Source organism: Tasmannia lanceolata, unplaced genomic scaffold (assembly GCF_043159265.1).
Source record: "Tasmannia lanceolata isolate RefF3 unplaced genomic scaffold, GAP_Taslan_0.1 ptg000007l, whole genome shotgun sequence".
Classification (NCBI taxonomy): domain Eukaryota; kingdom Viridiplantae; phylum Streptophyta; class Magnoliopsida; order Canellales; family Winteraceae; genus Tasmannia; species Tasmannia lanceolata.
This window is the reverse complement of record NW_027518684.1, coordinates 21483765-21555853: the sequence shown is the minus strand read 5'-3', so window position 1 is coordinate 21555853 and position 72089 is coordinate 21483765. Positions and strand designations below refer to the sequence as shown.

Here is a 72089-nt window from a genome sequence, read left to right as displayed (position 1 = left end):
TTTGATAATGGGGCGAACTCACACTGTCATGTATATTCTAGTCGGTTGTCAAAGTCCTATAGCTTTTTAGGAAGCCTAACAGCTGCTTACAACATATATGACAGTGTGAGTTTGCACTGACCATAAAAACAGGTTCGTGCCAATATTAGTTGCCCAAAGAAATTACATTTTACAAGATTTTTTTTGTAGTAAAAAGAAATTTTAGACCATCGCATAAGGCATTTTGCGGGCCGGTTGTTGCATGAGAGAGCAGCCACTTCAGATGAATTAAATGAACAAGACAAAATCTGTTGAAAAGTGAGCCTATGTGGCTGCTCTCTCATGCAACAGCCGGCCCCGCAAAATGCCTTTTTCCGAACCCAAATTTGCTTACTCGAACACAAATTATGTTCGTCGAACCCAAATTTGCTTACACGAACCTAAATTATTTTCATATGAACTCAATTTTGCATACTCGAACCAAAATTATGTTAGTCAATTTTGCTTATTCGAACCAAAATTATGTTAGTCGAACCCAAAATTGCATTCCAAATTCTTTTTTCTGAACCAAAATTTGCTTACTCAAACCCAAATTATTTTAGTCCAACCCAAATTTACTTACTCGAACTCAAATTATTTTAGGTAGAGAGAGAGAGACTAACCAAGGGGCATTTCAGTCCTATATTTTCAATTTTTAGCTAAGGTAACATTTATATTTCAGTCCTATATTTTCAAATTTTAGCTAAAGTAACATTTACCAAGTTTTCTCAACAACCTACATTTTGACGTTATTTTTTCAACACTTCCAAATGCTTTTGTACTATAGCCTAAATCTTATAGAAAATGTAAAATTCCTCCATTTTTCTTGAATTGTTGCCTTAGATTCAAGAATCAAAATGGAGAATCCTGATTTACGCATTGTGACTTGTGAGAGAGGCAGAGGCAAAAAAGACATTTGATGGGGCAGAAAATAGGGAAAGTAAAAAATTTATTCTCAACAAGATTTTTTTCCTCTGATTTCTAGGCGACACACACTCACACAAGCTCTCCATGCCCTCTCTTACACTAGGGCCATGTTTGTCAACCATGAAACTTTTTTTTATGGAATATTAGGTTCTCAAGTGGTGAGAGAGATGTAGGGAAGAGTGGGAGGAGGAGAGAATTGAGAGGAGTAAGGAAATAGTCCCAAGTGGCTAAGAAATAGGGGAAAACAATCCATTTTTACTAGTTTTTCTTGTCCCTGTTATTCCACCACTTCTCACCCTCTTCTCACTGATGCACTCTCAATTTTCTCCTTCTACCGTCCTTGCCCCTCTCCCAAATATTTTTTGGCAATCTCCAAGAAGAATGCCAAAAACAAATCTGCCTCCCCTCCATGAATCTCCTCTCCTTTCTGCCCATACTATTGTTCTGTTCAACATATCCTTTCCCTATTCCTCCATAGATTTGCACCAGATACAAAACAATTTCAGAACTTAGTTTCTGGATTAGTGAGCACATTTGTTCAAGCTGATCACTAAATTCTTTTCTCTAACTTCTGAGCAATTAATTTTTTTTTGTGGAGATCTTTGCCTCTAATACAAATAAAACAAAAAAGGTAAAAAGGACATAGATTAACAATTCAATTCAATCCTTTTTGCAAATCCATAAATTGTTTCATGTGAACAATAACTCCACACACACAGGGGTGTCTTGAACTCAAACAAAGCATTTTTATTTTTTTTTGAAAATTGACAAATATATTTATACCACCAAAATTTACAATGGGGACTAGCAGTCCCACCAGATTTACATAGTATGAATTGCCCAGAAGCATTCTCCTTAGCCCAAAAGAGAAACGCATTCCCCCTTACATTACCCAATAGCCTCAATTGTATCAAATCCAACAGAAAGTGCCATATTTGTGGGCCCTACAAAGTCAAGATCGTGATCTGTCACGTCACACAGACTTCTCTACCACATTCCAGCTAGCGACTTCGATTTTCAAAAATCCCCCTCAAAGACCTAGAGCTATTGTGCGCCCCTAACCGTGCACGAAAGCAAACAAAGCATATATAAATGTAATAGAGATCAACAATTCAATTCAAACCCAAATGTAAATCCAGAAGCTGTATCATGTGGAGAAAAAATAATCTACATCCATATGATAGGTTACAACTTAGAGGGCAATTATAGATCCAGCAACTGCCATAAATTATCCACAAATCCTGCTATTGTTAGCACAAACATGTCAATGTTCCCACTTTTTAGTTTCTGCCACATAACAAAATCAGGCTCCTCAAGCAAAGGTCTATTACATAGTATGTTTCTAGTCGGAATGAAGTAGCCATGGCTACCACATATTTTTAAACCAGTAGACACTCAACTTCTTTATCCATGCTCTAATGGCATTTAAGGCCATGGCAATGAGAAAGATGAGGCATATAACGGTCAGTTAGCAGTGTTAAATGCTTATGGATACAATCTCAGTGACTTGTCACTTGTCTCCATCACTGGGCATATTATAGGCATATTCCATGTAGGGTATCCTCACGTAGGGCTGGCAATTTCACCCGAAAAAGCGGGGATCCGCCCCGCCCCGCCCCGTTTGGGGAGGGGATTCCCCGATTTGAAAGGGGAAGGGGAAGGAGAAGGGGAATATAAAAATTCCCCGGTGCGGGGAGGGGAAGGGGAAGGGGATGGAGTTGTCCCCGCCCCGCCCCGCCCCGCCCTGCCCCGCTAATCAATGCCATTTTTTTGTAAATTTTTAAGTGTTTTTTTTAAGGAAAACTACTAGAAACTCTGTGGATCGGCTACAAGATTCCCCCAAACATAAACTTAGCTTGTCTTTTCCTTTTAATTAGCTTCTGAGAGCATTTTGGGAACTATAATAACCTTTTCACAAATGTTGAAATAATGAAGACAAGCTGAGAGCCTGAGACGCTGAGTGTATGCAATTATCAAAAAATCGTAGTGCCAACAGAATTTTAGGGTTGGATTGCAGGTTTTAATTTTCAACAAGAAAAATTTAGCTACTAGAAATTTGTTTCATGTCAGCACTAGACTGAATTGCAGTTAAAGAAATAAGTCATTTGTTGATTTTGTTCTCTTCTCCATTCTCATTTCTCATGCTCATCTGGGGTTAACATGCTATACAGAATGAACTAATGAACATTATTTGGCGTGTGTGAGCGCCCACTTATGGACTTTTAAAGTTCATTGTGACTACTGAAATACTTACTTTTTGCACATTGGCTGCCTGTTAATGAAGGTAATCCTGGTGCTCATTTCCTATTTATCATTCCATAATTTATGCAGAAAATTGCTGAAATATGAGGTCCTGTTGTTATTTATGTTTGTTGTCTCATCCATGCATTTCTGATTTTGTCCATCTGTTTGTTGATCACATGAATAGAATCATAGCATTCATCACAATATTGTCTGTAATGGACGTAGAAGAAAGAAGCTCTGTTTGCTGGTTTGGTTGGGTTCCAAAGAGGGGACGGGGCGGGGATTTTGTCCCCGAAGGATGCGGGGAGGGGAAGGGGATTAGATATTCCCCGCGGGGAGGGGAGGGGGATTCCCCACCATCCCCGCAGAGGGGAAGGGGAAGGGGAGGGGGAAAATTCCCCGCAGAGGGGAAGGGGAAGGGGACCCCAACATCCGGCCCCGACCCGCCCCGTTGCCACCCCTACCTCACCGTCCTAGCTACGCATATTCCATGTAAGGTACCCTCACTGTCCTAGCTGAATGTGGGATAATTATGGGTCTTTCATAACTGCTTTCGACCTCGAGTAGACTTTGGAAAGAGTATATACATGACTTGCATCTCCACAATTTGTATTCATTTCTCAAGTCATAGGCACACGTATGAGTTGCACCATTACACCACTAATGAAGACAATTATTATTTTGTATAGATACACATATGAGCTGCACCATTACAGTGCTACCGAAGACAATTATTATTTTGTACCCAATAGTTTATTTTTTAAAAAAAACCTCATTTCTAATAACAACAATGGTTCAACAATGGTTCAATAAACAATAGTGTCGGGTCTATTGTAATCATTATCTTTTCTAGCTATGGTAAAGACCTTAAATTCAGCATATAGGGCTTGGACCCAGACACACGACAACCCCTAGGACAACACTCCTAGCTCATCCGGCTATGTCAGGAGAGGCTGGTAGTTGGAGGAGTATGGTCTTTTTCCACCCAAATTACTTAAGGCTCTGTTCACTTATTTTTTCGGAAAAAGAAAAGAAGTTTCCCGGGAATCTGACGTGGCATTAGGAAAAGAAATTCATGGCATTAGGAAAAGAAATCCAGGGAAACTGTGTAGGAAAAGGTTTCCCCCGCCTGGTCACGTGCGTAGGAACTTTGCAGGAAAAGGTTTCCTAAGAAATTGCTTGCCCACCTTTTTTCACTAGTTTTCCCGGGAAAGCAAATCCGACTAAAATAGTGGGATTTGGTTTCCCACACTTGTGAGAAAAGAGACATTTCCACATATTTTTGGCAATTTCCATGTCATTATTTGACATTTTCCACCTAGGCTTGTTACTTTCTCAGCAAAGCAAGTGAACACCAGAATTCTGTCTTGTCAAGGAAAAAAGAGGTTGTTTTCCAGGGATTTGCTTTCCCGGGGACGCAAGTGAACATAGCCTAAGTTACTTAAGTTTAAGGGTATTTTTAATCAGCTCCACACATCTATTATGAAACTTTTAAGTGGGGAGAAAGTCTTTAAGTCATTAGAGGTATTTTTATCCGAACACCCTTGAACTTCAAAAGTTAAGAGACATGCCTCAAGGTGGCAACTGGGCCGTGCCGGCCCGCGGCACGCCCGGCACAGCACGCCACAATTGCTACAATGGGCCGTGGAGGGCTGAGGGTTTAGGCACGCGGCACGAAACGGCACGGCAAGGGCCACGGGCCGTGCCGTGCCTGGCCCAAGGGCCATGTGGGCTGCAAAATTTCGTGCCGTGCCGCGGCCCGTTTGCCACCTTGAGATATGCCTCTAAATATTATGAAAAACTCATTTGATCGAATATCTAATGCTGAGCTTCTTAAAGTGCAAGGTCAATACTTTAGCCAACATGCTAGTCTCATTTACCCCAACCTGTCCCATAACTTCAATATATTCTATCTGCTTTTGCCCATTGGTTGATGTGGCTGGCTTGACTTCTCCTCCATCAGGGGGAATAAATACTGAAAAAGATTACAAGTAGAAAAATACTGATGAGTTTGGCTGGAGATAGTAGGATCAACACATCAGAACGTGAGGTGTAAAATGGTTGGCCCGACCTGATAAAAGGATGCGGATTGAAATGGTAGGCCCAACACTATGCACTATTTGGACCCCATCCAATACAATCAAACAAATGGAAAGTGACATATTCACCCTCTTCTTTTTTTTCTCGCTAAATATATTTATGCCTCGTTTGGTTGCTAGTAAATTTTTTATCATAGGAGCTTTTTAATCCCAACAGTGAAGTCAACGGGATTTGCTAGGGTTTTTTTTCCCTACAATTTCTAAAATTCCCGCCAAAATTTAGGGGTGTCATTACCAGATATGGGAAGGGAGGAGAGAGAGAAAGAGAGAGGACAACATTCCCTAGGAAAGAAAAAGAGGGGATAAGGAGTCCATGCCATACTCATAAGCAATCGTTACAAGAGTGGGGTTAAAAAAATGCTAGTGCTAAAAGGCAACCAAACATGGGATGTGACGAAAATTTTACTGAAAACTTCTTTATTTTTAAATTTTACTGGCAACCAAAGAGACCTGGATTCTCTCTTTCCTACTGGAATTAAACACTTGTTTATGTTTTGGGACGAAGATATTGACACCTGGTATATTCCCACCACATACAGAGTGATACATCCACTGATTCCAAATGCATCCTAAAACAAATGAATTCATGATACATCCACTGATTCGAAATGCATCCCTAAAACAAATGAATACAACCAATCTAATCTAAATCTAAAGAGGAAGCAAAATATAATTCTATTTAGCTACACTGCCAATTCATCATAAAATGTAAAGTAAACATGACGAATGATATCACTTCAGATTTTGAGCTTTCGACGTGATCTTCCGTGGTATAATGTTGCTCTCCTCTTTACTCCGCTCCCATAGGCACAACTGTAAAAAATTGAGCCCGAAAAAGAAAAGAAAAATAAACCTTATATCAAGTTCGCAAAACAAATAAAACAGTAGATAAAATTTAAACATTATATATACCTTATTTTTTTTCCTATATATCACCTGTTCCATAAGCCCATAAGCGTATGTAATTCTGTAAAACAAAAAAAACATGTACATAAGAAGCAACCAATATGGAATAAAATATTTCCACCCTTATCTCTTAATCTAGATGCCAACAAAAAAAAACTTACTTAACCACTACACCCTTATCAATGATACGAGGTGGAGGTGGTCTGAAATTCAGCCAGTGGAGACAACAAACCATAAATCTTACATCGTCGCCCTGCCTGTGGCAACAACACAACAACATTGAAGGATACATAAGTCTACATAAAAAAATCACATATCTATGAAAAACCAAAAAACAAAAGGGGGAATAGATATTCTTTAGAACACACCCAGGAAAAAAAGATATTCTTCAGAACGCAATAAGTGTGAGTAGAAATTAAAGGGAAAAAACGACTATTTCATAAAATTGGAACAGAAATCGAATAAGAAACGCTTGATACCTATACAGAGGGGAGGAAATGGTTTTGAACGGAGTAGGAAATCTGCTAGTGATTAGATGTTGTAGGGAGAGGTAATGAGGAACTAGGGTTTGTATTGCCTTGTGTACCAAATTCCAAATGGGTTTATAGGGCACTCGTTATGAAAAACCATTTGGATTCTAGGAATTTTCTAGAAAAATTTGGAAAGGAAAAATGTTTCCTTTCAAAATTTCCAACTTTCATTACACCCAAATTTTTTTAGGAAACGGCTATAAAAACACTAAGATCCATTCGAAACCGCTATAAAAACACCCTAAAAATTTTAAAACGGCTATAAAATTTTTGGCAAACACTAAGATACATTGAAGAACCCGGAAAAAAAAAACACTGATTTGATGTAAAAGATGAAAAAACAGCTAAGAAAACACACTTAATGGTTGCTGGGTTTTTTTTTTTCTAAGGATTTATGTGGGAGAATATTTAGTGGTCACATCATCTTTTTCTTGGTGACATTAGCAAAATCTTGTCTTGAAAATGGTGGTCTCTCTTTCTCTCTCTACCCTCTCTCTCCACTCATCATAATATTTTTCTCTAATTAATGCTTGTCCCTTCTTTTGTCTCCGACCTTTACCCACATAAATCCCAGGAAAAAAAAAAAACCCGGCAACCAAACGGAGCAAAAATGTCAGCTTTCTTGGATGTATCTGCCTTGAATTTGGCTCCTTTCATCTCAAGATCTGCCGAAAAATGATCTTGAAAACCGATAGAAAATGGGTCGGGAAGAGTGGAGAACGAATGAGGGAAACGCATCTAGGGTTTGGTGGGATTTATAAATATAATGCCACTGCCACGTCATTCGGTTTCTTTCTCTTCTCCATTGCCCTTTTGGGCTTTTGATAAGAGTGCAGAATAAACGCTTCTTATGGGCCCCCGGCAACACCATAGCAAGACGAGATGATAGATACCTTGGGGGGGCCTTCCTTGGATTTTGAGAATTGATTTTGAAGAAAAAAAACTGATTATTGGACAGACTAATAAAAAAAAGACTGATTATTGGATTTTGTGAAGTGATTTTGAGTAAAAAAAAAAAAAAAGACTGATTATTAGACTCGAAATTACATTGAGTTGAGTCCAATAATCAGTTTTGGAGATGCATTCAATTCTCAAAATCCAAAACAAACAGGGCCTTGGACCAATAATCAGTTTTGGACTCAAAATTGATTCTCAAAATTCAAAACAAACAAGGTCTAAGAGGGCGTTTGGATCTATGGAAAAAGAATTATGGAAAAATTTCCATGGAAAAGATTGAGGGTCTAAGTAGGTTTGCAATTTGCATCTATAGATATTTGGTGGCTATAGAGCAGTTTACATGCACTAGATATATAGAGATCTTATTTTAGGGAGTTTTGTCAGTTTGTCCCTAGTTTGTAATATAATATCAAATTAGCCACCAAATATCTAAAATGTTAACCTTCTAGATAATAATTTTCAAACAGCAATTTGCTCATTTTCGTGGAAAGCCATTTCACGGCGAATGGGGACCTTCATGGCTTGATTTCCTGCAGCATAATTTTTTTGGAAGAACTGTGTTTCAGCCTTCCAATCCATTTGTTAAGAAACAAGTCAATTTTGTCTTCTAAAAACACATTTCTTCAATAAATCTTACAAAAAATGTAAAAAAAATCCTCCATTTGCGCACACGGTCAGCTCCGTTCGACTCCTTACGGGGACGAGAATCCAATGAACCTAGTTACGTGCTTTGAAATGGTGTATGCAATTTTTGCTCGTTTTTTACTCAAAGCTAAGTTTAAGCGAAAGCTATGTAAAAACAAGTTTTTATGGTTGTGCTGTAAAAGGCGGGTGCCGTGTGAAAACAGGTTTTTGGGTTCTAACTTTGGGACAAGTCTTTTTTTTTAGGAGTGTTTCCTATTTCGCAAACCAGAGAGAGATCAAGAGAAAGAGACTAGGGGCCTTGGACTCGTCATAGGACTCATCCTCGCGACAACCTATGATTCGTACCACCTTGACAAAATTGGGTGTCTGCAGGGACTCTTTGGATGAGAGTTTGAATAGCACACAGATGTTGGGTTCACATAATGTTGGGTTCACATAATATAAAAAGAACATGAGAAGACAGGAGGGTTTGGATCTGGAACTCATCCAGGGCGCTCCGTGTCAAGTCATTTTATTGCCTCTTTCTCCTATCAATTCACCCGTAGCTAGAATGTGGGACATTTCAGCCCCGCCTCCGGTACAAGCTTTTGGTTGGACAACCCTCCCAGATAACTTGCAATGTCGGAACATATGGATTATAGATCATTGTGCTCCATGCATCAAGTCGCGTGAGTCAATAGATTCCATATTCCTACATTGCGGCCTAGCGATTTGGAGTCAAGTCTTCTTTAGATTCGGCATCTTATGCGTCATGTCCATTAGCCTCTCACATCTACTTAGAGGGACGGCAGTCAAGGCCATTGCACAAGGAAGGATCCTTTGGAAACCGATCCTGTTAGCAGTACTCTGGGTCATATGGAAAGCCACATCGGCTGTCCATTGGACATGTTTGACCTGCAGATTCATGTCGAGAAAAATCAAAAACATATTTTTAAAATCTGTAAGGGTGGCATTTGGAACTTGGAGTCTTAGATACAAATTAGAGATTTAGGGCATGTTTGGCAGCAATGAAAAAATATTCTATGGAATATTAGTGGGGCCAGTTGTGAGGTATGGACAGAAAAGGAGAGACTTAGAAATGGCCGTAGTGAAGGAGCATGAAAAGCCACCGAAAAAGCAGGAAAAATACTCAATTTGAAGTATGGTATTTTTTTCACTGTTCTTAAGGAATTCTCATGATCTTTCCACTCTTGCCCTCAAAAGTCTCTACCCCTTCCATCTTAGGTGCTATTTCATTGTTGGGCCCATGAATTGTTTTTTGAAAATGGTAGCCGAATTTATTAAAGCCAAAGCAACCAAGATGGTCGATACAAAGAGGGAAAAAGAAAATACAAAAAACTGAAGAAGCATAAGAAAAAAACAGAAGAATCAAGGCAGAAGCGAGTCAAAATGCGCTAAAGAATCCTTGAGGACTCTATCTCTAGCAAGACAATCTGCTACTTGATTATCAGAATGCCGAACATGCCGGAAAGTAAACGCGTAAGATCTCGCCCAATCAAACATCTTGTCAAGTCACCTATCAAACCTCTGAGGGAGACAGTGAGATTCATTGGACCAACAGATAACATTCAACGGATCTCCTTCTACCACCACATTATTATGGTGAAGTTGGGCCTATGAATATTGCATGAAACAATTTTTCACGGATGGTAAACATGCCCATTTTTATGCATGAATATCAAAGCAGATTCATTTTTTCTTCCTGGATTGCCATTTTGAAGCATGCCTGACAGTATGATACACATGGGTCGACTAAGTGGGAGATTGGCGGTTCAAAAGTAAAAAAGCCTATCCATTAGCTACTCTATGGGGCATTTTTACAAACAAAAGGTGAAATGGAAACAAGGGGGCAAAATCAATTTGGATTGGGCTTCACAGGATCCAACACAGCTTGATTTTAGATTTTATGTTTACTCATGTTTATACCAAATCACAAGATTTATATCAAATCACTGCAAAAGGAATCAGAAACTTCATTAGCCTAATCTGATGAAGAAATTGATTGGTCTATATGGTTAATTTATCTAATAATAGATTTTATCTTTGCTCATGTTTATAATGATGGATTGCATTAATTTGATTTATAGGAATTATTTTAAATTATCCGACCATTTTTTGACTGTTTTTTAGGGCATATCAAGTCAGATTGACTTGAAATTTTTTCTGTGAAATCTATCGATCATGATTGAATTTATGTGACTTATTTCATTTTAAAATTAGAGATGAGATCTAAGGAAATTTTTATACAGATTAGTGATGTGTTAGAATTTGACCTAAAGTGGTGCAATATTGACCATTCCATCTTTAGTTGTGCTCCAAGTCTAGGAGGATTTTTCTAGGTGGTGCATATTGATCATTCATCTAATATGTGTAGGCCACGTTTATTGCCCAGCGGAGCAACAAGGACATCAAGATCATGGTGCAGTAGAACCAAAACAAAGATGCATATGGTAATGAACATACTGAAGCAGCAATATCCCTAGGCATCAAAGTAAACGGTGGTGATGGCACTTTGACCTCCGAAGCTCGATTTGTTCTTTTGGTATAGATGCATATCTCTAGTGTAACTGTGTTTACTAAAAGCTTATAGAAATTCCCATATTAAATTCCTTCCATGAAACCAAGTCTTCTTTTATAACCAGCCTGACATTAGGGTTGCATTGTACCAGATCAAGTTAGCATACAAGGCTTGGACCAGGCACACAACAACCCCTAGGACTACACTCCTAGCTCATCCAACTATGGTCTTTTCCCCCCAAATCACTTAAGTTATTTAAGTTTAAGGGTGTTTTTAACTCAGCTCCACACATCTATTACGGAAATTTAAAGTGGGGAGCAAGTCTTTAAGTCATTAGAGGGTATTCTAGTCCGAGCACCCTTGAACTTCAGAAATTAAGAGATTTGCCTCTAAATATTATTAGAAACTCTTCAGTTGATCAAATATTCAATGCCGAGCCTTTTAAAAGAGAAGGTCAATACTTTGGCCAGCATACTAGTCTTATTTACCCCAACCTGTCCCATAACTTTAATATATTCCCTAACCTAGCAAGACCATATTTGACTCAACTTAAAAGGAATTTTTTTTGTTGGCTGTCCTATGTCAATTGGTATCAGTGGCACTTCCGCTATCCGCCTCTGCGTCATTTGGTATATGCAGGAGTTCCATCTACTTCTGAGCCCACGAGATGGCAGGAAGAACTTCGGATTTCTTTACCCCGTTTGCATATTCCATCTCCTTTTTGCCCCTTGGTTGATGTGGCTGGCTTGATTTATCATCCATCATAATTATTCTCTTCCACCTGCCACAGTCTTGAGTTTGAGTTTGGTCTCGCCTTTCGTGGTGGGATATATATTGATACAGATTACAGGTACAAAAATACAGATTGAAACAAATTGTTCTTACAGTCTAGAATCCTCATTATAAGAGTTTGTGAAGGTGAATAGTTTGTATCCATAAAACATAGCAGAAAATATTGAAAAAAAACTTAATATGGGAAGTCCAATTTTATTTTTTTTAAATACAATAATTTCAAACAAATGAAGAATTGATTTATCTACATCATCTTGCCCATTGTATTTCTAGTTTCAGATGCTAAGAAGTAATTAGGAGGTAAAGCATATCCAGCTAAGTGTGTTTGCTTCTTCCACATTTACTTCATCTGCGATAAAAAATGACTTCTCTAGATAATCTTGCCTTCATTTTCTTTTGTATTTCTAGTTTTTGGTGCTAAGAGTACGAGGGCGGGTTAGGATGTTATACCCATGGGAGATATAGCGGGTTAGGATGTTATACCCATGGGAGATATAGTGGGTTAGGATGTTATACCCATGGGAGATATAGTGGGCGCGTTTTAAATTTTGACCGAAATCCGAAATTTTGGGTTTCGTTTGAGACTGAAATCGAAATCACAGATGCTCAAAACAGTAACTTATTTCGATCGAAATGTCGTTTATCTCCTCGGTCGAAATTTAAGGGATTTCCTCAAAAAAATCTGGATTTCTATTAATATTTAATCTTATCCGAAATTAACGAAATTAACTTCAGTAATTTCGAACAAAATTTTGTACGTCTTACGATAAACATTGATAAGATTTCATCGGATTTCAAACGAAATTTCGGTTTCAGTGAGGACCGAAACGCATTCAGAAACTGAAATTTGAAACCATTCCCATGGGAGATGACGTGGGGAGGCTGCTGGAGTGTTGAATATGGTAATCCGAAAATTGAGCCTTAAAAAGAAGAGAAAAATAATGGGAGATGATATTTTCACTCCCCCCTGCATTACGCATGCGCCTCCCTTATGACATGATTTGACGTGAACAGTGGGCAACTTTAACGCTTTTTGACGTCAAATCACGTTATAAGGGCAGGTACTGCAGCGGGATAAAATATCATCACCCAAAAACCTATATCAAGTCAAGACAAATATTAATCTGGAATGTCTAAAAATTTTCAAAAAGAAACTACAATTTCAAACAAATGAACAATTGATCACTCTGTATAATCTCGCCTTCATATCCTTTTGTAGTTCTTATTTTTGGTGCTAAGAAGTAATGCTATTAGATCATGTTAATTCTTTCATGGGTGGGGAGGTTGCCGGAGTGTCGGGTCTTGATCACTTTCTATGTTAATTCAGTAGGGAGGCTACAAGAGGGGAGGCTGGCTATATTTGAGTACTTACAAACTCATGATACCAAAAATTGAGCCTAAAAAAGGGAAAAAAATAAAACTTATAACAACTATTCAGATGATCATATTAATTCTTTCATTACATTCTACCCATGGGTGGGGAGTGTCACGTAATCGAGACACTACAAGAAGCATTCCTTTATGTATCAACGTTCCAACAACTAAGTCTGTTTTTTCAGACAAATATAGTGAACAATATTCTGAAAATTGAATCACATCATAAATCAGTGGGATGGACAGGATTGTGAATAATAAGTTTTTGAAAACATGGGACAGGATTTTGGTTAAATCTTCTAAATAAATTAAGAAAAAGAATATCAAATAATCAGCAACATGGGGATGAAAACTATTAAGCTACCATTGATGTTTCGGCTTTCTTTAAGTGTTTTTCAGTACGTGTTATAGAGCCAGGCAAATATTTCTACAGTTGGTAATGTTGTAGTGGCTTACTATATTTAAGAAATTGCAACTTTGTTACCAATTTAGCTCTAAAAATATATGTTACATGTAATTATGGAATGAAAGAGCCGATCATATCCTTAACCTGTCTCAAACGTAAGAGCTGAAAAACAAATTCTTTTCTTTGTAATGAAAGTTACCTAGACAACCAATTGCATCAATAGTGGAAGAACGAGAAATTTTTTTCAAAGAAAAAACTTATTATTCACCATGGACAGGATTGTGAATAGTAAGTTTTAGAGAGACTGATATGCCATGTACAGTTGCCGCCATCTCTGCGCCTGTAATATCACTGCCTCTCAACGGTGAAGACAAAGGCAAATTAGGGCTGCCCAAGATAGTTTCAAGTCTCAACACTTCCCAATCCCATAACGTATCAGAAAATTTGAATGTATCTATCTCCCATATAGATGATCCAGTAATATCAGCACTCCCCAATCACACAACTTTGCTTCTTTGAAGCTGTAGCGCAATAGTCAGAAAATTTGAATGCATCTGTCTCTCCCATATAGATGATCCAGTAATATCAGCACTCCCCAATTCTACAACTTTGCTTCTTTGAAGCTGGAGCGCAATAGTCAGAAAATTTGAATACGTCTGTCTCCCATATAGATGATCCAGTAATATCAGTGCCTCTCCACCGTGAAGAAAAGGACTGCCCTAGACCCCCCTCGCACAACTTTGCTTCTTTGAAACTGTAGCACCATAGTCAGAAAATTTGAATGTATCTGTCTCCCATGTAGATGATCCACCAGTAATATCAGTGCCTCTCAACGGTGAAGAAAGGGGCTGCCCAAGACCAGTAGCAAAATTTGAATGTATCTGACTCCCATATACATGATCCATCAACGCTTAATTTAAATGTTCCCGAATCCAATGGTATCCAGTGCTCGTCCTGATTACAATATTCGACTACCAGTTGTTTGATTCTGTCAGGAATTTCGATAACCTGCAAATACCAATTTAGAATTAAAAGATCATGACACAACAAAACAAAACGTGTGGATATGCCAATTACTGAAATTACCAATTACTGAAAAATTCAAAATAACAAAGAAGGATAGAGATGAAATTGGGATATAAAGATGGAAAAGAAATTCATGTATCATCGAGCATATTTGTAAGCCCTAAAAGGAATTGGGATATAAGATACATAAGACACTTAATAGGAAGAATCCCTAAGAAGCCAAATAGCAGCCAAAATCTCAAGGTTCACAATCCTATCCATGATGAAATTTAGCTGTAGAGGACACCTCTTGGGAATTTTTATCCGATATGCAGGCTTTGTCTCCCCATTTCCACCTTGAGGTCAAGATGTGTTTTGGAGGGCAGGAAAATGATAGAGAGCTGATCCAAGGGGAGGCTACAATGAAGGATTCAACTCCACTTTACAAAGTTAAAAGAATAATAGTTGAAACAGACTGTTACGACGTGTACGTGTACGTCAATTTAACCGGAAAGCTTACTTCTAAAAGGTTCACAGGTATGATAGAGTTGTTATAGAGTTAGGAGAACTATGATTCTGTTGAAGTATATTTTGTCAATAAGAAAAAGGATTTTGTCGGTAAGAAAAAGGAGGAAATTGACTTGGCCGGTAAGAAAAACTTGGGTGATTCTCTCGCAGGACATGGACTTGTCATACTGATTTACACTCCTGTGTATTTTCATTACCATTAGCGGGCTTGGGTTTGATTCACTTGATATGTCTATGAACACGAAAATAGTATGAAAACTTCGATCCAACTATGAGGCTTGGCTGTGATTTTTTGGAGTATAGAAGAAGAGGAGAGTGGAGAGAGGTTGGATGTCAACCACAACTTCATTGGAGATTTGTTTTTTGGTTTTTGTTTTTGTTTGTGCTTGGTTTGTAGGATTGAAATGGAAGAAAGGGAGATGAAGGTAGAAATGTCAGAAGACAGTTTCATACATATCAGCTATGTCTGTTTATCTATACAGGCAAAAAAGGCAAATAAAGGGTCGTTGTCTGACTATCCTTGTCTTCTTTATAATTTATGATCTTACTATATAGTTACATTGTGTTTCGGGTGGTAAAAATGGTCAATCTAGAGGTATCCACTTGGATTGGTTGTCTGAATATGTATTTTTTCAGACAAATATAGTCTATTTTTTAATACATCATCAGCCTCTCTTCCACCTATTTTAGGTTTTTCATCCTTTCTTCCTCCATTTTTGTTTTCTTCAAATCCACCCTAGATTCAACTCACAAAACCTCTCCAAATCCCCTTTTTCCTCCATTACTTCACTCCATTCTTTTTCTCTCCAAAACTATAATCATAATCTATTCACCTTCAAATCCTCTCTTTCCTCTTTTTTCCTTAAAAAACCCTAATAATCCCTATGCTAGGTTCTAATGGCTCCTCAGAATCCTCACTGCCTCGCATTTTTCCCTAGATTCTAATGGATTCTCGGAAGAGTCTCCCCCCACTGCCTCACATTGTTCCTCGTTTGTAAACACTATAAAGCCACTCTTAATGAATAAGAGTGCAGATGGTGCAGTCTTTCCTCTTTTTTCCTTAAAAAAACTCTAATAATCCCTTAACCCTAGGTTCTAATGGCTCCTTAGAATCCTCACTGCCTCGCATTTTTCCCTAGGTTCTAATGGATCCTCGGAAGAGTCTTCCCACTACCTTGCATTGTTATGACTACGACTCTAGATGGTGCAGCTCCTGTTGCTGGGAGTTCCAAAAATTGAGCTAGAAAAATAAAAGAAAAATAAAACTTATATCAAGTTGGAAAAATAAATAAAACAGTAGATAAATTTTAAACATTATATATACCTTTTTTTTTTCCCTAGGAGTTGGCCATGGACTGCTTGCCAAAGGACAAAGGAAGAGCTTTGCTTTTGGCATACATGGCAAATCCTATATTTGCTTTTCTCAATTTAAGTGAGACGGAAAGTGAGCATTGAGGTAGGATTGGGGATACTCATTTAGAGTTTATAGGTTTAAGAGACTAAGAATTCTCCATTGGAAGAGGAGTAATAGGAAGAGGAATTTGCCAGATTTCATGCAAAGTAGTTGCATTTCATCTCCCTGTGTTTAGTCTTTTACAAGTGCCAGTAAGACTGTCCCAGTATAAATAGTATAGACTAGATAGAGATGTTAATCACTAAAGGCTATATTTGTTTAGGATTTTGAGAATTGATCTTGGTTTAAAAAAAACACTGATTATTGTACTCAAAATAACGTTTAGTCCAATAATGCGTTTTTGAGACGCAAGACACAATCAGTTCTCAAAATTTTTAAAAAAAACACGGCCTTAATTATTAGTTTTGGATTCAAAAATCTATTCTCAAAATCGAAAACAAACAAGGTCTAACAGGGCCTTTGGGTACAGGGAAAAAAGAATTATGGAAAAATATAGATAAAAAAACAATCCATAGATGAAATCTAGGGTCTAGCAGGTTTGCAATTTTCATGTATAAATATTTGGTACACGCGCACGAAATTCCGGATTTGATGGGATTTGCTAGCATCCACCATGGGTTCGGCTAAAATTTCGGGCGAAATTTGGTACACGCGCACAAAATTCCGGATTTTTTTGCACGAATTTTTTTTCCGAAATTATTCATTCGAAATTCTGACGCTATAAATATTATTATTTTAATATCAATTTCTACGAAATTCCAGAAATGTCTTAAATTTTGAACGAAATTTGGTAAATTTTGGTTTCGGTACGTTTCGGTTTCGGTCCTCACCGAAATCCAAAATTTCGAATTTCGGTCTAAATTTAAAACCATAGGGTCCACCGCAAAAGGCATTTCGTATATGGGCTGTCACATGTTAGAGCAGGCAGGCGCAGAGGCTCACTTCACTCTGTGGCTGCTCTGACATGCGACATACCATCTGCGAAATGCCTTTTGCGATGGACACTAGCAAATCCCTTATTAGATATAAAGAAATCTTATTTTAGGGATTTTTGCCTTTTAGTCCCTAGTTTCTAAAATAATATCTATTTAGACAAATATCAGCTATATTAGCTAAAGGCTACTAATAGTTGAACTACCATGTTTTAATAATTGCACAAACTCATCTCATCTTTTATTATTTAAACAGCTCTCAAAGGTTATTACATTAGAAAAGTACGGAATGAGGGCATTAATTACCGAAAAATACGGATTTCTTGTACTAATTAGAACTATCATGAAACTCGGGTGATTTTCAAAAATCGGTGGAAAAAAGACCCCAATACCCTTCTGACATGATCAGAGTCCTCGTATGTTGCCCTTCCTGACACATTCACAGCCCAACGTCAATGATTATCTTTAAAATAATATTTTATTATTTATCAGGTCTCTTTTGGCTCAATTATCAAGTACGCCGCCAGATTCTGTAATATGTCGCCGGAATATTAAGTACGCCACCGGAATATCAAGTACGCTGCCGAATTTTCTAGGTTCAAATATGTGTTCTAAACGTATCGAGTACGAGCCGGATTCTGGAGTACTGCGCCAGAATATCAAGTATGCTGTCGGATTTTCTAGGTTCAAACATGTGTTCCAAATGTATCGAGTATGCCGCCGGATTCTAGAGTATGCCACCGGAATATCTGAAGTACACCGCCGGAATATCAAGTACGCTGTCGGATTTTCTTGGTTCAAACATGTGTTCCAAACGTATTGAGTACGCCTCCGGATTCTGGAGTACCCAGCCAGAATATCTGAAGTACTTAAAAATATTTTCACTTGTGAAGGATCCAACGGTCTCTGCTTATTGCATACAACAAAGATTAAAACGAACCCAAGTCTTTTTTTTTTGTTCAAACATATGTTCAAATGAACCAAATGAAAACATGTGTTCCAAACGTATCGAGTATGCCGCCAAAATAACTGAAGTACATAAAAATATCTCCACTTGTCAAGGATCCAACTGGTCTCTGCTTATTACAGACGACAAAAATTAAAACGAACCCAATGCTTTTTTGGGTTCAAACACATGTTCAAACGAACCAAATGATAACAGCTAAGGTCAAATGCATTAAATGCTACCCTAGTTTCTCTCAAAGATAATATTAAAATATAAAAAAAATGGTTACAAAGAGACGTGAGAAATAATAAAATATTCAAATCTAATTTTAAAGATAATAATTGACGTTGGATTGTGATCATGTCAGAAGGATATTGGGGTCTTTTTTCCACCGATTTTTTAAATCATCCGAGTTTCATGATTGTTTTAATTAGTACCCGAAATCCTTATTTTTTTAGTAATTAATGCTCGCATTCCGTACTTTTCTCATATTACATTTCCCAAACAGCTCTCAGAAGCCAATGAAAAAAGAAAAGCCGAGTTTGTGTCATTCTCAAAACATATTAGTGCCAACATTAGTAGCCTATCTAAAATGTTTAAAATCATAAATAATAATTTAAAAAAACAGATTTGATAGGCAATTTTGCGGAAAGTCATTTTGCATCTCACTGCTTGCAATAGAGGACAACCACCTCAGATGAATTAAATGAGAAACACAAAATCTGCCTGTGTGGTTGTCTCCTCTTGGAAAAGTGAGCCGCGACATAGCTGTCCGCGAAATTGCCTAGCAAATTCCTTTAAAAAATATCTTAAGACTAACTTCCATTACTTTAATGTGTGTTATTTCATTTTCAATGAAAATTTTATCCTAGTTTAATAGTCTTAAACTCTTTAACTCGAGGCCTCTATTCTCATCATTCTGCTCACTCAAAACAAAACAAAACAAAATCCCAACTCTGCTCGTTTTCATGGAATCTAGGTGGTGCATGCAAGGTGACAACAAGTGTGGCTCAATTCTCAACGATGAATGTGATCTTCATGTATGTATTTCATGAAGAATAATTTTTTTGGAAGAACTGTGTTTTAGCCTTTCAACCCAACCATGCAATGTGCACTAACATTGCATTTGGGGGTTGATCACATAGCACTGACTGTGTTTTAGCCTTTCAACCCAACCGTAACACTAATTTACATTACATTGCATTGGGGGGCCGTGGCCCCCTACATGCTATACGTGGCCCCGCCCGTCTCGAGGTACTAGAGTACTTCACCGAGCCAAAGAGGTTCAAACACAAAATCACTAACGGAGCAGAGGAAAATTCCTCACTGAAATGAAGAGAATTAAACCTATAATATTAGAAAAAAATCAACAAGAAAGTTCTTAGCTAAGCTAACAATGGAATAGAAAACTGTGTTATTCATAGACGGTTAAAAAAGCAAAGAGTGACTAAGCAGGTATATAAAATGTGAAGCATGTAGAAATTAACCACAAGTCAGAGAATATGACAAAAGAATGCACGAACATTCATATGAGACACATGTCTTCGAACTCTCGTCACTGGGGAGCTCTGCCCATTTCTTCATTTCACTTTTATATATTCAAAATTACCCTTTTAACAAACTCATCCTAAAATTTAGTTTAAAAACACCATAATTCCCTATAAAAGAAGCAATTGAACCCCCAAAATTTTAAACTAAACAAAGCAGACTAGGCCCCTGTTCTTCTTAATGGGTGGTCTTGAACTTCTGATCAGCTTCTATAAAAGATTATCCCCAGTATTTCAAAAAAACTTGTCAAACATCTGTGAACACCACCTAATATCATGAAAATGAACCCTAAATCCAGTTCTCTCTCTCTCTCTCTCTCTCTCTCTCTCTCTCTCTCTCTCTCTCTCTCTCTCTCTCTCTCTATATATATATATATATATATATATATATATATATATATATCATGAAAATGAACCCTAAATCCAGTTCTCTCTCTCTCTCTCTCTCTCTCTCTCTCTCTCTCTCTCTCTCTCTCTCTCTCTCTCTCTCTCTATATATATATATATATATATATATATATGTATGTGTGTGAGAAAATAAAGTATCTGCAGCTGCACAGATAAGCTATCTGTGCATGGGTGTAAAAATCAGCCCTATTGGTTCATTACTTGGGGATCCAAAGCATTCATTTGGAAGGCCCATCCATGGATAGGGTGTGTGCCAAAAATCAGCCCTATAGGATCATCCTAACCCCGCCATTTGTGGAGGGAAAAATGGGCAGAAACAGTATCTGTCCATTTTCCCCTCTAACTTTGATTGGGTTAGGATGGTCCTATAGGGCTGATTTTTGGTACACACCCTATCCAAGGAAGGGCCTTCCAAATGAATGCTTTGGATCCCAACGTAATGAACCAATAGGGCTGATTTTTACACCCATGCACAAATAACTTATCTGTGCAGCTGCACATACTTTATTCTCTCTCTCTCTCTCTCTCTCTCTCTCTCTCTCTCTCTCTCTCTCTCTCTCTCTCTCTCTCTCTATATATATATATATATATATATATATATATATATATATATATATATATATATATATTGAGGAAAGTGTAGCTACACGATCGAGTAGCTAAATTAGCTACTCCGTCGGCTTAAAATACAGTGGGGGCCCACATTGTTTGGGTGATGCAAATCATTCATTTGATGGGCCCTCACAAAGATAGGGTGTGCCCAAAAAATCAGCTCCATGGGATCATCCCAACCCTACGATTTGTGGAGGGAAAAATGGAAGTGTATAAACCTTCACAAATCTGTCCATTTTTGCCTCCACAGTTTGAAGGGTTGGGATGATCCAATGGAGCTGATTTTTTGGGCACACCCTATCTATGTGAGGGCTTATCAAATGAATGGTTTGGATCACCCAAACAATGTGGGCCCACCGTATTTTAAGCCGACAAAGTAGCTAAGTTAGCTACTCGATCGAGTAACTACACTTTCCTCATATATATTTTGAATGGTGAAATCTAGTTCATTATATCATAAAAGAAATGATAGTTCAGTTACATGTCATAGCTCATTTAATAAAAAAAATGATAGTTCAGTTACATGTCAGAGCTCATTTAATAAAAATAATGACTAAAGTAATCTCAAAGAAGGTGCACACTCTCAATATTAATAAGCAACTTACACTTTGGAAGGAGATGAAGATTTCTTATATTCTAGTATCTCAGAATATATCCATGCAATAAAGATGGGGGCAATTCCAAGCAAAAATGAAACCTGAAATGGAACAAAAAATTAAACTTGATGAAGATAACATACAGATTTTGATTTCAAGAAACAAGAACATGACAAGATGCAACACGGAAAAAATCAAACGCATTTGTATATGGCATCAAGTGATTTGCACATCAAAATCACATCAAAACTTATCTCAGGATCCAATGAGCCAATAAACAATAAACGGATATGGGAAAACATCAAAAGTGCTCATAAAATGATATGTGGAAAGCCAATCCAAAATGGGCTTGGCATCATAGGAGAAAAGGTATAATAAGCACTCACCAATCTAGCTTGTGAAAGACTAAGGGCCCTATATGAGCGTTTAACCACAGTTTCCGTTATTCATTTGTTTAATGATTTAGTTTATACAAATTTTATTCATTCTATTTCTCACCCTTTGTTGAGGATCGTAGGGTTTGGATTCCAGACCCTGCTGGTTCTCTTTCAATGCGATGTTTTTTTTCTTTTCTATAGGTTAGCATCTCTGAATAGGGAAGTCTCTCACTGCATAAGGATATGGAAAGCAGTGGCCCCACCTAGGGTGGTGGATTTCTCTTGAATAGTAGTCAGAAAGAGAATAAACACGTGTGACCGGCTAAAAAGAAGAAAGTACAGAAGGCTAGTTAGTGTATCTTCTGTTGCTGCAGTGAGGAGACGTTGGACCACCTTCTAGTTCAGAGTCCCTTCTCATTTGGACTATGAGAGTAATAAGCAGCTTTGGCATTCAGTGGGCACTCCAAAAGTCAATTAAAATGATTACTCTTGAAAGGAGTTCGGTGCCGTTTGGAGAGGTTGGTAGAGCCATGTGGAAATTTGTACCTTATGTGTTGATATGGCACCTCTGGAAGGAAAGAAACAATCGCATATTCAGAGATGTAAAGAGTAGCTGGGGGAGAATAGTATTTGACATTAACGCTGTATTATAGCTTGGAGTAGCATTGGGAAGGACGGACCAAGTTACAGCTTCGGGGAGATTTTAAGAAACTAGAAGACCGCCATTCATGAAAAGAAGAAGCAAATCGAAGCGCCAAGGTGGAGCCCCCCCCCCACCCCCACCTAACAGCCGGATTAAATTGAACTTTGATGGAAGCTCTAAAGGGAACCCAGGACGAGCGGGGGGATTGGTGTCTTATTCATGGACTAAAGCGGATCTACTCTCCTTTCATACTCCGGACCGATGGGGCATTGCAATTCAAATGAAGCAGAAGCGTGGGCATTACCATAGGGATTGAGGTGGTTTACAAATCATGGAAGTGATCAATTGATCATTGAAGGATATTCATCAAATGCAAAATTGTAGGCTACTAATAAGTCAGTAGGTCCTTGGGCACTAGAGGATATCATGTCGGAAATCAGGGATCTAGATACATCCATATCCCCAAAATTCCAACATAAGCGTCGGTCCACCAATGAAGGAGACGACAATTTAGCAAAAGAAGGTGTGGAAAGAGAAAATATTGTCATTTTTCAGATGGAACCCGAAATGGAGGTGAGAGGTGATTGAAGGGGCAATGAAGGACTACATCTTTAGGGCTGGAAAAATTATCAAATTGGGTCTCTTGGGTTGGGATGAATATGTATCAAGGGATGATGTAGTGGCTGTTACACCAGTGGGGCACCTTGTCCCTGCGATGTAATACGATTACAGTGTTGATAAAGGGAAATGTTATCAGCACTACCATTTTTTATGATCGCACTCCTCACTTTACTAAAAAGTAAGGTATGGCCCGCACCATAGGATGATCCAAACCGTCTATTAGATGATGGGCCACAGCCTAAATAGGTTGTGCCCCAAAAATCATTTCCATAGGTTGATCCTAAGCCTATGGAAATGATTCTCGCTTAGGGTGCGAGAGGTCCCGAGTTCAATTCTCCGAATGCCCCATTACATAACAATTTTAGCAGATTTTTTACCTATCAAAAAAAATATATAGGTTGATCCTAACCCTCCGATCTATAGAAGGACTGAATCTGAGAGGGTTGATCCTAACCCTCTACAGGTCGGAGGGTTAGGATCAACCTATGGAAATGATTTTTGGGGGACAACCTATTTAGGCTGTGGCCCATCCAATGGACGGTTTGGATCATCCTATGGTGCAGGCCATACCGTACTTTTTAATAAAGTGGGGAGTGCGATGGTAGTGCTGATAACATTTCCCTTGATAAATTTGTTACTTTTCCAAAATAAAAAATAAAAAAACATTGAGCGTATGCAAAAACATATTTATGAATAAACGTATGTGTGCATAAAAGTAAGCCAGTTAGAGGTATCATATTCCCAAACAGAATCATGAAAAATAACCAATATATTTATGAATAAACATTAAATGAATCACTTGCATCACCCAAACAACATAGGGCCCAAATATATTTCTGGTCGATCGAGCAGAAACACAGTGGGACCCATGTTGTTGGGTGATCCAAACCGTTAATTTGATGGGCCCTGACATAGATAGGGTGTGCCCAAAAAATCATCTCCATAGGATCATTCTAACCCTTGATTTGTGGAGGTTTAAAATGGACAGATTTTAAACCTCTACACATCCGTCCATTTTGAACCTCCACAAATCAAGGGTTAGGATGACTCCATGGAGATGATTTTTTAGGCACACGCTATCTATGTCAGGGCCCATCAAATGAATGGTTTGGATCACCCAAACAATGTGAGTCCCACTCTACTTCTTGATTGGATAATGTATACTTTAGTTACAATGCCCAGCTCATGTTTGGATCCCTATGCATATGCAAAATTGGAAATAAAAAATAATTCAAAAATTCTATATGGAAATGGACATGAAACAAAAGAAGCATCCGCTCCCCTCTTACATCATCTAATCACACTAAGAGATAGAAAACAAAGCAAGGTAAGCAAAATCAAAATTCATGCTTAATGGCCTCTGAGTCAATAGCTAAAGCATCTGTAACATCAATTGATATGCAAGCCTAACATGACCAAAACTAGGACCCATAAATCCAACTACCTTCATTTCTTACCATTGAAGTTGTGTTTACCGGAAAGGTGTAGCCGTGTTGGAAGGAAATATGAGCTAAAAGGTGATAATATGTAAAACTAGGCATTATAGGTGGTTAACTAGGCCATTGTAATCTTGCCAAAGCAAAGAAAAAGCCATGCTAACTCAGAGACATCCATCAGTTCCTTATAGATCAATCTTAAGAATCCATACCATTTCAACCATGAGGCTCTAAAACAGTCACTTCCACAAGATCAAAGTGTACAAAGAATATCAAGCATCAAAATGCCACCTTGATTCAACTAGAGAGCCCAATATCAAGCATCGAAATGCCATCTTGATTCAACTAAAGAGCCCAACATGCTCACATATTTCCTAAGGAAAGAACCATATATGCAAACAACAATTACCATACAAAATAAGAACTAGTGTCTCCTTTCCGAATCAAAATCGCATTGCTTCATAGTTCAAAACTATACCAGAGAATATCAACGATCACAACGAAACCTATGTTAACTAGAGAGGCCAGCATGTTTACACATTTGCAAAGGTGAATAAGTACGCCAGCATGTTCACATATTTGCAAAGTCTGCATAAGTACCATAAATGCAAAAGGAAAACTAAAATAGCCAAAAATAAGAACTATTATCTCCATTTCGAAACTTTGAAGTCTTGAAAATCATTATTATGACTCCTTAGCTTTACTAACCTTGCTATTGTTTTTATGTTATAGTGGTCCACGTAATTAGTATAAGCAATTCCTTTTGCCGCCCAAACTCATCGCATGACACTCCCTATGACCAGCCATATACAAAGTGAATCTCGCATATCATTTTCAAGTTGAGACAAGATATAGTGGTTCATCTTGTCAAATGTTCTTATATACTCCATGTTTGTCATCACCCTGGCTCTAGTAGTTTCCTGTCACATTTTTTTGAGTGGTGCAGTAACAGTTTTATTAAGGCATAGCCCAGGAGACCGAGATGGTCGAGAATTCGAGCTACAACAAAGATAAAAACCAACAAAAACAAGGCCCCAAGGAAGAAAATAGAACTCGGAAATTGGCAATCGCACACAACTGTGAGCTAGTTGATCTGATTCGCTATTAGAAACACCGTCGATCTTATTCACTATTAGCCAAGTGTCTAGCGTGTTGAAACACCATCTGGTGACACTCAACACAATCCAAGATCTCTTCTATAGCATCATCAAATCTTCAACAAGCAATGATCCCCATGGATCATCCATTTGATAATCTTCAACGAGTGTCCTTCAACTATTAGCTTGTTGAAGTCCCTCAGATCCACCTTAAAGCTTGCATTTCAGCCTAATTAGCATCCTCTTCACCTATAGGTCCAGAGAAAACACACTTGGTTTCTGCAACCTCGTCTTGAAGACCTCCCATTCCTGCTGGGCCCGGGTTCCCCATACTAGAACCATCAAAGCTCAACTTGATCTGACAAATAGAAAGAGTGGACCATCGAGGAGTTGGGGCTTGAACAGCGAGTTTGCTTGTGCAAACCTCTACACAGGATCGCCTCAAGGTAGCTTTCGAAATTCCATTAAACTAGGGAGAACTTAAGCCCAATGGATAATCATCGAAAGGACCTATTGGTAAATTGGATATGAATTTCTAACAATTGTCCTTTGAAGAAACGTATATTCCTTTCCTTCACAAATTACAGCAAGAAAGGCGGGTGTATGACTCCTCATAGGCCATGGGACAAAGTTCCACCTGTCAATAAGAACGTTAAAATTATTTGGGAAATCCCAAGAATGCCTAATAACCTCGGAATATAATACTAGATCACTTTCGTGAACCTGCAATGGATGAAAATATGATCGATTGATTTTCCCACCCCTATGCAAAGGGTGCAATGATCGACGATGATGACACGGCAGCTACAAAGATGATCAACCATCCGAATCTTGTTAAGGTACATAGTCCATCCAAAAGCACATACTCTTAGCGAAGCAGAATTCCTCCGAATAATATTTGTTGTTGGTTAATACATTGTCCCATCACAAGCTCACTTCCAAATCCTCTTATTATTACCCTCTTGTATGATAAAAACCGACTCCAATGTTTCCAAGAACAATGAAACCCTCTCTATTTCCATATTAAAGAAGTTTATGTGAAATTCAATCTTCTATCCTCTTTGTCAAAGGAATATGTAACATTAATATCTCTCTTCTAGGACACCAAGAATAGGTCAAGAAACATGTCTTTCAGTGGAGCCTCTTTGCACAATGGATCACATCAGAACTGATGATTTGTGGACACGGACACGAGTGTCACAGGTCGACAAGGACACAGAGTGTCGGACATGGCAAACCCCAAAAATTTTGAAACGGGGACACGGTTAAAAAAGAAAGTATATATGATCATGATTCGTACACACAGATATGAGGTGTCTTGACATGACAACTCCTAAAAATCTAGAAATGGTGACACGCTCATACCATACATATAAAATTACTTATTAAAAAAAAGGGCGGCCCAGTGCGCAAGGCTCCCGCCATTGCGGGGGTCTGGGGAGGGCTAGATGTATCATAAATTGCAACAATATAAATATGGTATTCATTTAGGGCACGTTTGGCTGCCATGAATTTCTTTTCATGATAAATCGGAATCTCCAAGTGGAGGTGAGGGTGAGATCGCTACAAAACCGGAAACAAGATCCCGGAACCTAGCGTCAACGTGGCTAAAAATTAGGAACAAAAAAACTCTACTCAAAATCGGGATGACCTTTTCCAGACTTTTAGCGCCCGGAGACACTAGTCGCCGGGATTTTGTTTCCTGATTTGTAGAGATGTCACCCTTATCTCCCTTGGAGATTCCGATTTATCATGAAAAGAAATTCATGGTAGCCAAACGTGCACTTAACAAACATATAAATCTTAGAATTAATCAGCTATAATCTAAAACAAACAGGAGATAAATAAATAAATAACAACGCACTCATTAATTTAACATATCCTCTTTAGTCTCCAATATGCAGCAAGAAAGGGAGACCAATAGGATACAATGAATAAAGTATTGGAATAAGAGTTTGTTCAGGGTTTTAGGTGTATGGGAGGGGATATAACAACAAATATTAGTTAAAGAAGAGAAGAGTTAATAACAAGAGGTAAACACGACATTCAATAATAAAACAGAATGTCACACTTGACACGGTACACAAACATCCCACATAAAGTCTGCCACTTATATTATAGTAGTACATTTAAAAGTGTCGAAAGGAGTGTCAACACGTGTGGACACGCGTGGCGTGGTGTGTCAGACACGGTAGGACACGTGTCTCAGCAAAAAATTCGAAGTGTCGGGTAAATCATAGGAATTGTATCTCCTTTAGTCACTCTATATCAAACTCCCGTTAGAAAGGAGATCTTTAAAGTAAGAAAATCTCTCCCCGTTGTTACACTGGTGATCCTGTAGTTATCGAGCGAGTATCAGCCTCCAAAGCTCACTCCATTTTCTCCTCAATCCCCTTCGTCCACAGATGAAATCCTATCTTCCCAAACCGCCACAACCACTTGCCAAACAATGCTCTATTCATTACTTTTTACGTTCCAGATGTTCTACCCCCAACTTTTTTTAGGCCAGCACACCTCCTTCCAATTGACCAGATGGAATCTCCTCTTATCATCTAAGTCAGCCCCAAAAAAAATTACAGTGGAGTTGTTCTATTAGCTGAGGACCCCAAATTGACATTTGAACTGAGATATGTAATAAGTGGGGAGGTTCAATAGAACTGAATTGATCAACGTGATTCTGCCTCCCAGAGACAACATAATCCTCTTTTAGGTAGAGAAACATTTATCCAGTTTTTCTATTATAGGATCCCACATTTGTTTCTTAGCCCGCCACATAAAAGCAGCCTCAAATGTCTAAAAGGGGGCTGACCCTTACAATATAGGCACATCTCTCACTATCTTCCTCACCGAGATTAATGCCCATCAAAACTGATTTGCTGGAGTTAGTTCTCTGGCCAATCACCACGTCATAACTTCGGATAACCGCTTACAGATTCTTGATTTTATCAGCCTCGGCACTACTAAAATCCAATGTGGCATCAACTACTGTAAATGAGTAACCGTTCCTGGCTCTCCCAATTTAAAGCCTTTAATGAGAAGACAACTCCTTGCCTTCTCTGACATTGTACTTATAGCCTTTGCCGTCAGGGTGAAAAAGAAATGAAGATAGCAGATTTCCCTGACGACGACCCCATGTGGATTTAAAGAAACCATGAAGCAACCCATCAACAAAGAACACAAAACTAGGGGCTAGGCCTCTAGCTCTATTGGTAAAGACGGCGTTCATCGACCTTGAGGTCAAAGGTTCAATCCCAGCTTACCTACCCAAAAAAAAGAGAAAACCAAGCAGACAAGATGCATCTGCACATTCAATACAGCCATCCATTGCGAAAACCAATCCTCCCCATCATGTAATCTAAGCTGACCCATTCAACTCTGTCATATGCTATCTCCATTTAAAATTTGCAGACCACACCTTTAATTGCATCACAATTATAACAATGCACTGGCTCACTAACGATCAAAGCACCATCGATGATGTGTCTCCCTTGAACGAAAGCACTTTGATTGTGCAAAAAATGTTTACTAAGAACTTTCTTCATCTGGTCTCTTGAGACCTTGGGCAACAGTTTGTACACACAACCCATCATAATCACGTATTTTAGTTGCCCCTTTTGTCTTCAGCATTAACGCAATAAAGTAGCCACGATAATTTTGTCTAGTGACATGTTGCCATAAGAGGCCTCGAATAAAGACATCAAGTCCACTTTCACCGTCTCCCAACACACCTGAAAAAAAAAGATTGCATTGTTTGGACTTGGGCAATATCACCTTTCAGGAAAAAAAGACTAAACATAATTTCCTCTTCACTGAATTCTGCCTCCAATCACTGTCCACTTGGTCAAGCTGATCGAAGAAAATCCCATTCGGGGGGGGTAGGGAAATGATTTCCCCTTGTGGAACACAGATATTTGTAAAATTAAAAAACTCACCGATGATGGCATCCTTATCTTCACTTCTGATATCCCATATCAACATCGATTGGATTCTCCTGCCTCTTCTTCCAGCACTGGCAATTTCATGAAAGTAAGAGGCCTTCTCATCTTCCTCTTTAAGCCATTTGGTTCTAAACCTTTGTTCCAGAACAATTGTTATTTTAAAATCACCCTATTGTATTCTTCATAAAATCTCGTCCTATCTCGTCTCCTCCTTCAAGAAAAAGGACCTTCTTCTTTCTCATCTATATATTTGATAAACTTAAGTAAATCTGCTTTTTTTAGGGTGACTTGGCCACTCTAACAGCTTCATGAGCTTATCTTTGACATATCTCAGCTTTTGGTCTATTTTCATGTCAGTTAGTCGGAAGCTTGAGCATCCTTCCACTAATCAACGAGCCTCTCTTTCATCTTCGGTTCCTCCAACCAGGCATGCTCAAACCTGAAAGGACACAGACCCCAGGACTCCGTCCACCCGTCCAATCTAATTGGACAATGGTTAGAAATCAATTTGACCACGGCACCTTGTCAAGCACTATGGAAAAGAGAAATCCATTAGTGACATACAAGAAAGCGGTCCAGTCTGCTTCTACCCTAATTCCTAGCCCACGTAAAGTGAGCACCAATCAAAGGAAGGTCCACTAAAGCATTAATGCTAACAAAGTTCAAGAAGACAAGCATTCTTGGTGATATTCTTTCGCTTCTAACTCTGTCCTCAATGGGTCTAATCACATTAAAGTCTCATCCAGTACACTAAGGCTCACTCCATCGTCCCATGAACACCTCAAGTTCCTCCAAGAATCCCCTATGTTCAGCCATATTAAGGGCCCATACACACTCGAGAAAATCCACCAAGAACCGTTAAGGTTCGTCTTAAGCAACATCGACACCAATAAGATGCCAGTGTGTTCATTTACCAATGAAAAATAAAAGCCATCCGAGGCAATCAGGATACCACCATCCGTTCCCACAAAGTCGAGAGAAGAATAAGCAAAATTGCCTCTCTACCCCATGTCCCTAATCACCTCCTTAGCATGAGAAACATTTTCTAGGTAGCCCAAACCCTGCACGTCCCACATAAAGATCATTGAACAACAACAAGTTGGAGAGCCCTACCCGTCTTCCTACTTCCACTACTTTCCGACGTAGAATTTCCACTTCATTCGCCGAAAGAAGATTCATCATAATTTATTGACAATTGAAAGCACACCATCTCATGAATCATTCTTCTTGAACTTTCACTTCTCGTTTGCTCGAGGGGGTCTTTCGCATGGCTGTCTCTATGTTCATATCTCAGAAAAGTCCCCCTGATCTCTTTTTCCATCACTTACAAATGACAAACCCGAAGTTTTGCCAACCACGATAAGTAGATCCTCCTCTATTCTATTAATATCTTTTTCCAACCAAACCCTCTGGTGCTCCCAATTCAGATTGTCTACTAAAATCATCCTTCATTAGGATAATGGCTAAATCTCTATCGCAGCAACCCAGCTCAAACTCTACTATCTACTGCAACGATTAATTCTTGTCTGAAAAAGACATGTTCTCTCTCTAGCTAGACATCTCTCTATCATAGTTTGCTTCCTCCTCTACCCTACCTAAAATGTCAATTCTTTCTATGAGGATCTCATTTCGAGTAGCACTACCTTGTGGCAAACCAGAACTAACAAGATAAACTGATGAAAATAAAGTCATTGTGTGCGTACCTCGATTAGTCGGGAACCTGTCGTGTCACCCTCACGACCAGTGTTTTAAAACTCGCTGACTCGGCTCGGAACTCGGCCGAGTCGACGCGGATCTGTGGCGGCCGCATTTGGGAGCCCCAGACTCGGCGAGTTTTGGCCGAGTACTCTATGCCATCTGAAACACCAAGCTAACTTTCTGCCCATTTTTCGCACAAAAAACCTCCTGAAACCCTATCTCACGAAGAAGAAGATGGAGAAATGATATTTTCACCCTTCTTTTCTATAGGGACAGCCCCAGTAAAAGTATAAAATAATTATAGATACACTAGAAGGGGCTGTCCCGAGTAATACAAAGGGCAGTCTGGAATAAAACAAAGGGGATAATACTTAACTTACCCCTTTTAAATTTCTTGTGCAGAGTGATGTACAGTGAAAGGACAAGCAATGTAATACACGGTGGGTTTATCTTGTCATCACAGCCTAGCTTAAATGACAGGCATAAACTCATCACTACTATGGCAGCCTACATTGACTTGTTTTGTAGATTCGTCTTGTCTTTTAGTATTTAAATAAGTATAAAATGTTGCTATAGTTCCCATGAAGCTCTTACAAGTCAATTAAAAATAGAGGACAAGCTGAATTTGTGCAGTTACTAAACATTGATTGTGCTGATATCGTTCGCCTAAATCCAATGCCCAATTTGAAAGTGCATGAATTTTCTACAAAAGTTTAGTAAGAAAAATTATTTTTAAATCTTTTTATATTTTTAACACTTTAAAAAACATATAACTTGGCCGCGTCAACCGCGTTATTGGCCGCGTCAGCCGCGTCCGCGCCGAGTCAACAAGGTTTCTCTTCGGCCGCGTTCCGCGTCACATCCGCGTTTTAAAACACTGCTCACGACTACAATGAGTATAGCTCTGAGGTCCACAACTTCTATCACAGTCTCCCCCAGACTCAGTACGTCCACATCTACCACCATAACCACCTCCACCACATCCAAAATGACCACCACCAAAACCGCCGCCGCAGTTAATACCATACTCCTTTTTTTTGGGTAGGCAACCCGGTTTGGCAGGGACCCCACCGGTTTATTAGATAAAAGAGAAAGATGCTACATTCAAGGGCACAAGGCGCCAAGGGATTATTCGTCTGGAAAAGTAATGCCTGAACCGTGTGACAGTGGAGGGTGATACCCTCAATGCCATCCGTTGGCTTAGATGATCTTCGGTCCCCCCTTGGAGATTCGCTCAGTTCTTTAATGAGATCCATGATAGAATTGATGGTTCATCAATTGTTTTCATGGCTATCAGAAGATCAAACAATAGTATTGCAGATCGTCTAGCTAGGGAAAGGTCAGGAGAGCAGGGTTTGAACTTTGGAGTTGTTTGATTTTCTGCCTCTTGATTCAGGGCTCATGTTGTATTTTCTTCTATTCTTTTTTCTGTGTTGGATTTTTTTGTACTCTTTGGGTTGACTCCCTCAGTCGTCCCTTTTGCCTATGAATGAAGCTTGCTATCATTCAAAAAAAAAAAAAAAACGACACCATCTGTAACTCAGAACACATTAGAGAGGGAGATCCAAAATCTAAGAGTTCAAATTGCTCAATAGTCAATGGATGAGTGCTAAGTAACACAATCAGCTAGCTCAATAACCCTTAGTTTCCCCCTCAAGACCTGCTTGGGAGGGTGACTCCACTCCTCCTATCCTTTCATTGCCATTTTTCCTGTAATTCACAGTGTGATACATTGGGTTACTCCATTTATGGGCCCTCTTCTTCACTGTCCTCAAATATTGAATCATAATTTTTCAGTTTAATATCTTGAGGGGCAATGTTTTCAGCACCTCTAATTGTGGTGTCTTCTACAACCTTCTTGGTAATTCGAACTGGTCGTCATTCCTGTTTGTGGATTTTAACCTGGGCCGTTGGGGAGCAATGACATGTTAATCCCTCATAACAGCCCAGGCAAATCGATCCCCAAGACCCAAACAATGAGAACACCAGACTCAGACATAGATGCACACTAGAGTCTACAAAAGACATCTAGTAAGAGAAGAATTTTAGGATTACTATGAATTTGCGACAATGACTGTTGAAACAAGAATTGCGATTGTACAAATATTTTGCGATCAGAAAATGCCACGGGACCATAAAATGCCACCACGAACAACATCTTCACTGAAGTCACCCCAAAATCCCTTTTATGATTGCATGATTGAAGCAAAATTCACATGATACTTCCAATCTCATACAACCCCTCTTTTGGTGTGTACAAAGGGAAAAAAGAAGAAGAAAAATACGGATATAGGGAAGAAGATATAGAAAAGAAGAAGAATGATCAAACCATAGAGTACACTCTTATAGCAAATTAGTGGTTGTGTATTGGGGCTATAAGCAAAAGAAGAAGATAGAGGAAAAAGGACAAAAGAAAAGAGGAGACAGTAGTGAGAAGAATCAAACCCTCACACACACACACAAACACAAACACATTGTGTATTACTATTTAGATACTAAAAATGTGATTGATACTAATACCCTAACGCCTAAAACGATACTCTAAAATCCTTAAGTAAAATCATCCAAAAACAAACAAGGAATAAAAGCAACGAATCGTCCATAATAGAACTTAGAAAAAGAAATCCAATGTTCAATATCACAATATAATCCAAAACGACGAAAGATCAAACAGACTGTCACAAAAATCAACCAACGACATCATAGCAACTAATCCAGCTACAATCCCAGACAAAAATCTCATACATTTAACAAAAACAAATCAATATCACAAAATAAGAAAAGATTCTAACCCTAAAAACTATCAATTCATCCAAAATGCACAAAAAAAGAATAAAATCTCATACCTGACCAGGAGTCAAAGGCCCCGAAACCACCATTCTTATCTGAATCAACAACAAAAACAGAAACAAAAACAAAGAAAACGAATCAAATCGATCTGAATCCAGAAACGTGAGATCTCTCAATCGAGAAAACGAATCAAACTGATCTCAAATCAAAGAGCAGAGATCGAGAAAAAAATCCTGGGAATGATGATCTTTTGCACTTTATTTGTGAAAAGTATTCATGAATAGGAAGATCTGGGGAAGATTTAACCCTAGAAAAAGAGGAGAAGAGGAGATCTGAAGCAAAAGCGTTTTGCTTAGAAAATGGGAAAAATTTCGGAAGAAATGTCGCTCTCTGCAAAGGGGCGGTTGGGGGTTGTTGTTCAGCTTCTGCTTATAATTCGTTGCTAAAAAAATGAAGGGTGATGATTTATTCGCACCCCTCTGTAGATGATTCGCACCCATTATAATAACGTGAATTTGACTTCAAAAAACTTGGGAAAATGACCAAATAGAAGGGGTTTCTTCTGACTATGACATTTCAAGAGGGCTGTTTTCTAAATCACCAATCAAGAGTGCATATGACTAAAATGCCCTTGACTCTCTCTCTCTCTCTCTCTCTCTCTCTCTCTCTCTCTCTCTCTCTCTCCCTATCAAATCACCTATTTGAAATGATTACATTTAGGAGAAAACAAATCCCAAAACCCACCTTTTTCCCTCTTCTTCTTCTTCCTCCCACCTACCAAAAAAACGTACGTATGAAAAACCCAAAAACCTCCATTTTTGAAACCCAAAAACCTCCATTGTTAGATGCCAAAAGCTCCATTCTAATGCTAAAAACCTCATTTTTAGATGTGAAAGCCTTCGTAACCCTTCATTGCATTGCACAGCGCTTCCATTTTCAACAAATATTGGAAAAAAACGTTATTAGATTTGGAAATCTTAAAAATCTTCACTAGACCACCATTCCATTGCAGAAAGCTTCCATTGAATGGAAAGGTACCCCTCTCCCTTCTCTTTCCATTATTAGGCATGTTTATAAACTTGAATGAAAGTTTTTCATGTTAAACTACTGTCTTCCATTGCAGAAGAATCACTATTTAATCTTATTTAAATTACTTTAAACACTTTATAATCGTTGTTATTTTACTGTAATCCACTAATTTCTTAAGTTAAACCAGTATTTCACTACCATAAACCAGTACTCAAGTGGGTGTTTATAAGTGGTTTATATAGGTTCTTTGGGTAAGATTCCTCCGTAGTGGTTTATAATCGTAATTAGTGGTTTATTAAGGGTTACCAGTGGTTTAGAGTGTTTATAAATGGTTTATAAGGATTAACAATGGTTTAAAATGTTTATAAATGATTTATACAGGGTAAGAAGTAGTTTCTAGTGTTTATAAGTGGTTTATATAGGCTTATCAGTGGTTTAGAGTGCTTACAACTGGTTTATATAGGGTAAACAGTAGTTTATATAAGCCTATTGGTGGTTTAGACTGTTTATAAGTGGTTTATGTAGGCTTATCAGTGGTTTAGAGTACTTATACATGGTTTATACAGGGTAAGAAGTATTTTATACTGTTTATAAGTGGTTTATATAGGTTTATCAGTGGTTTAAGTATTTACAACTGGTTTATATAAGGTAAACAGTGGTTTATATAGGCCTATCAGTGGTTTAGACTGTTTATAAGTGGTTTATATAGGCTTATCAGTGGTTTAGAGTGTTTATAGATGGTTTATACAGGGTAAGAAGTAGTTTATAGTGTTTATAAGTGGTTTATATAGGTTTATCAGTGGTTTAGAGTTTTTACAACTGCTTTATATAAGGTAAACAGTGGTTTATATAAGCCTATCAGTAGTTTATATAAGCCTATCAGTGGTTTATACTGTTTATAAGTGGTTTATGTAGGCTTATCAGTGGTTTAGAGTGTTTATACAGGGTAAGAAGTAGTTTATACTGTTTATAAGTGGTTTATATAGGTTTATCAGTGGTTTAGAGTTTTTACTACTGGTTTATATAGGGTAAACAGTGGTTTATATAACCCTATCAGTGGTTTAGACTGTTTATAACTGGTTTATGTAGGCTTATCAGTGGTTTAGAATGTTTATACATGGTTTATATAAGGTAAGAAGTAGTTTATAGTGTTTATAAGTGGTTTATATAGGTTTATCAGTGGTTTAGAGTTTTTACAACTGCTTTATATAAGGTAAACAGTGGTTTATATAAGTCTATCAGTGGTTTATACTGTTTATAAGTGGTTTATGTAGGGTTATCAGTGGTTTAGAGTGTTTATACATGGTTTATACAGGGTAAGAAGTAGTTTATACTGTTTAAAAGTGGTTTATATAGGTTTATCAGTGGTTTAGAGTTTTTACAACTGCTTTATATAAGGTAAACAGTGGTTTATATAAGCCTATCAGTGGTTTATATAAGCCTATCAGTGGTTTAGACTGTTTATAAGTGGTTTATGTAGGCTTATCAGTGGTTTAGAGTGTTTATACATGGTTTATACAGGGTAAGAAGTAGTTTATACTGTTTATAAGTGGTTTATATAGGTTTATCAGTGGTTTAGAGTTTTTACAACTGGTTTATATAGGGTAAACAGTGGTTTATATAACGCTATCAGTGGTTTAGACTGTTTATAAGTAGTTTATATAGAGTTACCAGTTGTTTTAGAGTGTTTATAAGTTGTTTATTTAGGATAACCATTGGTTTAAAGTGTTTATAAGTGGTTTATATTGGCTTAACAGTGGTTTATATTGGCTTAACAGTGGTTTATAGTATTTCTAAGTGCTTTATATGGGGTAAGTAGTGGTTCATATTTCCTTGTCATGACTTAGTAGGTCTTAGTAGTGGTTTATGTTGTTTTATGGAGACTTAGCAATGGTTGAAGTTGTGCATAATTCAAAAATGGGTGCTTTACTTGTTAATTGGAATGGTTTTTTTTTGAATTGGTTATTTTGACAATGGTTTAATTTTGTGTAAACAGGAGAACAGTAGAACGAAGAGCTTCTTTTATCTTACACGTCGACGGCTTTGTAAAGGATGCGGTATCATTTGAATACGTAGGAGGGAAGAAGTTGCCATTAATTGTGGGTCAGAAAATAAAATTTAGAGAATTTGACACTCTAATTCACAGGAAAATTGGGACTAATCGAAGTAATGTTTCTTTATCCATCAAGTGTCGATATATTTTAGACCCATATCAGATCATCTTATACGATATTCGAGATGATAACGACCTTGAGCTGGTGATGATGCTTTTTGATAGTACGGTTATTAATTCTCTGAGCTTGTATGTAACTAAAGAGTACAATTTTGGAGGAAACAATTCTCCTCACCCTACGGATGTCGGTCTGCTGTATCGGTGTGGAGATCCTCCTGATGAAGGAAGATGTGGTGATGGATATACGAGTGATAGGTAAAATAGTTGATTGTTTACAATCCATTTGTGAAATTGCCTTCCCTTTATTGTTACTCACCTTTGCGCAGATGTCACGCCAACTTAAGTGAAGTTTATGAAGATCATATTTCTTACCGGAATGTTGGTGTCGCAACGATCCCTACCTCATTTGCAGACGCTTCGAGGCCGAAAATTAATTCTGTCCTTGCATTACCGAGTCCATCGGTCGTTGCTCGAGAAGGAAAAAAAAGAAGACATAGCAGTAGTCATAACATACATCGGTAAATTATAGTAGAGAGCAATTGTTGAGTGCTATTCATATTCCTTCATTTCATTTATGAATCGATTATTTTATCTCTAATTGCTACCCGATGTGCAGCTACGAAGTGGACTTGAATCAGGATTTTGATGATCCCAATTTTAATGAGACCGACACCACTGAGACCGAGTTTGAGACAACCCACCCAAGCCAATACGAGGAGGAGTTGTCTAGGAATTTTGGAGGTGATGTTCATGCTAATGAATTGATTAGACCGAACGATGACAGTAATAACGATGATGATGACTTTGGTGATGATGAAGAGGACTTCAGTGACAGTGAGGACATGGGTGATGAGCAGGATGAACCTACTAATTATCTAGGCAATGCTTTGGGAAATACGTATGAAAGGCAGCCGATGGAAGCAGATGAAATGGTTGTAGGGGCTGATGAAGTAAATGAGATTGTGCGACTTGAGGAGTTCACGGTTGGGGCAATGTTCCCAAATCTTAAAGTCTTTGAAAAGAAACTCAGAGACTATGCAATCCAGCATCATTTTGTGTTTGTCCCACAGGAGAAAAATCCCACAAAGTATGGCGTTAGATGCAAGGAGCGTAGTTGCCCGTGGCGTATCACAGGGACCACTTACACAGATTATGTTAAGGTAAAAACATTTATCCCCCAACACACATGCTCAGGCACAGTGAAAGGGAACGATCATCCCATGGCCACTGCAAAATGGGCTGCTGAAAATTGTGTAGCCTTATTCCCCCGACCAGAAGACGTCAAGGCTACTTTGATAAGAGAGTACATCAAGGTCCAGTGGGGTATAACATTGTCCTATCGAAAAGCCCACATGGCGAAGGAGCTTATACACGAAATTAAGTGCGGAAATGCCGAGGCGTCTTACCGCATCCTGCCTACGTATACTGAGGAGTTGGTAAGAAGGAATCATGGCACAATAATACGGTTGTGCCGATCCCGAGAGTTACGGCCAAGAGGGGATGATACTTTCGCCCGTTTATTTTGGTCATTTGGCCCTAGCATACTTGCATTCAACCGAACAGTTAGGCCCCTCGCCCTAATTGACGGGACCCATTTGCGGGGGAAGTACAGGGGGACTCTACTAGCCGCAACTGGGATAGACGGCAACGGTGGGTTATTCCCGCTAGCATTTGCAGTAGTCGAGGCTGAGACGTATGAAAGCTGGGTATGGTTTCTGCATTTGTTCCGTCATAATTTCATTTCAGCGGGTCGAGATGTCATCACGATTGGGTCGGACCGGATGAAGGGGTTTCCGAGAAATTTTTTTTTTTCTGCGGAATTCCGAGTAAATGTCGGACTTCCGAGCAGTACTAAATTTATTTTTTTTGTAACATAAATATCATATGTACCCTATTGTGCTATGTTGGATTTGTTTGACCACCTCCATTATGTCCATTATTTTGGAGCCTTTTCCATCCATCCTATCCCCATGAAAACAAAAAAAATTGAATTTGTTTCGAATAGTGTATCTCACTGCAAGCAGCATATGTGAACTCATGACCATGCGCAACAATCAAATCCTAATCCAACCAATTATTAGATGCCAAGGTCATGAAAGTTACATTCGATTTGAACCTGCATTGGAGTTGGAAAATGGAAGAGATTGTCTGATCCTTACACAATGGACAAATTTACACACATTACAATTTGGAACTGAAGAAATGGAATAAGTGGTCTGACAATCACCATAATACATTACAATTTACAGACATTACAATTTCGAAATGATATGTCTCGAGAGCGTCGACCTGCAACAACACCACCACAGCCCCTACAAGTTGACAGTCGTGCCACACCGGCCATCTAAAAAATCCTCCAGTAGTTGTCTTCTCATGACCGTGATTTCTGCCTGACTGAACTTTGGCGGCACATCACGTGCCAGGCAATCCATCTCCTTCAGCACAAACAACCCACAATCATTGCTGCAAAAGAAGAAGACATCATCGACCAAGCTCGTGGAGCGCAAATAAGAGGCACAATGAATTTAAGTTTCCTAACCCCTGATTCTAATGAAATTTAGTACCTGTTTCTCTGTATGGGCCTCTTGTCAAGTTCTTCCACTAGAAACTTACTTACGTCCACCTTCCACTTTTCTAAGTATAGCCCCTCCAGGTATCGAACCTATGAAACAATCATTACAGGGTAACAGTTTTATATACTTACAAATTTAACGAAGGAAGGTGAGACTCGAACTCACCAATGGTCGAACCTCTGTCCAGTACTTAACATCTTTCAAGGAGTTGTAGATGTAGAACTTTTCGTCCACCATATCAAGGACCAGAAGAATCCAATGTTGAGGGACATGCACCGGGAAGAGGACTCTTTTTAGGGTATCCGGCGGGCATTGATTCAAGCGGCAAACGTACTTCTCAACGGAGTCGGGCCCGGCGTAGCCCTTGTCAGTTATACAATCCTACAGAAGCAATACAAGCAAAGTGATTCGTGACCAACACACATTCAAAGCTTCCTAAAAAATTATAAAATGAAAGTTTGGGAATGAAAAACGATTTATTCTTACGTAGAGGTAGGTGCTGATGGAAACACAGGCTCTTTCTCCAGGTTTTCTATTCTGTTCATCCCGGACGTTCAGATACTCGCCGTATACGTTCATAAGCTACGTAAGATAACATATAGATATTAGAGACGAATATCACTACTGAAAGAAGTCAGTATTAGAAAAAATAACCAAAACACTTACCGGAGAAGTTAACCACGCTACGGGGTCGTTAAGAATAACCAAGTCTTCCGCACACATGTACTCGTTGTTGATCTGTATGACTCGGTGGCTGCAAAACTTCGAATTGTTTAGCATTTACAAAGGGTAGATAACTATATTACAGAAGAGCTTCAATCCAATTTACCTTTTCGGAAGTGCAAGAAGCGGTCCGAGCAACCGATGGTTTTGCGGCTCTGTCACCGTCTGTTTATTGTTCGTCTTCTTACGCCCAATACCTCTAAACGGCGAACTAGTGTATTTAGAGGCTTTCTTCCTTCTTAAACCCAGCTTCACTACTCTCTCAATACTCCAAACTTTCCGACCCATAGGTTTTACTGGAGTGTCGTGGATGGAAATTACTACCGGCTCTATTCCCTTTCGTCGGTCTTGGCCTCCAAACATGACCAACTGCTGGTCGTCCCCTCCATCCGGACCTTCACCTTCAACCACCTCCGGTGTATCCTGGCTGGGAATGATGACCAACTGTCGGTCATCCCCTCCTTTCATCACCTCCCCCACTCCTTCATCTCCATCCTGGCCTTCGGCCTCCTGCTCCCCTTCAGCCTCCTGGTCCCCTTCAGCCAGCTTCCTCTTCAACTCAGCTACTTCATCTTCCAACTCAGCCACTTGATCTTCAAGTTGTCTTAACCTCCCCACTATGAAATTTAATTCAGCCCTGCTTATAGGCTTCTCTTCTCCATCCACTTTATTCTTTTCCTTATCAGTTTCTTTTTTTGTCCATCTTCTTCTCTTAACAGCTACGTTGCTCTGCAAAACATAAATGTGAAGTTAATAACATATGAAATATATAGTTATTGAAAATGAACTATAAAGACCGTACCAGTAGACTCAGGGACGCTATCGTTTCTTCCTCTGAAATGTGAATGTCTTGGAGACGATCATTGTCTCCAACACCTTTTCTCTTATAAACCTACGAAGATTAAAGAAAATTTAGATAACTTGAATACAATGACCCTATGTAAGCAAGAGAGTGATGTTCCTTACCACTGATATCGGAGTAGAACGTTTTCCGATCAACACATTCTCGACATCTAAGACATCATCTTCTACGACGGACTGCCGCTGTCCCTCTTCTCGAGGAAGAAGAGGATCGTCGAGATTGTCTACATCATCTGCTACGATGGATAAGAGACTCTCTTCTTCAGGAATAGGTAGTAAGCACTTCACAACCTGAAATCGAATAGTTCATTTCGGTTAGAATAAGTGAGACCTAGAGGAGTACAGAAGCTTTATGTCTCACCTCCTTCTTCTTTAGCTTCCTATCACGGATCAGGGTAATGAGGGTTGTCTGCTCCTTCATCCGTGTATCGATCCTCGAGGTCCACTTCAATAGGCGTGGACGCGCATCTGGAACTGAAGGTTCCCACAGGGTAGTATGCTCGAATAGCCAAACCTGGAATGAAGACGTACGATGATTAGAGAACAAAAATTTAACTTACATATCACTTATATGGTACATACTATATGTACTCTTTACCTGTAGCAGAATAGCACAACCGTTGATATATCCCATCCCCTTCTTCGAATATGAATCCAATGACTCTATGAGGAAGTCATAGACAGGGTATGCCCAACCAATTCTTCTGATGGTCTCTGCTTCTAAGTAGGGGAAAATGCAGGATTTCGTCTTGTGATCCGTGGCGTCGGCATGTGCAAAAAGCACAGAGCAGCAGAGGAGTAGCAAGACATGTCTGACTGTCGCCTGGATCGATAAAATCTCGTCCGACATGGACTCTGCCCTAATAACCTTCGCAATCTCAGCGAATCTTGCCGTTGGACTGCCGAACCTCCAACCTTCGACCTCTTCCGTCGAATGCCAGTCTATCCTTATTATATCCCCTTTAAGGCTTAGACCTAATGCTAATGCTACATCCTTAACCTCAAAGGGGACTACGATGCCGCCTACTCTAAATGCCCTGGACTTGGGTATCCAGGATCGCACGAGGGTGGTCAAAATTGCCTTGTGCAATTTTACACCTTCTAGGTTAAGCAAGCCTCCAAATGGGCTTCTACTTAGGATATCAGTATGTACATTCCTCAACTGCAGGGACTGGAAGAAGTCGTAAAACTTGGAGGGGCAGCATCTTGACGTAACATAAGACGGCTGGAAAATAAAGCATTATTAGATATATAGCACATTACCAGAAATACAACACTTAAAAGAATAACAGGAGGCATTACCATGATTTCACGAGATGATTACTATATGCAAAAGATGAATATGAATCCAAATAATCAGATGTGGACCTGTTCAAACACAATGTGAGGAAACAAATTAACAAATATCCATTTAATTTCTTAGAAGCCTATTAGGGTGTTGAGCAAATCTCTAAGGAGAATTAAACCCCTAATTTATCTATTAAACCACTGTTAACATGAAAAATTAGGGGTTTAAACACCTGATTGCTCGCAAACTCAAACCCAATATACCACTGAAATGTCTATTCTATTTTTTAATAGCCTAGTAGGGTGCTGACCAAATCACTACGGAGAATAAACCCCTAATTTATCAATTAAATCACTGTTAACATAAAAAAGTAAGGGTTTAAACAACTGATTTGTAACAAATTCAGCCCCTATAGAGCAATGACATGTCCATTCATTTTATTACAAGCCTATTAGGGTGTTGAGCAAATCACTATGGAGAATAAACGCGTCATTTCTCAATTAAACCACTAATTTCTCCTAAATTAGGTTTTTAAACCACCAATAGTTAGTTCAAACACCTTATTTATCAATTAAACGACTGATTTCTCACAAATTAGGTGTTTCAACAAATAATTTCTCAAAAATTAGGAGTTTAAACCACCGATTTCTCAGAAATTAGGTGTTTAAACCACTGCTTTCTAACAAATTAGGGGATTATAACCATCAATAGTTACTTCAAATCCCTCATTTATCAATTAAATCACTGAGATTGGTTTAAACCACTGATTTTTCATAACCCTAACTGAGAAAACGACTAAATCACTGACTTATCAAAACCCTAAATGACAAAACCACATAGAGACTGAAAGGGAGAGAGTGACAGTGAGAGAAATGGGTTACCAACCTGTGAGATTTCCCGCTGAGATTTCCCGCTGAGATTTCCCGCTCAGATTTACCTAGAGAGAGATACAGAGAGGCCGAGAGATAGAGAGAGAGAGAGAGAGAGAGAGAGAGAGAGAGAGAGAGAGAGAGACGGAGAGATGGAGAGACTTGCCGGAATTTCTCCGCCGACGCTCGTATTTGCAGCGAGAGAGAGAGAGAGAGAGAGAGAGAGAGTAAACAGTGGAAAGTAAAAAGTAAAAAAAAAATCAAGAGAGTAAAAACAGAGGGAGAGAAATAGAGTAAAGTTAAAACCGTGTTTTTTAACTAAGGGTATTTCCGTCCCATGGTCATCCAAACCAGTCAACATCACTTCTGTTTGGTGATTTAGAAAACAGCCCTTTTGAAATGTCATTCTCAGTAGAAACCGCTTCTATTTGGTCATTTTCCCAAAAACTTTAGAAGAATAAAAGTCTGCCGCAGTTCACGTTATCTCTCAAAATGAAAGTCTTTATTTTCTTAAAAGGCTAGAGTACCCTCCATTCTTGTGCTGACACGTAGCGAGCGTAATCTTACTTGGTAGAAAAATCATTAATAAAAAGGGGTTTGGGTAAAGACTAAAGAGTGGCCTAATTAAAAAATTAATGCTTTGGTGGTAAGGAAGGTTTGAGTGCTGTCTGATTAAATGTGTTTTTGTTTTCTAAAGATTCTACCGCCAGACGCCAATCATCATGTCCAGGCACTTTACTGCTTTTATTCTCGCAATGGGCCCATCTCTGTTAAGAGATGCTTCAGTGGGCCCGACCCCGCTTTGATTGATCTGAACCGTCCATGGGCCCGACCCCGCTTTGATTGATCTGAACCGTCCATTTGATAGACTAATGTAACGTTATTGGATGTTTGGATTACTTAAGTGGTGTAATTTTGGGCCGTAGGAGATCCAATGCCAAGTCGATCTGTCAAATGGAGGGTTCAGATCAATTAGAGGTGGACCCAAAGCCAAGTCTTTTAAATGGAGGGCTCAGATCAATCAAAGGTGGACCCACTATAACCCACTATACGGTGAGGTCGGGAAGCATTCCTCCAAACTGTTGGGGGCTTTTCTTTTTCTAAAAGGGTCATGCAAAGTGCAAACAGCTGGGCTACTCTAATGATCGACAAGATTTTTGTCTTTAGTAAAGCAAAAGGAAGGTGGATATTTATAAGGGCAGATGATTAAAAAAATGCAAAGTTTATGCTAAATTGTGAATAAAAGGTAGATATTTAAATTTTGTAAAAAAATGGTTGTCAAGTGAGAGAGAATGAGTTTTAAGACAAATATACCCCCACTTTCATTTTCCCACCATTTTTTATGCTCTAATCCCTATGTTCACGTTTTTCTTTCTTCTTCCTCACCCATCCAACGTGAAAAACACCCAGTGCCGCCATTGGAATCATTTGGAAGCTTCAATCCCATTGTATTTTGTTAGAAAAAAACACCATTACTTGTGAGAAATTTGAACTTCGGTGACAAACATAGCTCCAAGTAGGTCTATGCTCTTCTACTTGAATAGGGTTTAACAGTTTATGAAGGTTTTCATATTTTGTTGGGTTTTAACATTTTATGAAGGTTTTCAGTTTTGTTGGGTTTTAACATTTTATGAAGGTTTTCATTGTTTTCGTTGTTTTGTGTTGAAAAAAACAGATAAATTACCCAAGTTGTTCTATGTTGGTTGTATAATTGTTTTTATTGTTTTTTCTTGGGTTTTAAAAGAAAGTTAGAACCATCATTTTCTATGTTGGAAAAAGACCATTACTTGTTTGTACCCAATTTAGTTCATACTGGTTCCGGGGTAAAAAATGTCGCTCCGTACTGGTTCCGGCGTATAAAATGTGGTTCCTCAGTGGTTTCGAGGTATAAAATTTGGTTCCGTACTAGGTTCAAGGGTATAAAATGTGGTTCCCTAGTGGTTATGGGGTATGAAATGTGGTTCCCTAGTGGTTCTGGCGTATAAAATGTGGTTCCCAAGTGGTTCCGGGGTTGAAAATGTGGTTCCCTAGTGGTTCCAGGGTACAAAATGTGGTTCCCTAGTGGTTACGAGGTATAAAATGTGGTTTCATAGTGGTGTGGGGTATAAAATGTGGTTCCCTAGTGGTTCGGGGTAAAAAATGTGGTTCCCTAGTGGCTCCGAGGTACAAAATGTGGTTCCCTAGTGGTTCCGGAGTATAAAATGTGGTTCCCTAGTGGTTCCGGAGTAGAAAATGTGGTTCCCTAGTGGTTTTGGGGTATAAAATGTAGTTCCCTAGTGGTTCCGGGGTATAAAATGTGGTTCCGTAGTGGTTCCGTAGTGGTTCCAGAGTATAAAATGTGGTTCCGTAGTGGTTCTGGAGTAGAAAATGTGGTTCCTTAGTGTTTCCGGCGTATAAAATGTGGTTCCGTAATGGTTCCTGGGTATAAAATATGGTTCCCTAGTAGTTCTGGGGTATAAAATGTGGTTCCCTAGTGGTTTCGGGGTATAAAATGTGGTTCCGGAGTATAAAATGTGGTTCCGGAGTATAAAATGTGGTTCTGTAGTGGTTCCGAGGTATAAAATGTGGTTCCCTAGTGGTTCTGGGGTATAAAATGTGGTTCCCTAGTGGTTCCGGAGTAGAAAATGTGGTTCCTTGGTGGTTTCGGAGTAGAAAATGTAGTTCCGAGGTATAAAATGTGTTTCCCTAGTGATTCCGTGGTAGAAAATGTGGTTCCCTAGTGGTTCTGAGGCATAAAATGTGGTTCGGTAGTGGTTCGAGGGTATAAAATATGGTTCCCTAGGGGTTCCGAGGTATAAAATGTGGTTCCATAGTGGTTCCGTGGTATAAAATGTGGTTCCGTAGTGGTTCCGGGGTATGAAATGTGGTTCCGTAGTGGTTCTGGGGTAGAAAATGTGGTTCCCTAATGTTTCCGGCGTATAAAATGTGGTTTCGTAATGGTTCCAGGGTATAAAATATGGTTCCCTAGTAGTTCCGGGGTATAAAATGTGGTTCCGTAGTGGTTCCGGAGTATAGAATGTGGTTCCGTAGTGGTTCCGATGTATAAAATGTGGTTCCCTAGTGGTCCTGGAGTAGAAAATGTGGTTCCCTAGTGGTTCCGGAGTAGAAAATGTGGTTCCTTAGTGGTTCCGAGCTATAAAATGTGTTTTCCTAGTGGTTCTGGGGTAGAAAATGTGGTTCCCTAGTGGTTCCGAGGCATAAAATGTGGTTCGGTAGTGGTTCGAGGGTATAAAATGTGGTTCCCTAGTGGTTCCGAGGTATAAAATGTGGTTCCATAGTGGTTCCAAGGTATAAAATGTGGTTCCATAATGGTTATGGGGTATAAAATGTGGTTCCGTAGTGGTTCCGAGGTATAAAATGTGGTTCCGACATATAAAATGTGGTTCTTTAGTGGTTCTGGGGTAGAAAATGTGGTTTCCTAGTGGTTCCGAGGTAAAAATGTGGTTCCCTAGTGGTTCCGAGGTATAAAATTGGTTCCCTAGTGGTTCCGGGGTAGAAAATGTGGTTCTCACGCAGGGCCCGTACGAGCTGGGTCGACCCGCGTGTCACCCGGATTTTTGCCGTATTTTTTAAGATGTTTTTGGGAAATGTTATCCGCACTACCATATTTTGATGAGGACACTCCTCACTTTATTAAAAGTACAGTATGGCCCGCACCATAGGATGATCCAAACCGTCAATTAGATGGGCCACAGCCTAAATAGGTTGTGCCCCAAAAAGCATTTCCATAGGTTTATCCTAACCCTCTGATTAGAATGTTAGAGGGTTGGTCCTAACCCTCTATAGATCGGAGGGTTAGGATCAACCTATGGAAATGATTTTTGGGACATAACCAATTTAGGCTGTGGCCCATCTAATTGACGCTTTGGATCATCCTATGGGGGCCATACCGTACTTTTAATTAAATGAGGAGTGCCCTCATAAAAATACAGTAGTGTGGATAACATTTTCCTTTTTTTGTATGGGAATTTGGTAGCCACCATTGCCGAGGCAACTTCTCGGCTTGTGGCCCATCCTTTGATGCAAAAATTGGCAGAAGTGATATGGGTGCAAAGGTGGCTAGCAAAAGCATAATTGCAAAAAATAGTAATCATTACGGACTTGTGGCTGAAGTGCTAAGTTTTAAATGAAAAATTATGAAAAAATAGAAGCAAAGTATTAAAATTACGAAAAAAATACCAAAATAATGCACTAACATATGACAATTACCGAACTACAAAGTTTGACTGTCTTCCGTCGGAAGTCCGGACAAACCTTCGAACTTCTGAATGGAACCAATATTTTGGTTATGTATATTGGCTTCCATTCGGAAGTCCGAAGTTTTGTTCGGACTTCCGACGGAAGCCAGTAGAATAGGGATAATTCCAAAGATTTTTATTTTCAAATTGAGTAAAAATTCGAAGGATAATAGGGATATACATTGTGATCTTAGTGTCATGCAGGCAACCATAAATTGAAGCTTGATTTTGATGTTTTAGAATAAAAAAATGCAAAGAAAATGGATTTATCTTGAAAATGGGGAAAATAACAAAATTCAGTTTTAAGCTCAAAATTCATTTTCTTTGCATTTTGTAACACTCCTTCGATAAGTTTATCATGAATAAACCCTCATGATTACCAAACCCTGTTGTAAATGACAACCTTCAAAACCCTTCCACGGAGTTTTCCACGTTATAAAAGTCTTGAGGAAGAAGAAGGTGGTAGGTGAGAAGGTAATAAGTGCATAGGGATAAGTGCAAAAAGGTGGAGAGAAAAAAGAGGTAGGAGGGGTATATTTGTCCTAAAAGCCTTATTCTCTCAGTTGACAATACTTTTTTTATAAATTTCAAATCACTACCCTTTATGCACAATTTAGCATAAACTTTGCATTTTTTTAATCATTTGCCCTAGATATAATGCCAATGCCACATCGTCGATCCATGTGAATGAATCTCATTCGGTCTCTTTCTCTTCTCCGTCATGTTTTCCTTTTGTGCTTGTTTCCTTCCCTCCACTTTTGCATTGAAGAGGGCAGAGGAAACGCTTGTTATGGGCCCACTATATCATCTTCCTCTTTTTTTCTTTTCAAAATGACAGAAATATCCTTTGCTTTCTTGTATTGCATGATTTTATCCCTAGAACTTAGCCATTTTGTTGCGAGGGTAGTGATAAATCCACCCCCATATATCTTAAGTCACACCCATATAGGGCAGTGCTTAGATACAGAGGAGAGAGAGATATGGGGGTTCGATTTAATATATTAGGGGTCGATTTATCACTGCCCTCTTGTTGGAATAGTTTTTGTTTTTTTAAATGGGTAAGCTGCGGTTAGGCAAGACCCCAACCAGATGTATTAGATTAATAAAAAATAAACATGAAGCTTGAAAAGCCAACTCCAAGAAGACAGAGCAATACAGAAACTCCCACATGTAGGGGGAGTAGAAGGAGCAAGAATTAAAACAAACTAACAAAGCTTAAATAACAAAAAGGGGAGTCAATCCAAAACACTGAAGCCAAAGCAAGCAATTCCCTACGAGGAAAGGCAGATTAACTCCCTGCGGCATCCAAAACCCCAAAATTTGCTTTAGGGGATAGTTTGGAGAGGGATGGCAGAATGCATGTTGGAGAAGGACGAAGGAGAAGTACCAGAGACTTTCCTTTTTTCTTTTTAACTGTTTGCCAAGAATCATCATCATCCATACTAGGAGTGGAAACATTTTCAAGGGCAGCGAAGCGATTAGCATTAAACTGGATTTGAAAAGGACTGCTGGGGCCACCACGATCCAATTTTGAGTCAGGGTAAGTATTTATGAAATTTTATATGTTTTGTGCACTTAAAGTCCAAAGTCCATTATTTTTCAAAAAGTATTTGGGGTCCACTTCATAGGATGATCCAGACTGTTCATTGGTTGGGTCACAACGTAAACAGGTTGCACCCTGTAAATTGTCTCCATAGGATGATCCTAACCATCCGATCTACAATGGGATTGCCCGTTATAGAAACCTTTATTGCTATGGAGATTATTTACGCAGTGCATCCTATTTAGGTTGTGGTATAACAAATGATCAGTTTGGGTTATCCTATGAAGTGGGACCCCACATACTTCACGCGCACACAACATATAAAATCTTGGTTAAATCACTAACATTCTTGGGCCATGCTATGTATGGGTGTAAAATAGTGGGTCTTACCCATAAGAACATGAGTTATGCCCCACAGCAAAGGTGTAAATTGTGGGCTCTCACTTAGGGGAGGTGGGTCCCACCTATCAAAACATGAAGTGTAAAATGGTGGTTGCCAACATGCTATAATAGCCATTCTCTGCCACCTTTGGACCCGCCCCTGGGAGAGAAAAGAGAAGAAGCTGACCAGCCATCTTTTTTGACTCGTTTTTTTACTTCTCGCCCTTTTTTCCGTCAGCAAGAGAGTAGCAGATCCTCCTATATTTCCAGGTTTTAGAAACCTCAGGATGCATACAGCTGACCAGGATAGCATACAGCAGCTTGATCATGAACCCTCTTTTACACTGTTTTCAAACTAAAAACTTGGATTCTAAAATCCGCGTATCCAAACAGCCCCTTAGTGATTGAAACATGGAAATCTCTTTGCAATCAGAGACTGATAATCATAATCTTTCTATTGAAATTTCTAGGTGCGATAGTGTGTTCACAATGCCAAGGTAACGGAGTAAATTCTGTTGACCACTTTAATGGCCAGTTTAAAGCGGGTGGATTATGTTGGCTTTGCAGGTATATCCATCAACCATTTAAAGATGTGTGTATGTTATCTTTTCTCTTTATTACAAGTTTACAAAACTAAAACGGCCTTTGACTCCAATCCTAAGGTAGATAGCAACTAAAAACGCAAAGCTTGCGTATGTAAGTTGCTTGTACCAGTGCTAATTAACTCCTTAGATGCGTCCATTGCATTGCAAAGTTGACAGGTCACTCATTACTTATCACTGCCAAAGTTGTTTATGGCTCTACTTATCATTGCCGAACCACTAGCGAATCAATGAAGACTATTATCTTCTTTGTTAAAATACTTTTTTTTTTTGAAAAGCGACATATTTCATTAGTAATAGATTAGCAGTCGGGACCAGTAGTCCCAGCATGCTATTACACTTAATCAGGAATCCTAGGCATACCTAGGGCAATATAGGGTACATATGCTGAGAGAAGTTTACATTAACCACAATGCTTGAATTCTTCGAGTACATCTTACAGAGAGGTAATTACTTTCATTTCATCCTGTTGGGCTCCAGCCTTCACCAAAATATCTGCCACCTCATTCGCCGATCATCTTCGATGTTCAATTCTCGTGGATAGGACTCGCATTAGGTCCAGTATTTCAACCACTTGGTCCTGTAGCTTCTAGGATCCCTTCGAGGAACCAGATGCCCAACCCACTGCATTCGTAGAATCCCCTTCAATAATCAATGGACTTTGATTATTCACAAGTGCTCACCACTGTAGACACCCCATTTTGACCGTACCCTAAACCTTCCGTGTTTGAGCAAAAACCCAACCAAATCTAGGGCCTCAAATTTCACCCTAGGCTAGTTTAGGGTCCCAACTAGGTCCCCATAAAATTTCGTTAAAGTCCGAGCGCGTTTGCCTATTGAACAAGATGGGAGAGTGTCCGTAGTGTAAACCGCAGGAGGGGGATGAATCACCTCAAAATGGGCTGTCCATGGAAGATATGAAAGGGCAGATTATATGTCATTTTTTTTGGAACCCCTGTTCTTGCTCGGACTACCTTAAGAGCAAAATTGACTATGAAATGCATTAGAGGGGGTTGTCCTAAGTCAAAGAGGGGGGAGCATTAATATATCATTTCCCTTTTAGTTACAAGGGATCGAAGTAGAGAAAAAAAAAAGAAAAGGAAAAAAAATTCGCAGAGAGAACAGAGAAAATCTGAAACCCTAGTTCCGTCCGAACCTTCTTCTCCGCTCAAGCTCCGGTCGAGCTCCGGCGAGCACCGATCTGAGAAATCGATAGAAAAGACAGAGTAAAATAGCAGATCTGAGAGAGAGAGAGAGAGAGAGAGAGAGAGAGAGAGATTTTGGGGTTCCGATGGAGTTTCTTCCTTTGTCCGAACATCGTCTCCATCATGTTAGTCGGAGCTCCGGTTAATTTCCGACGAAATCCCCTTCTCAGATGTTATGTTTCATAATCTTCATTCCTTTCTTTTTTTCTTTTTTTTTTCTCTTTTGATTTCAAGTTTAAAACCCAAACATTTTGTTTCTTCTCCGATCGGGATCTGAGAGATTTCCGATCAATCAGGTCAATTTTTCCGACCGGATTTGCACTCCGATTATGTTTCTCCTTGCTGTTACCTCCATTTCTATCATCTTTTTCCCCATTTTTCTTCTCAAACCCTAACTCCCCGGCTGGTCATCCTTTCCGATATTCTCCGGCTAGGTCTACCGGAGCTCCGATCGATCTCCGGTTGAGCTTTTCTTCCTTCATTCACCAGCCTTTGATGCCGTTACTCCTTTCTTCCAAAATTTTAGACTCAAGCTCCCTTTAAAACCCTACATTTTTCATCATTTAAACCTTAACTCCCTTCTTCAATCGATTCCCACTCATTTTCCAGCTAAATTTCAGCTGAGTTCTGGAAAAAACCTAGACCTTGTTAAATCTCAGAGCTTTGGAGTTTCATCACTTTTAATCTGGAAAGAGGAGACCAAAAGATCAGATTTTTTCTTTAAGTCAGGTAACATTCTTTCTCTCCTTTGTGTTAATTTAAGAGATTGTATTTTTTTTCCCACTTGAGTTGATTTTTGTAGTGGCTTCGGTTTGATTTATATTATAGAAATATTTTCATTTTTTTGTGAAATTGTGTTGTGGCTGAGATGTTTGGCTTTAGATTTGTTTAAAAATGTTACAAGTAGTTAAAGCAATGATGTGCAATTAAACGATTTCAATTTTTCGTGCTTGATGGATTGAGAATGACTAGTTTTGAAGCAGGTTTTTAGTTCATGATGAATGTGCTTAGGAACTCATTAAAGATGTTTATATTCTCATGCGTTATCGAATATTTTAGCTGGGAACAGGAGACCAAGCAAATCTGTGTGGATCCAATTTAATTCCAAAATCTCTTGATCCAGCCATGTCGAAAATTTGAAAAATTCTTGCTGTTTGGAAGCTATGAATGTTACAAGTATTTTGTTTTTAAGAAAAAATAAAAAAAATGACATGGAACCTCATATGTAGTGTTAAAATCTCAGAAACTCTTGTTTCAGCCCCTGTTTCTTGAATGAGTTAATGAGGTTTTTATATAGTCCTTGTTTTAGCTTCTGTTTCGATACCTATTTTGGATCAGCCCATGTCTCTTTATATGGCAATCTGTCCACACACTTTTGATATTGGCAGCCCATGTACCCTCATGATATTTACAGGCCCTGTTGTGTGAATTGTTTCTCATGAATATTCGTATGGTTTTTCATTCTGCTCAGTACAAATATTGTTCATAGTATTGAGGCTGTTGTGCTTCGTCTCCAAGAATGATATTGTGATAATTAGGGTATTAAATTTGTGTGAAAGAATATTTTTCTATGAGATGTGTATATACAAATGTGTACGTGTCTGTATATGTCCATGTATGTATATATGTGCCCTTCTCCCTTCAATGCAAGGGCGATGAAGGCGTTAGCCCAAGCCCATTCTTTTAGAGAGACTTACCTAGCCATGGTAGTACTCTTTTCATTCTCTTTCCTTATATAGAGAGTTTCTGGTCTTTTAGATATCATTCTTAGTTATTTGTCTTTCCTTGCATATCATATGCGACTGATTGGAGAGGACTGATTGTCATTTAAGCTTAAGAAAAAAGATTTTGCTGTAAAGTCACCGTCAGGTGTTGGCATCCATATCCTATCATCCTCACTAAATTGGGTACAGTACTTCGACTGCAGTAGTGAGAGAAGTCTCTGAAGATCAAGTTGTTAAAATACATATTATATATACTTTAATATAGAATCGGTATTGACATCCTAGATTTAGTCATTTGCACCATGCTAGTTGTCTTATTTGATTTGATTTTACTTTTTTACAAATTGGGCAAGCTAGCTTTATATTAGTGAGTAAGCATGGTTGAATTCAAAGCAAAAGGTGGCAGATTCGTCCCTTACTGTGGTTGGCTATATATTTTAGATTTCTGTTGTAAATTTCACCCATTGAGTCATTCGAGGCTTTGACTCGATTTGCTGTCAAGTCAGCTTGGCCAAGCTTTGGATTGCTTCAAAACCATATTCTCTCTTACTCTTTAAGGTCATTCAATTTCCTCAGGTTTCCCTTTTAAGATTTTGAATTTCCGTGGTTATTATTTAAATCCATCTTGTATGGTGCGTATCATCACATCTTTTCTCTCCATTATCTATTATGGTTCATAATTTAGGCTCTGTTCGTTTTAGATTGTTGCAACCGATTGTAGGCCCAAACCGTCGGAGTCCAACAATCACTTTGGCCCCACAATCGGTTGCAACAATCTAAAATGAACAGGGCCTTAGTGTTTTAATGCTGATTATTTTTGTCATCCGTGAATTTAGTATCTTATACCGTTTTACTTCCATTTCTAGACCAGCTAGTGCCTGATGTTCCCATGTATTGAGGTATTTTTTTTCTGACGAAATATTGTGGTATTTTTTATTTCAATTTTTCTGACAGGGGTAAAAGGGAGATCTTATGTGGGAACTGCAATGGTGCAGGCTTCATGGGAGGTTTTATGAGCACTGCTGATGCTTAGTCGGTTTTCCCATCTGTTCATCAGTCTTCACGATCTAACAAGAGAGAAGACAGGGTTTAAATTGGTTTCAAGGTATGATTACTTTAGGTGTTTGTAAATGTATCTATAGACATTGCTTTTGACTTCAAGAATAATATTTTTTTTTACTTCAAGATTAGATGCTACATCTTATTTCTTGAAATGATACAGTTCTAAAAAGCAACAAAGGAGGTTTTTTTTTTTTGTGTGAGTTTTCATGATAGTTAAAGGTATCGACCAATGTACTATGCATTAATACCAATAGCTTGCCAACACAGTAACCTTTCTCTATAATCTCAAGGTCTGGGAATGCTTTTTTTGTTTGAATGGCAAATGAGAATTCTTATATACATAATCTGATTGCAGTGTAGCATAAAAGCCCTTCCATACATACCATGGTTTTCAAGTGATACAAGTACAGGACTGAAATAATTTTACTGTAACTCACAATAAATCTCAGGATTGATTGATTTCTTTTTTCTGCAAAAATTTTCCAACTTAATTCTTTGAAATCCAAACATTTCCGTAGTTCACAAATCTCAAGAAAGACAGAGACTGTAAGAGATAACTCTTAAACCGGGGAATCTTTAGGACAGGTTGGGAACATTGGTAATACTGAAAGAACACAGACCCAAGAAATGTTCAGAACACCACAAGAGTAGTGAAAGAAACTCAGTTTCAATATATAGATCTACTATCTGGTCAAGATTAGGGTTTAAGGAATTGAACATGATGTTTATCTATATATGCAGTGTAGACAACCATATAAATAAAAGAATCCAGCAAAAATAAAGTTCGGTCCGGCAAAATATCCTTCTATTGATGTCTTCACATCTCCACACAGAAGAGGGACTTAGGATTTCAACTTCAGACTTGTACTCATTGCTTAGGATTTCACCTTCGGACTCTGGTTTTCCTCATCCTCTCCTTCATCTAGCTCCCCATCATTTCCGATTTTTCGGCCTTAACTAGATGCAGTGGCGCTCTTTGTGCATTCATTGAAACAGTGGCGAGGTTGATCATGGCGGTGGCACATTATTTTGATTGAGTGATGTGACTTGAAACAACTACATTAGCCTTTGATTTTCCCCTGATTAGAGTTTGGCTGGTGACTAGGTTTAGATGTTGTGATACCCGGCCTCACCATAAGAAATTGTATTCCTCAGTAGGTGTCTTTATTAAAACTAGGCATACAATTCTAAAGCTTGAATGGGGGTGCCGGTATCAAAATTTAACTCAAGTATTATTAGGACTTTGAGGTGTGTCGTTATCAAAAGAGACTTTATTAGTATTTGGAATTTTTGTGGAAGGTTTCTAAATTTTAGGATTTAGATTGACTTCTCTGTGTTTGACGACAAAGCTATTTTGGAAGCCACCCTATTTTGGACGTTTGAAATTTGGTAAGGAGTCCCATTAAATATGGGAACGTATATTTTATTAGTAAAGTAAATTAGTAATATTTGGAATTCTAATTGGAGATTGAAAGAGATTCTCCATGCCCTAACCTTTAGGGAGGGTGTACGGTGAATTATCCTTGGGATACTTGGGCGTGAAATACATCACTAATATTTAGGATCCTATGGCCTTTGAACCTAATTTGTAGGAAAGAAATCAATCTTAGTTGGGGTTTTCTCTTTGGGTTGGACGTTTCCTTTTCCTTTAGGAGAGCTCGAAGTTTACTTAGTTGGAAGGTTTTCCCTATTGCTGTGTTCTTTTAAGTTTCCTTCCCCCTCTTTTCTGCGGAAAGTCCGCTTTGTTTCCGTGGAAAACCGTAAAAAGCGTGTTCTTTTAGTTTCTGCGGAAACTTTTTTTTTCCTACCTCATACATCGGAAACTCCCTCTTTCCGAGACTTTCACCCGACGATCGAAGCTCTCTCTCTCTCTTTTCTCGCTCAGACTCTCTCTCAAGACCTCCATTTTCGACGACTCTCTCTCTCTCCCTCGCAAGACCTCCATTGTCGACGACTATCACCTTCCGGTAATGTTCTAAATTTGAAGCGAATTCGGGTTTTATCTATTTAATTTTGAGTTTTTTTTTGTGGGATTTGATGAAACCTAGGTTTTTTTTTGGTTCGCCTATGGTTTGATTTTTGTTTAGAAGATTAATTATCTAGAATACTTTCGGATTGATATTTTTGTCAAATCCGTTTATTTCTAGGGTTTTTATTGTTTTTCTTGTTCTTATATTTTGTTAGGGTTTGTAATTTGGTGAATTTGCTGATTTAGTGTGTGGATTTGAGGAATTTGAGAGAGAAATTGTAGTTTGAGTGTTTAGATGGGTTTTGTGTGGGATTTTTGTATCTGAATTGGTGGATTTCAGCGAAAAATTGCAGTTTGTAAAGGGTTTGTGTTGTTTGATAATTTTGAATTCGGTTGGGAATTGAAGGATTATGATGTTTAATAGCGTATGAAGCATATGAACTGTTGATTTTAGGGATTTGGTCTATTTGTGGTTCTTGAGGGTTGGGGAATTGATGGGAATGGAAGGAAATTCAGTGGTTTTATGTTGAATTGTATGCGATTGGTAGGACTTATTTGAGTTGAGGATTGTTGTATGGTTTATCTGTCTGTGAATTCCTGTGGATGTTTGATACTGAAGCTATGTTATTTCATGACTTTTGAGGTTTGAAGATTATAAGCGGATTGACAATTTGATTGATTCAGTCAGCAAATCATTGTGCTTTTTTGGGATTTATTCTGTTGACATCAAACAATCGGGTCTCTGTCACTATTTTGGCAGGTTTTTTTTATTGGGACCAGCTTGGAATAACAGGATTCTGGAAAGGATCTAATCCTTCAAAGGGCTCTTTGGGTTTTCGGTTTTTGTTTTTGAAGGGATTGAATTTATGTTTTTGAAGGGGATATGATATGTCTGTAGGCGTACAGGGACTGATTTATCGCATCCATTTACTGTATTAGAAGGTGGGTATAGTAAGGAAAATGGGTCTTCCATGGATGATGAAAATTCTGAGGCTTTGGGAAGTTTGAAGCAGAAAAATGGGAAACCTCGACGGCACCTCTCAGTTATTCGGCATTGCATGAGAAGCGTTCGTTTGGTTGCTGAAAGTGAATTGGTGAGTCGTTGATATTTTCCCTTGTGTAGAGTTTCATACCTTTTTTCATATTAGTTGTCATGTAATTGAACTGTTTTATTTGAAAATCTTGATATGCCACAACATTTTCTTTTCTGTTGGGGATTAAAAGCATGATTATGTTCTCCATTTTCTGAAATATACTGCGACTAACATTTTTGCCCCACATCTACCTGTAGGAATTGGTTATTGGTGGTATTGGTGCAAAATCACCATCAGATGGACAGTCTGGTTCTGGATTTTTACCGGTATTTCGTTCGGGTAGCTGTTCTGAGAGAGGACCAAAACAGTACATGGAGGATGAACACATCTGTATAGATAATCTACTTGAACATCTTGGTGAATCTATGGATTTTCCATCTCCAGGGGCTTTCTATGGGGTGAGTGAGTTAGTTGTTGCTACTGAACTTGTGTAATTTAATCATCTTATAAAATTATGAGTACATGGTCTTTTTTCATTGTTTGGGTATATCTTTTTTTTAATCACCGTTGGTAATTATTTCTTTTCTAGTGAATGGGTTACCATGTCTTGTACTTTCAGTTTCTTTTCGATATTTGTCAACCGAGATAATGGGTGCCTCTCACATTCCATTATTCATGAAATTTATAGAGCTTATGAAAGGTGAAGTCCTCGGTCAGGTTGAAATTTGCTTGAGGATCGTATTAAATATATTTATTACCAAGATATGGTGAGGTAGTTCGCACATAGTATAAAGATAGACTTGTGGACATGGTTTATGTTGGTGATAAATATATGCAACACCTAATATTTAGTAGTTTATGCTGGCAGGTATATGGTGAGGTTCCCCACCTGTGTGGAGAAGGTCATTAAGAGTGCATTTGTGAAAGTGGATCATGCATTTGCTGATGCCCGCTCTCTAGACAATTCCTCTGGCACCACAGCACTGATTGCCCTTATTTTTGGAAGGTATGAGCCAGGATTTTATTATGAAATCTACCCATCTATTGTTAATTATAGCTGCTTAAAGTGGATATGATAATCATGATTGTTTCTTGTTGGTATTGTTTTATTTTGGGACAGTTGTACTTTAATCAATGTAAGCTGCCTTATTTTTTAAGGCCATGGATGCATGGATATTCCCCATGATTCTTGGCAGAATGGATTGCTAAAACCTATACAGTCTTTACTACTATTTTTGACAACATTTTGCTTTAAGGAAGCGGGGTCGTTCTGGTTATGGTGGAAAACCAAGCATTTGCTTGAGAAGAAAGTAGTAATAGACCTATTATTTGTGATGAAGGCAGAGATTAACTTGTCTGCTTATTATCCATGATCTTCTGTGTCATGACTTTTGGGTAATTTCTCCTGATGTTCAGATTGTGGATCATGGGTAGGAACATCCTCTTGGCTTCTTTGCTAGTGAAATCCACGAGTGGAAGGACTGCTGCGATTTACGGGTACTATTTTTCCATATTTCAGCCCTTTTTAGCCATGTTTTAGCCTTTAGAACCCCTTTCTAAGCACCCATAGATAACTATACTAGCCTAATTTAAGCCTCTTATCATTTTTCTAGTAATATTTGGGCCCTAGATGTTGATTTCCTTTGTGGACAGCAATATAACGACCAATAAAGTTGAATAGTTGAGCCTCAAGTCTTCTTCTTTTCGTGATATTTATGCTATTATATGCTTCCATGCTTAGTGTAGATTATTTTCCCACTCACGAGTTTTCTTTAAAGCTTACTGTTGAATCTTTAAGAGGCCATTAATCATCTTTTATTATTTTTTCATTGATTTTGGGTTTGTGTATGATTACACGAATGTGAATTTGGTTCCCATGAGCTCCTAAAAGTTCCTGTAGAAAGTTGCAGCCTCCGGGTTTACACCACTTTTCAATACAGTCCATAACAAATTCCTCTCCCGAGCCCGAACTGGTCCGTAGACCACACCGTAAGCATCCATGAAGAATTTGATACCTGATGGAGAAACTGAGTTGTAATTGTGTGATCCCCTCTTTACAGTTTTGTCATTGACAAGATACTCTCCTTCCATATAACTATGATTCCCCCTGCAGTTCCCCTAGCATCTTTGGCCGTCCAACTGTCTGTCTCTTCTCCCCAAGATTCCATTAATCAACGATTTTGATACTCCCGTTATTTTAGATTCGATAACGGCAATGACATCAGGATGTCTTAAGACATAAATGCTTGTCTGCCATTTGTTTTTGATCCGATCTCAGCCCCCTAACATTCCAAAAGATTAACTTCATTGATAAACACCACATAATTGCTCCATGTCCTTCCTCCTCATCGCAACTATTTCAGCTCCCTATACCCTCTGGTTTTTCCATTAGAAGCATATGGATTTGGTTGATCCCTTTCAACGATCTCCTTTAGCATGAAATGGGTACTGGAAATATCTTCTTCATACTGAATGCCCCGGAGCCCATAATCATCATGGCCACAAATTCATTCGCCATATTATTATCATTAGAACTTTCCCCTTTGTCTCCACAGTTTAAACAGGAAGTAATCTTATCACGAAGGTCTCTATCCAACGTATTAGAAGAAAACTCCATATTGAGAGGTATACAACCATTATCATTCATTACTTCATTCGTTTCAGCTGGAACAACTCCCTCGCTGTGCGAAACAAAATGTTTTGTGTGAATCACCGTGTTGCTCTACAATGCCAGATTGGATTTGGCTATGGTGACACCACGGATTCCGCCACCGGACAATCCTTCTGTTCCAAACTTAACCAATTTTCTCCATTTCAACTCCAGGTAGCCTTGAGCGATCTTGTCTCTTTCAATAAAATTTTCATTACGAACACCACCATTTTCGAAAGAAAGCTGCCACTTCCAACGCTTCCCGAATGATTTTCTCCAGGTAGTTACGGTGAGACGGTGCCCAACCATTCCAGCACGATTTCCGGACGACCGATCCCGCTTCCGAAGAGTGACGGTGTTGCCCACCGAAGCAATGAATTTTCTTCTCTTGTTTTGATTATTGAATATTGTTTTCTCCTTTTTACGCGATGGCCATCTGTCACGCTTCATGTTCGGCGGTGACACCAAGTCCTTTGGATAGTTATCGACTGTTCGCATCCTCTGAGAATGCTCTAAAGGCTACATCGGGTTATGGATAACTCTAATAAAAGAGAAATAGCCAAATTATTTGGTTGAATTGTTCGAGAATGCCAAGTTGGGTCAATGCAGAGTTATAACCTTTTTGATGATTTTAAATAAACAAATCTGCTGAGAGAAATTATCACCTTTTCATTTCCTCAGCAGAGTCGCCAGCCTGTGGGTGCCAATTTTTTCCCTCCCGCGTAGGACTACAGGGGATCACCACATCGGGTTCTCAAGGGAGTGTATATTTGATCTGCGTTACTTGTGGACTCGGGATCGAAATCCTAACTTCACAAAAATGAGAAACTCAGAGTCACCACCTAGGTTAGGGTCTAGGACCCGTGCCTGTTCTTCCAATGAAATGAGTAGTGATACTCGAATTTCGTTGGAAGAACAGTAACCGAAGGGGTTCTTTTGCACTGGGCCTTGAACTTTATATTTTGCTTTGTTTGCTTAAGGCATGGTCCTTACAGATATCTTGGTAAGGGTTATGGTTACAATCGGGGAAGGTGTTAGGCACCCCTCTTGCCCGGACGAATCCGGTCTCTTAACTTAGATTGGCATTTTTTGAAGAATTTAAACCAGGATAACTTATCTTTTTATCCTTTACTTAAGTTATGCTAAATTTCAGGAGGCAAATAAAAGTGAATTTACAAGAAGACCGAAAATAAGCAGTAGTTATCCTGATCGATGTTGTAAGTTGTATACGGATCTCTGCAAATCTCGCAACTAACTCGCAATCAGGTTAACTTAAAACTAACGGAAAAAGACAGTGCATAACGTAAAAGAAAGACAAAGGGATTTATATCATAAGTTCTGAGGGTCAATTCAGACTGGAGATCTTATGGTGTCACCACCTCATACCTTACTTTGTAAAGGAAAGTACATAAAGCTTGTTAAATAAATGTAATTTTACTGAAAGCTGAGGCAGACTTGGGCAGCGTAACTGCGCTTGTTGAGAAGAGGCGGGCTCCGATGTTGCAGAGTAATCGGCGGCTTAACGGCGCCGTGTTGACTAAGGAACTTTGGGTTTGCCATGATTTTGGCAGAACGACGCTATTTAGATAATAGGGCCTTCGAGTTCTCCGAAATTCGGCAGCGCAACGACACTGTGTTGGCAAAGGGGCTTTAGGTTTGCCGAGATTTCGGCAGAACAACGATGCTATTATTGAGAAATAGCTCGTGTTTCTGCGAAATCCGGCAGAACAACGACGTTGTTTGAAGGATGTCGCTCCGAACCTTCAGAATTTCGGCAGAATGCCAACGTCCGGTGTGAGCTACCTAGAGTTACTCTACAAGCAGACTAGGGTTTTTGGCTATAAAAAGGGGGTATGTGGGGCGTTGTAGACACCCCATTTTGACCGAACCCTAATAAGCGTCGTTAGGGTAGAAACCTTATTAAACTAGTGTTTTAATGTCCCAAATTTGTTCCTAGAATAGGTTAAGGTCTCATTTAGGTCCCCGTAAATTTTCGTCCGAATCCGTCTCGGTTCGCCTAGCAAGCGGACGATGTTTGTAGAGTAGTGTAGTGTAGGAATAAGGGTGGCGATTCAGCCAGAAGCGGGGGTGTGCAGGAATTTAGAAAACCAGTTCAAATTTTCTGTAATGGGTTGTCCAGGCAGAAGCAGGGGTATGCGGATTGGTGTGTAGCATAATTAGGGGGTGTATTATCCTGAAGCAGGGCAATTTCGTAATTTGCAAAGATGCTTTTCTTCCCCTCCAAGTCACCATTAAGGCCTAAGCTAGGTTAGTGAGAGCTTTAGGACTAGAATTAGCGAGAGGGGAATCCTATGTAGATTAGGCTTCCTTTGATCCCAGCCCTTAAACAAAAGCTGATTTGAAGGGCTAGGATCAAGGGGAGGGAGATATTTTCCATAAAATTTCCCCCCTCCGCCATTGCCCGAGGCCCCCCCCTGTAAGTTAGGAGATGTACAAAATGCATTGATGGGGGCTGTCCAAAGGAGAGGAAGGGGGCAGAATATATCATCTTTTTCTGGACCATTTCTTTCCTGGGCCCCCCTGTTGAGAAAGGAGTAGTCATAAATATGCATAGAGGGTGGTTGTCCTGGGGAAAGGGGGTCGAATTTATTATTACCCTCACCTAACGAATTAGGGCTACAGGAGGATTTTCTTTTTTTCGTTGGAAGCAGAGAACAAAAAAAAGAAAAACTAGCGAGAGAGGGAAAACGCAGAGAGAAAAAGAGAGAGAGAGGAGGAAGAAGAAGAGGGAGGAAACCACCTCCATACCCATTTCCCTAAAAATCCAAACCCATCTTCCCCATCCCCTTGATCCACCACCATCAAATCCATTCTCCCTCCTTTTCTTCTTTTATTCCCAAAACCCCACCATTATCCCCTCCATCTTCTTCTCCGGCCCCATTTTCCGCCGGAATCCGGCAAGCTCTCTTCCATTTTTTCGCACCCGCATCTCTCCATCAACCACCCATACCAGCCAAGCCACCATCCCCATCTTCAACCCTCTATCTGTGGAGATCCACCTCAAAACCCATTTCTTTCTTCTTGCGGAGAGAAGCAAAAGGGGTTTTTCCCATTTTTGTTAGAAAACAGAAAGAAGGAGAAATCGAGAGAGAGGAAGAGGAGGAGCCGCCATCCACCGCCTTCAATCTCAGCCATCCATTTCCACCTTCACCCTCTTTAAAACCACCACCATCTTCTTCCTCTTCATTTATTTTTTTTCCCTACAAACCCACCTCCATTTTTTATTTTAATCTCCTCTGCTACGACCCCACCCCATCTCCGGCCGGAATCCGGCCATCCACCATGGAATCCGGCCAAAAACCCCAATAAATCCGATCACCACCATCTTCTTTCTTTTACAACCACCAACTAAACCCATTCCTCATCCCATTAAACCCATTTCTATTCCCATTTGTATTCCAAACCCACCTCCCCCATCTCCTCTTCCATCTCCGCATCCATTCTCCATCTCAATCTCCACCATCAACCGACCAAACCCATCATCTCCTCCATCTTCGTCAGCCAGCACCACCGCCATCTCCATCGATTCCGGCAAGCTTGCCGAAATCCGACCTCCCTACCTAAATCAACCATCACCAAACCCACCTCATTTCTACCCCTAAATCCGGTCAGAATCCGAAACCCTCTTCTTCGGTCACCACCCTATTCTCGTTTCTCTTTAAAACCCAACATCCAAACCCATCTCATTTTTATCTCTGCAAATCTAGCCCCATTTTTGCCTCCATCGCAACCCCACTTCGCCCAACCCTTGTTTTTTCATCACAGCCTATCTCAACCAAACCTTATTCCAATCTCCATTGGTTCATTCGGCCTTGCCGGAATCACCACCATCAATATTCTCCTCGTCGGCCATCTCCACTACCTGAGCCATCGCCTCCAGTTGTTTTACAATCTATACTTCAATCGGCCTCTTCATTACCTGTCGGGTAAGCTTATTGCCTTTTAATTCAAATAGAAATCAAGGTTATTTTGCTAATTAGTGGGTTTAAAAATACTTCTGTTAGTTTCCATTCTTAAATATGCTAGTTTAGAGATTTGGATTGCTCCTATATTTCCCATTTTCTAACTAGACTAGCTTATGTGTTTGAATTGCCCCTATTGTTTTCATTTGCAAATCCTGCTAATTTGAGATTCCGAACCGTTCTTGTTGCTTATTGTTTTGGTATTTCGTTATAAATGGTTGATTCCTATTTTTCTGTCTATCCCTCTTGGGTGCCAAAGGTGTGTCCAAAGCAGGAAGTATACAGGGGATTGTGGTTTTGGTATGATGTTTGGATGATGTCAGGACTTGCAATTCATGTTTAAAGAATCGAACAGGGAGGGAAATTAGGTCCCTTAATTCGGTTTCAGTTCAGTGCCTAACACAAGCCATTATCCCTAAAAGGAAGCCTTAGAGCCTTTTCTTTCCTCAGTTGTTTGCGCCCTGAGATTGTACAAGTCTTCTTTCGTTCGCTGGTCTGGTTAACTCTTGCCTAAATATGGCTTAGTTCCCTATGTTTAGTTTTGTGGATTCTTTCGGAGCCTTTACAAACCACATATCTGTCGGTGGCGATGCATTTATGAAGGTATGGTGGTAGGGGTGTCCTCTCGAAATTTGGTATTTGAATGTGATCTAGTGAGGTTTTTTTTTGTTTCAGCTCTGATGTTCGAGCTAGAGTGAAGGGCGATGAAGGCGCTAGCCCAAGCCTACCCTTAGAGGACTTGCTCAGTCCAAGTTAGCGTTCCCCTCATTTGTATAGTAGACTTGCTTAGTCTTTTAGATGCCTCTTAGATATTAGTAGCCTCATTCATTGATAGGGCGATGAAGGCGATAGCCCAAGCCCATCTTTAGGGGACTCGCTCAATCCAAATAGCGCTCCCCTCTTTTGTTTAGTAGGCCTACCCAACCTTTTGGATTTCTTTTAACCATTTTTTTTAAAAGAACCCTTCTCTGGGCAATGATAAGGTTACTTGGAGCCCGTCTTTGTGTTTTGTGGCTCACCGTTTTTTGCACTTGAATCTGCACAAGTTGATGCCCCATGTTATGCACCAAAATTTATAAAAATCAGAAATATCATTGCATGCATTTGTATAATTTGTTGAAAAGTTAAGATTCTTCTTTTATGTTAAGTTTTAAGTTAGGTTCTGAAGATGAATGGACTGTTCAGGTGAGACTATTTTGAAAGCTTATCATACTTATTTTTTATTTAAATAAATTGTTTAATTGAAGAAGGAAATCAGATGACTACTCTATTCGATGTTATCGACATGAGTAATGTTTGATTTCAAGGCGGTTTGTAGAAATATTATGTGTATGAAATCAGATGATTACTTTGGCATCATCTGATTTCGTTGGAGTCCCCGTATTGGGGTTTGTGGTTGGCTTTGAAGTGTTTAATATCATTTTTTTATTTCATTAGGCTACCCAGCGGCTGGTCTGGGCTAATTAATTTTATTTTAAATAATTGTTTAATTGAAGAAGGAAATAAGATGATTTGCACTATTCGATGTCCTTGACACGAATATCGTCTGATTTCAAGGCGGTTTGTAGAAATATTATACGTGTAGGAAATCAGATGATTACTTTGGCATCATCTGATTTCATTGGAGTCCCCGTATTGGGGTTTGTGGTTGGCTTTGAGGTGTTTGATATTGTTTTTACTTCATTAGGCTACCTAGCGGCTGGTCTGGGCTAATTAATGTTGTTTATCATGCTATGATTGCTATTATTACAGGTTGTGTACTCTTTAGTTATAAGTCTTTCTTTGCTTAGTACTTGATTTGTTTATATAAGAATTGAATGGAAATTTGAGATTGCCTAGTAGCTCTTTTCTGCTCTCTTGGTGGACTAACGCAGTCTTCTAGACTTCTTTAGATACTAGAACCTGTACTAGGAGGCATATTCTGTCTCATTAGGAAATCCTCCTTTGGAGGCAAGCCTCATTTTTTTAGCTTAACCCATAGGAGGCATGCCTTGCCTCATTTAGAGAGCCTTTGAATCATTCGTTTGTGTGGTGATGTTATCGGGGGAGTCTTTGACTCATTTGATCTTTATTGATGTTATTAGGGAGTCATCTGTCTTGGCTTTGTAAGTAATTAGCCTTTAGAAGGCCTGCTTGGCCTCATTTGTAGAATCCTCTCTGAGGTTGTACCTCAATTTGTACCTCTGTTATTTAGAGACCAATTTGGTCAATTAGTTGTCTTAGCCTTGCTTACCCCTTGCAAGGGCAATGATAAGGTTACTTGGAGCCCATCTTTGTGTGTTTGGGAGACCCGCCCGGTCTCATTCTCTCGCTAGTTCTCCTCTTTGTGCGTCGTTTGGTTTTTGGGAGAACACCCTACTCGGCTTGGCTTCATACTCCTACCCTTATGGGGTACTGGGCGCACATTTGTTGCACCCTAGGGCTAAGTAGCTGTCCGGCCCGGCTGGGTGTTTTACCTCTGCCAAATGTGCAAATTCTTGTTCCTTTTCTTTTAGGGAGTCTCTGACTCATTTATACTTTAGTTAGTGTTAGTGGAGTCTTTGACTCATGTTCCTTTTCTTTTAGGGAGTCTCTGACTCATTTATCCTTTAGTTGGTGTTAGTGGAGTCTTTGACTCGTGTTTCTTTTTCTTTTAGAGAGTCTTTGACTCATCTATCCTTTAGTTGGTGTTAGTGGAGTCTTTGACTCGTGTTTCCTTCTCTTTTAGAGAGTCTTTGACTCATCTATCCTTTAGTTGGTATTAGTGGAGTCTTTGACTCATCTATCCTTTAGTTGGTTACGCCGTAAAAGGCGGGTGCTCTGTAAGAACATGCTTTCGATGCCGAAAAGGTAGGTGCTGTGTAAAAACTGGCTTTCCGGTTTGTAAACAAAAACGGCTTTCAGAAATCATTTTCTTCTGAAAACGCCCTAAAGAGAGATTGAGGAAAACTGAACTGGTGCTCTAGGACTCGTCATAAGGTTCTTTCTCGCGGCACCTATCATTAGTACTGGCTTGACAAAATTGGGTGTCTACATCATCCTCTGAATTTCATCCTATACGTTACAGCCTCCCTGCACGCCCACGGTCCAGTTGAGTGCTTTCACATACATCCTTTGCATTTTAGCCTCGTCGCGCGGCCATGGCCCGACTGAGTGCTTTACACGCATCCCCTATGTTACAGCCTTCTTGAGTGCCCATGGCCCGATTGAGCGCTTTGCACATATCCTGCAGCCTTCCTGCGTGCCAATGGCCCGGTTGAGCACTTTGCACACATCCTCTACGTTACAGCCTCCCCACGTGCTCATGGCTCAGCTGAGTGCTTTACAAGTATCTTCCGCTACAGCCACCCCGCATACCCATGTAGCATCGGATACTATTTTGCTTTCGGATACAAGGTCGCTTCGGATACTATGTCGCCTTCGGGTACAAAGTTGCCTCGTATACAATGTTGCCTCGGATATAAAGTCGCCCCGGATACAATGTTGCCCTTCGACTACAATGTCGCTTCGGATACTATGTTTCCTCCGGATATAATGTCGCCTCGGATACTATTTTACTTTCGGATACAAGGTCGCTTCAGATACAATGTCGCCTCGGATACAATGTTGTCTCGGATATAAAGTTGCCTTCTGCTACAATGTCACTACGGATATTATGTTGCCTTCGGATATAATGTCGCATCAGATACTATTTTGTTTTTGGATACAATGTCGCTTCGGATACTATGTCGCCTCAGATACAATGTTGCCTCGGATATAAAGTCGCCTCAGATACAATGTCACCTCGGATACTATGTCGCCTTCGGCTACAATGTCGCTTCGGATACTATGTTGCCTTCGTATATAATGTTGCCTCGGATACAATGTAGCCTCGGATACTATTTTGCTATTGTAGCATCGGATACTATTTTGCTTTCGGATACAAGGTCGCTTCGGATACTACGTCGCCTTCAGATCCAATGTAGCCTTGGATACAATGTTGCCTTTGATATAAAGTAGCCTCGGATACAATGTAGCCTCGGATACTATGTTGCCTTCGGCTATAATGTCGCTTCGGATACTATGTTGCCTTCGGATATAATGTCGCCTCGGAAACAATGTAGCATCGGATACTATTTTGCTTTAGGATACAAGATCGCTTTGGATACTATTTCGCCTTCAGATACAATGTTGCCTCGGATACTATGTCGCCTTCGGCTACAATGTCGCTTCGGATACTATGTTGCCTTCGTATATAATGTTGCCTCGGATACAATGTAGCCTCGGATACTATTTTGCTATTGTATCCTCGGATACTATTTTGCTTTCGGATACAAGGTCGCTTCGGATACTACGTCGCCTTCAGATCCAATGTAGCCTTGGATACAATGTTGCCTTTGATATAAAGTAGCCTCGGATACAATGTAGCCTCAGATACTATGTTGCCTTCGGCTATAATGTCGCTTCGGATACTATGTTGCCTTCGGATATAATGTCGCCTCGGAAACAATGTAGCATCGGATACTATTTTGCTTTAGGATACAAGATCGCTTCGGATACTATTCCGCCTTCGGATACATTGTCCCCTCGAATGCAATGTTGCCTCGGATATAAAGTCGCCTCGGATACAATGTTGCCCTTCGACTACAATGTCGCTTCAAATATAATGTCGCCTCGGATACAATGTAGCCTCGGATACAATGTAGCCTCGGATACTATTTTGCTTTCGGACCCAAGGTCGCTTCGGATACAATGTCGCCTTTGGATACAATGTCGCCTCGGATACTATGTTGCCTTTGGCTACAATGTCGCTTCGGATACTATAATGCCTTCGGATATAATGTCGCTTAGGATTCAATGTTGCCTTCAGATATAATGTTGCCTTCGGATATAAAGTCGCCTTCGGATACAATGTTGCCTCGGATACATTGTAGCCTCGGATACTATGTTACCCTCGGCTACAATGTCACTTCGGATACTATGTTGCCTTCTGATATAATGTCGACTCGGATACTATTTTGCTTTCGGATAGAAGGTCGCTTCAGATATTTTGTCGCCTTCGGATACAATGTCGCCCCGGATACAATGTTTTCCCAAATATAAAGTCGCATCGGATACAATGTTGCCCTTCGGCTACAATGTCGCTTCGGATACTATGTTGCCTTCGGATATAATGTCGCCTCGGATACAATGTAGCCTCAGATATTTTGCTTTCGGATCTAATGTCTCTTCGGATATTATGTTGCCTCAGATACAATGTTGCCTCAGATATAAAGTCGACTCGGATACAATGTAGTCTCGGATACTATGTTGCCTTTGGCTACAATGTCGCTTCGGATACTATGTTGCCTTCGGATATATTGTCGCATTGGATACAATATAGCCTCCGATACTATTTTCTTTCGGATACAACGTCGCTTCAGATATTATGTCACCTTCTGGTACACTGTTGCCTCGGATACAATGTTGCCTCGGTTATAAAGTCGCCTAGGATACAATGTTGCCTTCGGCTACAATGTCGCTTCGGATAATTTGTTGCCTTTGGATATAATGTCGCATCGGATACAATGTAGTCTCATATACTATTTTGCTTTCGGATACAAAGTCGCTTTGGATACAATGTCGTCGCGGATAAAATGTTGCCTCGAATATAAAGTCGCCTTGGATACAATGTTGCCCTTCGGCTTCAATGTCGCTTCGGATACTATGTTTCCTTTGGATATAATGTTGCCTCATATACAATGTAGCCTCAGATACTATTTTACTTTCGGATACAAGGTCCCTTCGGATACAATGTCGCCATCGGATACAATGTTGCCTTCGATATAAAGTCGCCTCGAATACAGTGTAGGCTCGGGTACCATGTTGCCTTCGGTTATAATGTCGCTTCGGATACTATGTTGCCTTCATATATAATATCGCTTCGGATACAATGTAGCCTCAGATACTATTTTCCTTTCGGATACAAGGTCGCTTCGGATGCTATGTTGCCTTCGGATACAATGATGCCTCGGATACAATGTTTTCTCGGATATAAAGTCGCCTCGGATACAATGTAGCCTCGGATACTATGTTGCCTTCTGTTACAATGTTGCATCGGATACTATGTTGCCTTCGGATATAATGTTGCCTTGGAAACAATGTAGCATTGGATACTATTTTGCTTTCGGATACAAGGTCGCTTCGGATACTATGTCTCCTTCGGATACAACGTCGCCTCAGATACAATGTTGCCTCGGATGTAAAGTTGCCTCGGAGACAATGTTGCCCTTCCGCTACAATGTCTCTTCGGATATTATGTTGCCTTCGGATATAATGTCGCCTCGGATATAATATAGCCTCGGGTACTATTTTATTTTCGGATACAAGGTCGCTTTAGATACAATGTCGTAATCGGATACAATGTCACCTCGGATACAATGTTGCCTCGGATATAAAGTCGCATCGGATACAATGTAGCCTCGGATACTATGTTGCCTTCGGCTACAATGTCGCTTCGGATACTATGTTGCCTTCGGATATAATCTCGCCTCTGATACAATGTGGCCACGGATACTATTTTGCTTTCGTATACAAGGGCTCTTCGAATACTATGTCTCCGTCGGATACAATGTCACCTCGGATACAATATTTCCTCATATAAAGAGTCTCCTCAGATACAATGTTGCCCTTCAGCTACAATGTCGCTTCGAATACTATTTTGCCTTCGGATATAATGTCGCCTCAAATACAATGTAGCATCATATACTATTTTACTTTCAGATACAAGGTAGCTTAGGATACTATGTCTCTGTCGGATACAATGTCACCTCGGCTACAATGTCTCTTCGGAAACTATGTTGCCTTCGGATATAATGTCATCTCGGATACAATGTAGCGTAGGGTACTATTTTGCTTTCGGATACGAGGTCGCTTTGGATATAATGTCGCCATCCGATACAATGTCGCCTCGGGTACATTGTCGCCTCGGATATAAAGTCGCCTTGAATATAATGTAGACTCGGATACCCTGTTGCCTTCTGCTACAATGTCGCTTCGGATATTATGTTGCTTCCGGATATAAAGTCGCCTCGGATATAATGTACTCTCGGATACTATTTTACTTTCGGATACATGGTCGCCTCGGATACCATGTCGCCTTCAGATATAATGTCACCTCGGATACAATATAGCCTCGCATATAAAGTCGCATCGGATATAAGGTCGCCTCGGATACAATGCAGCCTCAGATACTATGTTGCCTTCGGTTACAATGTCGCTTCAGATACTATGTTGCCTTCGGATATAATTTCTCCTGGGATACATTGTAGCCTCGGATACTGTTTTTCTCTCCCATATAGGTCACTTCGGTTACTGTCGTCTCAAATACAATGTTGGCTAGGATTTAAAGTCGCCTCAGATACAATGGTGCATCCGATACTATGTTAACTTCGGCTACAATGTTGCTTTGGATACTATGTTACTTTTAGATATAAGGTCGCCTCAGATATAATGTAGCCTCGCATACTATTTTGATTTCGGATACTATTTTAGCCTCGGATATAATGTAGTCACGGATTCTATGTCGCCTACAAATACAATGTTGCCTGGGTACAATTTTGGCTCGGATATATAGTCGCCTCAGATACAATGTAGCCTCAGATACTATGTTGCTTTCGGCTACAATGTCGCACCGGATACTATGTTGCCCTCGGATATAATATCGCCTTGGTTACAATCTAGGGCACAAGGTCGCTTCGGATACTAAGTCGCCTCGGATATAATGTCGCATCGAATATAAAGTCGCCTTCGATACAATGTTCCCTCGGATACTATATTGCCTTCGGTTACATTGTCGCTTCAGATACTATGTTGCATTCGGATATAATGTCGCCTCGGATACAATGTAGCCTCAGATATTTTGCTTTCGAATACAAGGTCGCTTCGGATACAATGTCGCCTCAAATACAATGTTGTCTAGGATTTAAAGTCACCTCGGATACAATGTAACCTCATATACTATGTTACCTTCGGCTACAATGTCGCTTTAGATACGACGTTACCTTGGGATATAATGTCGCCTCAGATACAATCTAGCCTCGGATAATATTTTGCTTTCAGATATAAGGTCGCTTCGGATACTATGTCGCCTACGAATGCAATGTCGCCTGGGTACAATGTTTGCTCGGATATAAAGTCGCCTTGGATACAATGTAGCCTCAGATAATATGTTGCTTTCTG

General features: G+C 39.4%; 2 protein-coding genes and 2 long non-coding RNA genes across 5 annotated transcripts; 1 reads left to right on the top strand and 3 right to left on the bottom strand.

Annotated features, from left to right (window-relative positions):
• Positions 1-13470: 13470 nt before the first annotated feature.
• LOC143882266 (uncharacterized) lies at positions 13471-34439 on the bottom strand. The gene is made up of 3 exons (XR_013252158.1): positions 34061-34439; positions 21414-21505; positions 13471-14424 (listed from the first exon to the last, which is right to left on the bottom strand). It is a non-coding gene; the product is annotated as an uncharacterized LOC143882266 (long non-coding RNA).
• Positions 34440-39301: 4862 nt separating this feature from the next.
• On the bottom strand, positions 39302-40970 carry LOC143880662 (uncharacterized). The gene is made up of 6 exons (XM_077383635.1): positions 40609-40970; positions 40446-40533; positions 40266-40361; positions 39945-40160; positions 39771-39868; positions 39302-39669 (listed from the first exon to the last, which is right to left on the bottom strand). Exons 1-6 carry the CDS (start codon positions 40968-40970, stop codon positions 39519-39521), a joined length of 1011 nt encoding a protein of 336 aa, XP_077239750.1. The 3' UTR covers positions 39302-39518.
• Positions 40971-41003: 33 nt separating this feature from the next.
• LOC143881142 (uncharacterized) lies at positions 41004-41860 on the bottom strand. Its single transcript, XR_013251873.1, has 3 exons — positions 41725-41860; positions 41305-41654; positions 41004-41231 (listed from the first exon to the last, which is right to left on the bottom strand). It is a non-coding gene; the product is annotated as an uncharacterized LOC143881142 (long non-coding RNA).
• A 12322-nt stretch (positions 41861-54182) lies between these two features.
• Positions 54183-58956, top strand: LOC143882265 (putative protein phosphatase 2C 27). Of its 2 annotated transcripts, XR_013252157.1 has the most exons (5): positions 54183-54318; positions 57005-57338; positions 57536-57736; positions 58147-58284; positions 58695-58956. XR_013252157.1 is itself a non-coding variant. In XM_077385766.1 (4 exons), exons 2-4 carry the CDS (start codon positions 57216-57218, stop codon positions 58186-58188), a joined length of 366 nt encoding a protein of 121 aa, XP_077241881.1. In that variant the 5' UTR covers positions 54183-54318; positions 57005-57215; the 3' UTR covers positions 58189-58462. The 2 variants fall into 2 exon arrangements, 1 of the variants encoding a protein (XP_077241881.1); XM_077385766.1 differs by lacking the exon at positions 58695-58956 and having other exon boundaries at positions 58147-58462.
• Positions 58957-72089: the final 13133 nt, after the last annotated feature.

Coding starts and splice junctions, on each gene's coding strand:
- LOC143882265 (XM_077385766.1), top strand. CDS start 57,216: ATGGATGATGAAAATTCTGAGGCTTTGGGAAGTTTGAAGCAGAAAAAT. Junction 57,339..57,535: donor TGGTTGCTGAAAGTGAATTG/GTGAGTCGTTGA, acceptor ATCTACCTGTAG/GAATTGGTTATTGGTGGTAT. Junction 57,737..58,146: donor CTCCAGGGGCTTTCTATGGG/GTGAGTGAGTTA, acceptor TTATGCTGGCAG/GTATATGGTGAGGTTCCCCA.
- LOC143880662 (XM_077383635.1), bottom strand. CDS start 40,970: ATGAAAGGAGGGGATGACCGACAGTTGGTCATCATTCCCAGCCAGGAT. Junction 39,869..39,944: donor GGACAGAGGTTCGACCATTG/GTGAGTTCGAGT, acceptor ATTGTTTCATAG/GTTCGATACCTGGAGGGGCT. Junction 39,670..39,770: donor AGGCCCATACAGAGAAACAG/GTACTAAATTTC, acceptor CTTCTTTTGCAG/CAATGATTGTGGGTTGTTTG.